We start from the raw sequence: 69,936 nt of genomic DNA on the forward strand, positions 1-69,936 counted from the left end.
CACCTGGGCCCCACAAAGCAGAGGAGCAGGTGAGGTTTTCCTTGCAAGCTCTGTGTGTGTGTGAATCTTTGGCCAGGTCTGCACTACAAAGTTATTTCAACAGAATTATTTTGCTCAGGTGTGTGAAAAACACACAACGCTCCCTCGGTCAGCAGCTCGGGGCTGGTGCACACACTGCAATGCCACGTCTGGTGACAAAACTGCCCTGTTTTGGTGACAAAACAAAACCACTTCGATGAGAGGCCTAGAGCTTTGTGCAGCAAACTTAAAGTGACAGAGTGTCAGTGTAGACGCTGCTGTTCATTATATCACCATAACTGGCCTCCTCCAGTATCCCACAATGCCCTCTGTGAACTCGCTTGCCCTGCATTCCTGCTACAGAGCCATGGGGCCCTCCCCTTACGTAGCTCCAGGAAGTTCTGACAGCTGAGCCTGCTGCTCTGCTCCGGCAGCCAGGAGCAAATCACTGCCGTGGATGCTGCTCTCTCCCGCCCTGTGAACACAGAGCAGGGTGGCGGGAACTTCCTTACATGGGGGAGCACCGGCATCCGAACTGTGACACCCCCAGGACACCCCTTCCCTAGAGGAGGCTCTTATCCTCCAAACAGGGACGTCTGTTTTCTAGTAAAATCACTAAAAGGGAAGGAGAAAACTCGAAAGAGATTCCTCCTGTCGCTCACGTGCCTGAACCCGAATACTCTCTCAGTCCTCAAAGAGAGACCTGGAGAAGGAGACTTGCTGAAGCAAAGCCACAGGGGTCTCTGAGGTTTCCCTGGCCCCTCGCCCCTGTCCTGCCTGGCTGATGTCAGCATCTCTCTGTGAGGTCACCACCTCCCCACCACCTTTGACCAATAGTCTGAGGTCCTGCAAAAGGCCTTTGTGATGTCACTGCCTGTCACGGACTCACAGATCGTGCCCACTCTTGGCCCCGTGCGGTCCGTGGGGGGTGCCCCTTTCAGTGCGACAGCCCTTCCCGGGGGTCCACTCTCTCTCGGGGTCAGGCCCCTCCACCTCCTGGAGCCGCACCTCTCTGAGCCTTAGCACGTCTGTCTCTCGCCATGGGCCCCTCAGGGAGTCCACGCGCTCTGGACCCCCTGGGCCTCCTCACCCGCGAAGGGGTTGCTGCCCCCTGTTCTCTAGACCGGAGTGACTCTCAGCCAGCATAAAACAGGAGGGTTTATTGAGAGTTGAACACAGCGCAAGAAACTCTCAGGGCCTCAGGCCTGGCCTCCCTCAGCCCAGCACATCCCAGTCCCCCTGCAGCCAGGTGGGCTCTGCCTGCTTCCCCTCGCCAGCCCAGAGCCCCCCTGCTCCCCAGCTGGGCCTCTGATATCCCCGGCCCCAAGCCCCACCTCTGTCCATTGTCTTTTCTCCAGGTAAACAGGGTTGCCTGGGCCTCCTCTCCTCTCCGTCCCCCTCTGGCTGGAACAGGTTGGTCACGGGGTCCTCTCCCCGCAGCCCATTGTCCTCTCACTGGCCAGAACTGGCTGTGACTCCTGAGCTGGGTCTCCGGGTCACCAGGTCACCAGTCGCTGGGGTCTCCATCCTCCAGGCCATCAGCCAGGGTCCCAAGTCCCTCTCCGGTCCTCTGTAACAACAAACTCCCTCTCCCCTCACCTTGTTAAACCAGTAACACCTGGGGACACTGAGTCCCGCTCCCTGTGCATGCGAACCACTGGAAAACACAGAAAACCCTAAGAAAATCCCCCACTTCATCACAGAGCCCAGCACCTCTCCTCCTCTGGGCACCTAGAGCAGAGGCGGCTGGTGCTGATGGCTCCAAGGGAAGGCTTAAAAGCAACAGAGCAACTGAGGTCAGGGCCAGAGGAGGGCAGGACCATGCCTATGTGTGGCCTTCAGACAGGCACAAAAACACTCAGCCAGGCTGCTCCCTGCCATGCCAAACACTCGCTGAAGGCCACCCGCAGACCAGCATGCAGGGCGGCTGCTGATGCTCAGTGGCCATTATCAAAGACGGTAGGAAAGCAGGGCCAGCCCCCCTGGTGGCGCCTCTTACTGTTCCCACTCTCCATGCTCACTTTGGCAGTGGGGCAGGAGATTTTACCCCAAGAGGCTTTTCCCCAGCTGGTGAGAAGCAGAGAAACACCCAGGCTCCGAAGACGCTATGTAGCAAGTACCCTCCAGCACAGGGACAGGCGCACACTTGGAAGAGGGAAACTGCTCCACACACTAGCCAGGGCAGCCGCCCATTTTCTTTGGCAAGTCAGGAAGGGCAAAGGCGAGACTGGAAGCGCCTGGGGCTCATGCCCCAGCCTTTGTGACACCCACCCCCAACTCCTTCCCGGGGCTCTAGCTGAAGCCAGAGCATTGGCCTGAGCGGCCAAGAAGAGGTTCCAGCCCTGAAGCGAGCAGGACGTTCAGCGCAAAGGTAAAACTGAACAAGCACAACCACGAAGGGACTCAAACCCTCAATCGCCTGATCTGAAGTCAGACGCCTTATCCATTAGGACACGTGGTCACACAGAAAAAGGCCCTCCAGGCGCTTCTTTGGGAAAGGCCGACACTGACGCAGCCGACAAAGTGGGGATTCACCCACGAAAGCTCATGCTCCAATACGTCTGTTAGTCTGTGAGGTGCCACACGACTCTTTGCTGCTTTTGCAGACACTGTGTTTCTCGGGTCAGCTACTGAGAGGGGCCGAGACTCTCTGGGCACAAGAAGTCGAGTTCCCAGTGAGACGTGAGACTTAATTCTCTGGAGCCAGGTGCAGGGTTTTGGCAGGGAGGCTCAGGCATGGGGGATTGGGGTGCAGCGGACGGACCGGCTGTCTAGGTGAGGAGATTTAGTCTCACTGAGGAGGAGGAGGGGGAATCCTGCTGACAGGCAGTGGCCAGGGCCGGTGCAACCACTAGGCAAACTAGTCGGCCACCCAGGGTGCCCAGTGGTTGGGGGCACCATAAAGCGCACTCAGGGGGGGGCGGGGGAATGGAGGTGAGCTGGGGCAGGGGGCTGGGAGGTGCGGGGGGAGGGCTGCCCGCAGCAAGTAACGGGGGGGGGGGTGTGTGGGCAGGTGAACCGCTCCCTGTCCCAGCTCACCTCTGCTCCGTCTTCTCCCCTGAGCACGCCGCCCCCGCTCTGATTCTCCTCCCCTCCCCTCCCAGGCTTGCTGCACTAAACAGCTGATTGGCACGGGGACGCGGGGCCGTGCTGCAGCCAGTGAGGGTCGGGCGGGGACCCGGGGGGCCGGGCAGGGCCGCGGGGGGGGGGGATGCGGCCGGGGAGGGGCGGGCGGGGACCCGGGGGGGGGGGTGGCCGGGCGGGGTCGCGGCCGGGGACGCGGGGAGACGCGGCCAGGAGGTCGGTGAGGGTCGGGCGGGGACCCGGGGCCGGGCCGGGCAGGGTCGCGGCCGGGAACGCAGGGGGGGGACACACGGCCAGGGAGGGTCGGGCGGGGACCCGGGGACGGTAGGTGGGGGCACGGCAGGGCCGGGGGGGTGCGGCCGGAGCTGGGTGGCCGGGGAGGGGTTCGGGGGGAGTTGGGGACGCGGGGCCGGGCAGGGTCGCGGCCGGGGAGGCGGGGACGGGCCGCGGCCAGGGACCGGCCGGGGCACACGCCCCCCTAGTTTCCTACCTTAGGGTCGTCTTCCTGGGCCGGGGAAGCCTGCCTGCTTCTCAGCCCTCCCAGGCTTCCCGCGCGAACAGCTGATTCGCGGGAAGCTGTGGGAGGAGAAGCAAGGAGGAGCTTCATGGCAGGAGGTGGAGGCAGAATTGCAGCGGTTCCCGCGAACCGTTTGCTAAAATTAGACGCCGGACAGAGAACTTTAGCATCCGGTTCTCTGTCCGGCGTCTAATTTTAGCAAACGGTTCGCGCGAACCGTTGTGAACCGTCTGCAGCTCACCCCTGTCCACTCCCCTGGCTCCCAGCCACACCGCCAGCTAGTGCTGTGGGGCGGTTCCCCCCTCCAAGTTTGGGAGCCAGGGGAGCGGAGCAGGCTGGTGCCCCAGGCCTCCATGGGGGGAAGCGGAAGGGGGCTGGTCCCAGGCCATCGTGAGACATGGGGGACTGGCTACTTCCTGCAGGAAGTGGAGTTACCCGGCCCCAGCCTGCTCTGCTCCCCTGGCTCCCAGGCTTGTGTTGGTGTTGGCTGGATTTGTGCAGGTGTTTGTGTACATTAGCAATTGTGTGTGTGTGGCTGGATTCATGCATGTGTTCGTGTATGTTTGCAATTGTGTGTGTGTGCTCTGCTGCCCTCTGCCAGCGCGACAACCATTTCTCCATATGTCACAGCCCCCATACCGTCGACCCTGATGGTGATTTCCCCATGTTACAAGGGCTGGCTGGCCTGACCTGTCTCCCCTCTGCAGAGTGTGGTGGGGCTGCAGCTCACTCCCTGTGGGGCAGGAGTGCCAAGGTGCAGGGCACTGGGCTTCAATGCACCTGGAGAGCAGCTCAGGTGAGGCTGGGCAGGGCCTGTGGTGTCTGTTCTGCGTTGCCTGGTGCGAGGCCATTGCACAATCCCCACCCACGCCGCACAGCGCACCCCGAGAGGGAGTGGGGGGCCAAGCAGATAATCCAGCAGGAGGGGATCATTCTCATTGGTAGCCGTCCAGTGGCAGTGAGTTCCACAGGCCTTGGCACATGCTGTGTGGGGCAGGAGGTCTTTGTATTTGGAGCAGTGGGAGTGAACTGTGTGCGGTTGTGTCTCTGAGCACGATTGTGAATATTATGGTGTGTGTGTGTGATTGTGAGTGTGGCTGGGGGTGTGATTGTTTCTCTCTTTGGGGGTTGGGCTCGCATGTCCCTCTGGGTGTGTTGTGTGTGTGTTCTTGGGATTGTGTGAGTCCCTTTGTGAGAGTGTGTGTGTGTGTGTCACTTGCTGCAGGATACAAAATCCTGCAAAGCCATCTCCTACTGGTTAGCCCAGTGTTGGGGACTTTAACCCCGACAGCGAAATTCGTTGTCTGTTCAGCTAGAGAGACAGTCAACACCAGCAAGGTCCGTTCAAAAGCCTTTTATTGACAAGTGCACGCATCAACAAAAGGCCGTTCGTCTCCAGTGAGAACCAGGCCTTTTTTACAGCTTAGCATTAGCCTATATAGACAGTTTTATTACGTCATACATCACTCACTTGAGCAAAACCCACCCCCCTTTGTTTAACAACTTAAAACTAGACACTTTTAATATACACATGCCTAGACTTTATGTCTACAACTTTAGATTATTAATTATATCTTAACAACACCCAAAAGTTAGAAATACAGGGGAGTTTTTAAACAAACCTATAACTCAACCAAAAGTTAGAATCTGAACCGTGGGATGCTAGAGTTCCTTATCAGCTCTTCAAACACTGTCCTTAGCACAGCTAATGGCATGCCAGCCATGCAATCCCTGATTTATCTCAGGCTTGTCTCACGTTTTCCAGGGCTCTGTTAAACAATGCTGCTTTTCAATACTTTTCCACTCTGGGATTACCAAAAACCTTTGCTAGCCTGATTTCAGTCAGGTTAGCATAACTGTTTTGTCTGCTATATTTTCATTCAGGCCTAACACCAGCAACACACTGATACAGTGTCAAAGATGCACACACACACACACACACCGGGGCTCAGCCCCACCAGCAGGGGGCAGGAGGGACACACACGTCTCTCCTGGGCCAGCTTGGACAATTTCCCATCACGACCCGGCACAGCGCTGGTGCCCCCACACGGGGGTGGGCAGCGACCGGGGGGCGGGGGGACTCGGGGAAGGAGCAGGACTCATTCAGGGTGGGGGTGACGCTGTCCCTGCAGCGGGTGTTTGAGCCGGGCTCCCCGGGAGGGGCGGGGCCGGGGCAGCGGGAGTCGGGGTGACACGCGGCGGTGCCTGGGCCAGCGGACCCACCGGACCCGCTCACACCCAGCCGGGGGTTACAAGGGCGCCGGGAACATCCGCGGGGCGGACACGGGATCCAGCCCCGCACAGAGCCAGACCCGGCCCGCCCGCGGGGAGGCGTTCGACGGCGGAGCCGCCCCCTGCGCGCTCCCGCCCCCGCTGCTTTGTGCCGGGGGGTGAAAGGGGCGAAGCGGCGAAGCACGTTCCTGCGCGGGGCAGCGTCACACCCTGCACCGGGGGGCGGGGCGGGGCCGGGGCTCCCTGGGGGCGGGGCGGGGATGATGAGTTGCGTTGGGGGGGAGGTGTCAGGTTGACCCAGGGACCCGCCCTCACCTGGGCTGGAGAGGACGGAGGCGCCCCGGGGCAGGCTGGGAGTTGTAGTTCCTGGCTCGTCTCAGAGCGGAAGTGACGCGCAGGTTGCTCAGACAACGCCCCCTCCCGGTGCACTCTGGGAAGCGTAGTTCTCTCTCTCTCTCTCACACGCGGTCTCTATTGGAGGCGGGGCCGTAACGCGCCACTTCGCCGCGCCCCTCCCCGCTCCCTGATTGGCGGAGAGAGCGCTGGACAGAGACTCGGCGCGTGGGGGGAGGCCCCGGTTCCCGAGGTTGCGCTGCCCCCCACCCCGCGGCGCGCGCTGCGGCCGTTGGGCTTCGTATCCCGCGTGGGATCCGAGCTGGGGGGGCGCAGGGCAGAGGCAGCGCGGAGTGAAAGGGCTTCACCCCCCCCAGCTGGGCCTGGGGGGCAGCGGGGGGGGGGCTGAGCTGCCTGGGAGCAGCCCCACAAGCGGCAGCCTTGGGCCACGGGGCCCCTCAGCCCCCAACCTGCCCCGCAGTGTCCCCCGCTGTGACCCTCCTGGCAGCCCCGCCCCGGTGTCCCCTCCCCACCCTGTCCGCTCTGCCCGGCCTTTCCCTTCGCCCCCTCCTCCCCCTCCCCGTCCTCAGCGCCCGACCTCCTCCTCCCACCCCACCCCCGACCCCTTCCTCCTCCTCCTCCCCGTCCTCAGCAACCCCCTCCCCTCCCCCAGCACTCCACCCTCCTTCTCCTCCCCATCCTCAGCACCCTGCCCCCGCCTCCCTGTCCTCAGCGCCCCACCCCCTTTCTCCTCCCCATCCCCGTCCTCAGCACCCTCCCCTCCCCGCAGCACCCCACCCTCCTCCCGCCCCACCCCCAACATCCTCCTCCCCTCCCCCAGCACCCCCGCCCTCCTTCTCCTCCCTCCATCCCTGTCCTCAGCACCCTGCCCCCGCCTCCTCCCCTCAGCGCCCGACCTCCTCCTCCCGCCCCACCGCTGATCTCCTTCTCCTCCCCATCCTCAGCACCCTGCCCCCTTCCTCCTCCTCCCGCCATCCCCATCCTCAGCACTCCTACCCTCCTCCCCTCTGTAGGGCCCCGACAGCCCCCGTGTCTCCCCTTCTGTTGTGACCCTCTCGCCAGCCCCACCCCCATCTGTGGGGATCCCTCAGCCCCCAGCGGCCCCTCCCGCACCCTGTACACTCTGCCTGGCCATTCCCTTCGCTGCCCTCCTCCTTCTCCTCCTCCCCATCCTCAGTGCCCCGACGCCGACCTCCTCCTCTCGCCCCACCCCGATGACCTTCTCCTCCTCCTCCCCCCTGTCCTTAGCACCCCATCCCCCCTTCCTCCTGCCCCTCCCCGTCCTCAGTGCCCTGCCCCTAATTGATTCCAACCCATTTCTCCATTGCTGGGCCCCACTTTCCCATCCCCCCCACTGCCCCAGTCCATCCCCAGGGTGTGAGGTTCCTCATCTCCAATCTCTGCTACCCCCCAACCTGCCGGGTTCCCCTTTTCAGCCACTGGGGGGTCCTCCAACCCGCCCCCACCCATCCACTCTGGGCTCTCTAAATCCCACATTCCCACAATGCACCTTGGTAACCCCACACTCCTCTATCCCTAATCCCCCTAGTCCCTTCCCTTGGGTCCTCCTGGGCACCCCAACCCACATCCGGCCCCCACATACATCCCAGTCACTCATTCACATGCTGAGCTAGTCCTTCAGGGGCCCCCACAGCCCCCCAAACTCCTCCATCCATGAGCCCCGTGGGCCTGTGGCCGGGAAGTGGGGGAAGCTCCCACTTTGGCTGGGCTGGGGGTGGGTGTTAATCATTTCCTGGCTTGTGTGTGCCGAGCTCACCAAGGCTTTGCTCCCTCGGGGTGGGGGGTGGTTTTTGGCCGAAGGTGACGTGCTTTGGTAGCCCTGTGGATGCTGCGTGGCGTCTGGAATGGGGCGTGTGTGTTCCCATCATGCCCCTTCCCCTCTGCCTGCAGAGCTGAGCACAGACAGGCCTGAGGGGCAGAGCAGGAGCTCTGGGAAGGAGAAGAGCAATATGAAGATGGAGTCTAAGACGAGGCCAGGTGACTTCTGTGGAGGGAGACATGCTGGACAGCGCCAAGGATTAGGGAGACAACCAGGTGTGAGCCCAGGGCTCAGATTTCTAATTGTAGCTGTGATGGCAGAATGGGAGGAGGGCTGAAGCCGGAGCCCTGGGCTGTGGGAGTAGCGAGAAGAGGAGTCTCGCCACCATTGCTTTTTCTTTTCCTCTTGTGTTGTGTTTCATACCAAGGGAAAAGAAGTCGCGGGGACGGAGTCCAGCCCCGAGGTGAGATGGAAAGTGAGCGAGAGCAGTGACAGGGTGAATCCTGTTGATGTCAGGCAAGACCTGCCCAGCTGGGATGAGAGTAGCTGTCTCTGTCGGTGAGAGAAATGTCTGGTTTGGGGAGGGCTCTGGTCACAGCCCCCCTGGCTCCAGGCAGGGATGTCCCGTTACCTGGGTGTGGGTTTGTGGACTAGCTGTGGCTTCAAGGGAGATGATGTTGCCATTTGTGGGGGCTGATCATCTCTCTGGCCAGGAGTGGTGTGTGCCCCCTAGCAGAAAGTTGGATCCATGAGGGTGACTCCCTGTTCTGAGTTTCTTTCTTTCTCCGAGGTTTCTCTCTCTGTGTTGGCCAACTTACACTCAAACTCTCTCTCTCCTTTCATGGACAACTCTCATGTTCAGTTGCCTTCATCCTCTTCCTCTGCTCCACCTCCCCCAGTCCCCTATGGGCTCAGCTGGGTCTATCTGCCCACGGGCAAGGTCTCTGCCTTACTGGGAAGGATGTGTCCTGCCTGCCAGGATAAGGGGGTTGCTCCTCCCACCCCCTATCTTCAGGGAGACCTCATTGCTGTAACTGGGTCACAGCATGAGTGGCCAGTCATGTCTTTGGGGCTGTGGGGTCTGAGACTGAGAGGGGTGGGCTCTTGGTCATGGCTTTGGGCACAGGAGAAGTGGGGCTGGGATTAGAGATTCCCAGAACCCTCCTTATCACCCGCTAGCTCCATCACTGCATCACCCAAAAGCCTCACTCAGGGTCCACTATGCCTCCTTGTGCTGGGCACTGCAGGGCCAATCAGAGGGACAGCAGGATGCATGAGGAAATAGATGAGTGTGTGAGGCAGATGGGTGAAGGGGGGTGTGTGGCATACATTGGGGACGGATGGGGGTTGAGAGTTGGACGGACAGCGGGACAGATGGAGAGCTGCAGGGACGGATGGTGACGTCACAGGCTGGACTTGTGATGGGTTCAGCTCATGGCCGCTGGCCCTGTCATCTCCTGCCCCCATCTGCCCGTCTGACTCTGCCCCTGTCTCTCGCAGGCAGCACTCAGCAGAGTCTGGCTCTGTCGTTACACTGGTGCCTACATCCAGTGCGCACCTGTGTGTTATGTGCTCCTGGAGAGCTCAGGCAGGGACAAGCGTGCGGCTCACGGCTGCTGAACCAGCTACTCCAAAACTGCCACAGATCTCCCCCTCCTTGGGCAGCAAGACCCTGGCCGGGGGGTTCCCTGTCCCTCCTCGCTGCCAAAGCAGCCTGCTCAGCACAGAGACCGAGGTCACCTGCCTCCGCCCAGCCTCTAGCTGGAGCTGCCCCAGCCCCGAATTGCTGGTATCCAGCCTGGCCGGAGTTGCTGTGATGTCCTAGCGGAGTCCGTTCTTTCTCCCCGGTAGATGACGATTTTCCCCACTGCAGTTAGTTGCTCTTTCTCTGCTTCCCCATAGCCCCTCCCCTGTGATAGTGACCCCTGCTGGCCAGGCACGGGAGTGTCCCGTAGGTGCCTTCTTCTAGGAGCAGTGACTCCTGGTGGCAAGGGGCAGCAATGCCTGGCTTGTATCCCCCCTAGCATTGCTGCAGCGACCCCTGGTGGCCACTGAGGGCAGTTGCCTATGTGACCCCACCATTGCCATTGTGCCTGTGAGCGCTGGTGGGTAGGTGAGGCAGGGCCCTGTATGTATATCAGCCATTGGGGCAGTGCCCTCTGCGTATCCCACTCTCATCTCGGTGACTCGTGTTGCCCAGGTGGGGCAGTCCCTTGTGTGTATTTACTCCCCCCAACCCCTGCTTTGGGCCAGTGAGCACTGGTAGCCAGAGAAGTCAGTGCCTGAGGTGTGTTCTTCACCTCCCCCAAGGTGGCAGGGTGCCTGGGTGGCCGTGTCAGGCAGTGCCCTGGGTATCTTCCAACCCCTTTGTGGCAGTGAGCCCTGGTCCTGGTGTGTGTCACTCCCCCACTAGGGATGTGCACTGGTGGCCAAGTATGGCAGTGCCCTGTGTGTAGCCGCCTCCCTCTCCCACCCAGCCCTGGGTGACCAGATAGAAAGTATGAAGAATCGGGATGGGGTGGAAGGTAATAGGCACCTACATAAGAAAAAACCCCGAATATTGGGCTGTCCCTATAAAATTGGGACATCTGGTCACCCTATCCCCTCTACCCCTGTGCCAGATATGGCAGGCACTGATCCCTGGCATTCCCGTGGGGCAATACCCTCTGTATATCCCCCTATTGGGGCAGTGACCCCTGCTGGTCAGGTGGAGCAGTGCCCTGTGTGTGTTTGTCTCCCCTATTTAGGTAGTGACCCCTGGTGGCTAAGTGAGTCAGTGGCCTTTGATTTCCTCTTCTCTCCCCAGCCCCCTCTCTCTCTTGGGTAGGGCCCCCAGTTGGGGCACTACCCGATGTGTATCTCTACTAATTGGAGCAGTGACCTCCCCGTGGTGCCCTGGTGTGGCAGTGCCCTATTGGTATCTCCCTCCCCCTCTCCCCACACCATTGTGGTAGTGGCCACTTCAGGCAGTGGCCTGTTTATCATCCCCCCACACCACCACCACCATTGCTGCAGTGCCCCCTGGTGGCCATGTGCGGCAGTGCCCTGCATGTATCCCCCCAACCATTGCTGCAGTGACCCCAGGTGCCCAGTTTGAGTAGTAGCCTGTGTGTACCTCACCTCTTGGGGCAGTAACGTGTGGGGCCACGTAGGGCAGTGGCCTGTATGTACCATCTCCTCTGGAGCAGTGACCATTGGTGTCTTGGTGCTAAGATGGAGCCACCTCTGGGTTACATGTTGGGGCTGTTTACAGGACAATGGGGACAGGCCCCCCCATTCCAGGAAGTAGGGGAATGTCTGGTGTTCGGAGCAGAGCGTTCCACCTTCTATTGAACTGTGATGTTTTGAGCACCTTTCCCCTGCATGAAGAAGACCCTGTGTGGCTCCAAAGCTGGTCCAGTAACAGCACCTCACCTGCCTTGTATCCCAGCAAGTGACACACACACAAAGGGACTCACACAATCCCAGGAACACTCACACACAATACACTCAGAGGGACATGCTAGCCCAACCCCCAAAGAAACAATCACCCCCCCCAGCCACAGTCACAATCACACCCCCACACACACCACAAAATTCACAAACTTGCTCAGAGACACAACTGCACACAGTTCACTCCCACTACTCCAAATACAAAGACCTCCTGCCCCACACAGCATGTGCCAAGGCCTGTGGAACTCACTGCCACTGGACTGCTACCAATGAGAATGATCCCCTCGTGTTGGATCATCTGCTTGGCCCCCTGCCCCCTCTCGGGTTGCACTGTGCGGCATGACTGGGGATTCTGCAACGGCCCAGCACCAGGCAACGCACAACGAACACCACATGCCCTGCCCTTCCTCACCTGAGCTGCTCTCCAGGTGCATTGGAGCCCAGCACCCCACATCTTGGCACTGGGGGTGAGCTGCAGCCCTCACCACACTCTGCAGCGGGGAGAAGGGTCGGGCCAGCCAGCCCTTGTAAGATGGGGAAATCACTATCGGGGTCGACGGTATGGGGGCTGTGACCTACAGAGAAACAGTTGTCGCGCTGGCAGAGGGCAGCAGAGCATGCACACACACACAATTGCAAACATATGCATGAATCCAGCCACACACACACACACACACACACACACGTGTGCTAATATACACAAACACCCGCACAAATCCAGCCCACTCCAACACAAGCCTGGAAGCAAGGGTAGAAGAGCAGGCTGGGGCTGGGTCACTCCACTTCCTGCAGGAAGTAGCCAGCCCCCGTCCCCCATGGAGGCCTGGGACCAGCCCCCCTCTGCTTCCCCCCACGGAGACCTGGGGCCCCAGCCTGCTCTGCTCCCCTGGCTCCCAAACTTGGGGGGGGGGAACCGCCCCACAGCACTAGCTGGCAGTGTGGCTGGGAGCCAGGGGCGTGGACCAGGCTGGGGCTGGGTCACTCCACTTACCATGCAGTGAGTGCAGGGGTGGAGGGGGCAGGGCCTGGGGCAGAGCAGGGGCGGGGCCATGGGGAAGAGCCGGGCAGCCCCGCAGCAGCTCCCACCCCAGCTCACCTCCACTCTGCCTTCTCCCCTGAGCTCGCCGGCGCCGCTCCACTTCTCCCGCCTCCCAGGCTTGTGGTGCCAATCAGCTGTTTAGTGCGGCAAGCCTGGGAGGGGAGGAGAATTAGAGCGGGGGGCTGTGTGCTCAGGGGAGAAGACGGAGCAGAGGTGAGCGGGGTCAGGGCGCGGGGGACCTGCACGCCCCCCCTTCCCTGGTGTGGGCAGCCCTCCCCCCCGCACCTCCCAGCTCCCTGCCCCAGCTCACCTCCACTCCCCCGCCTCCTCTGAGTGTGCGGCGCCCCCCAACCACTTGGCACTCTGACTCGGCAGCTGAGAGTCTGTGCGGACATCAGCCCCCCTGCCAGCCCCACAGGCAGCAACAGCGCCAGCCCCCCAGCACCACAGGGGCACTCGATGCACTTCCTGTGGGGAAATGGCTCCTTGGCGTCCAGCTGCTAGAGTGAGAGCCAGGAGAGAGCAGTGTCTGGCTCACCGTGGGGGAGAGAAGAGACCTGGTGAGTGCAGATCTCCCTCAGCCTCCCCCGCAATGCTGGTCAGTTGTATTGTCACTGTGAGAGTCGGTGCTTCCCTTCAGGGCCGGCCCTAGAGGGGTGCAGGGCCCAGGACAAATCCCCCCCCCCTTTCTGTACCACCCACTCCACCCCTTCCCCCAAGCCGCCACCGCTGTCCCATCTCTTCCCGGCCTTCACCTTTGTTGTGTATTTGGTTGTCATGGTTTTTGGTTCCTATGGCAACTGAGCTAGATTATTAGGGGATAGCCCGGCTTGCGTCAGCCAGTTGGGTGAGCTCTGTATCTGTAAATAAAATGGTAGTTTGGTTAGCTGTCTGCTCTAAGGCCTCAAGTGATTTCTTCCTAAACCGACTGCCCCCAAGGATATAACAACCTTCCTGCCCCATTCCACTCCCTCCCCCACCTCATCCCGTCCCTGCTTGTCCCCCTCCCTGCCCAACGCCTCCTGCACCCCACTGAACAGCTGATCACTGGCAGGTGGGAGGTGCTGAAGGGGAAGAGGAGGAGCTTGTCGGCAAGGCTTGTAGTGGGACAGGGGGAGCTGGCTGCCAGTGGGCGCTGAGCACCTATTTTTTCTCTGTTGTTTCTGCAGCCCCATAGCTCCCATGGAGTCGCTGACTTGGCTCCTTTCACACTCTAGAGAGAGGAGCTGAACCAGGGCTATGGCTGATCTATGGGGCACCAGGTGAGTGGCAGAGGCTTCAGGGGCTGAGAGTTTGCCTGACTCACCAGGGACACAGTGTGAGGTGGTGTCCCAGGGATCTCTATGAAAGGAGCAGAACAGGATTTACTTGGGGGTGGGGAGAGAATTGAGAGTGTCTCAAGGGGTTGTACAGAGGTTCCCCAGTGAGAGACTGGCTAAAACCCAGGCCTCACTGTGAGCAGGATTCAAACCTGCACAGAGGAACCCTATTGGGCTTCAACCCCAACCCCTTAACCACTCAGCCATCACAGCTGTGAGCACAAAATTGCCCCAATGCCAGAGAAACTGGTAAAGAATCCCAATGCCCAGGCATGAAATCATCTGAACTACAGAATTCCCACCACAAACCTGGCTCTCAAAGCACAGGGGGGATTTGGGGTTTGTTCTCTTTGCTTAGCCATGTGCAGTAGCTCATGTTCCAATATGTCTGTTAGTCTATAAGGTGCCACAGGACTCTTTGCTGCTTTTACAGATCCAGACTAACATGGCTACCCCTCTGATACTCCTAGTGACACTCTCCGATGGATCCCCATCCTCCACTCACCGTGAGGTAGGTAGGAGCGGATCATTATTATCCCTACTGGAAAGAGGGAGAAGCTAAGGCTGAGAAAGGGGAATTGACTTGTCTTAGGTCACACAGCCAGCCAGTGGCAGAGTTGGGAATAGGACCCAAGAGCCCTGATCTTGAAACTAACCATCAGATCTTGAATTTCACACATTGAATGACCTGAATAAAGTGCTCTCAGATGAGCTCCAGACTAACAACAGTTCACAGTAATTATTCAGCAAGTATTTGAGGAGAACTGCAATGTTAGAGAGAATCATGAACTGCTCAGAGACCATTAATGCAGAGAAGCAGCAAAAATTGTCAAACATATAACAGGTTATGACTTATTTCCTTGATCTTAAAAAAGAACAACAAGGAGCTGAATCAGGGTAGAGACTGAGGACGGGAGGCTGAGGGTTCTCACCAGAGAGCCCAAAGGATGGCCCAGGTCACCGGTGGGGATCACTGCCCGAGCACTATTTCAGCCCCACATTTTTGGTGGACCTCCCACAGTGGGAGCTGCAGAGCACTCCCCTGCAAAACACACACACACACACACACACACACACACTCACTCACTCTCCCTCCTGGTGTTGGGAGGGGAACAGGTGAAAGGACAAAAGAAGCAAGAGACAGAGAAAGGGGGAAGCAGTGGTGAGCTGGACCCGGTTCCCACAGGTTCTCAAGAACCGGTTACTAAAATTAGACCTCCGTGGAGAACCGGCTGTTAAAGGGCCAGGGGGTGGGCAAAGAACTCCAGTCCGCGGGCCGGACCATCCTGTTGCTACCAGGATTCCCAGCTTGGGAGGCTGAGGCTCCTCTGGCCCTTCCTCCGTTTCCCCCCAGCTGCAGCGTGGCCAGCTGCCGGCATCAGCTGGGCAGCTCAGCTGAGCTCCGGAGTTGTCCTGCTGCTTTGAGCTGCCGGCAAGGTAAGGGGGGAGGGGGCTGCAAGCTCTAGGGCTGCTGAGGGGGCAAGCTGCCCCTCCCCCACTACCTCCCTTAAATCAGAACTTTTTATAGGGAACTGGTTGTTAAGATTTTGGCAGCTCATCACTGGGGGGAAGGGATGGATGGAGGAAAAGGTGAAACCAAAAGGACAAACCCTAATGACCCCAGTGATTCTAAGGGACAAAATCCCAAGTGCGCAATAAAATTCTGCCTCCTTAAGCTCGTGTTTTCCATGCCTAGAATTCAATGGTCACCAGATGGATCAGACTGAACAGGTTTCAAACCTCGAGGAGGCTCTTACCTTCTAAACAGGGACTTCTGTTTACTAGTAAAATCACTAAAAGGGAAGGAGAAAACTCGAAAGAGGTTCCTCCTGGCGCTCACGTACCTGAACTCGAATACTCTCTCAGTCCTCAAAGAGAGACCTGGAGAAGGAGACTTGCTGAAGCAAAGCCACAGGGTCTCTGAGGTTTCCCTGGCCCCTCGCCCCTGTCCTGCCTGGTTGATGTCAGCATCTCTCTGTGAGGTCACCACCTCCCCACCACCTTGGACCAATAGTCTGAGGTCCTGCAAAAAGCCTTTGTGATGTCACTGCCACACCCCTCCCTTGCTGTGCTAATGTCCTGCCCCTGCCCAGGCACTTTGGAGGTTTGAGCTACTCCCTGTGGATCACCCACTCAAGGAGCATTCGTTCTAGGAAGCAAGCCGGCTAGACAGGAAAACATCAGACTCTGCTCCCAATGCTACACTCCATTTTTCAGAAATTAGTTGACTTTATGGCCAGAAGAGACCATTAGAGCATCTAATCTGACCCCCTGCATATCACAGGCCTCCTGTATGACACAATAGCTACTTTGGGGGCAAACACATTCCAGAAAGGCGTCTAGTCTTCATTAAATGATATCAAGAGATGGAGAATCCACCACTTTCCCTAGAAGACATTTTTCTCCAGCCCTCAGAACATTTGGTGGCTCTTTGCTATTGAACGAGCTCAACCTGTTTAGCTTATCAAAAGAAGATTGAAAGGTGATTTCATTGAAGTGTTGAAGGGCCTTAATGGAGAGAAAATATTGAGTATGAAAGGGCTCTTTAATCGAGCAGAGAAAGGCATAACAAGACCCAATGGCTGGAAGGTGAATAGAGACAAATTCATATTACTACTAAGGCACAAATATTTAACTGCGAGGATGATTCACGACAGGAACAAGCTCCCAAGGAAAGTGGTGGATTCTAATTCTAATTCCTTATGAATATTCTGTGTGTTTGTGTCTGCAGGGGAGGAACATGCTATATGGCCAGAGGACTCTATTCCTCCAGCCTGCATGGACAGAGGGGATGTCAAGGAGTTGCTCCTTCAATCCCCCCCACAGAAAGGCCCTTCTTAGGAAAGGCAAAATCCTGGAGAGAAAGAGTAACACTGAACAAGACTCCAGAAAGACAGATTTTTATACTCACAGTAAGAAGTTTTTCCATCTCACCAGGGACTTGAACCCTGGACCCTCAGATTAAAAGTCTGATGCTCTGCCAACTGAGCTAGCCAGGCTCACATAGGAAAAGTATAAGTTGGTGCAGAGGTGAAGCTAGTAAAGAAAAATCGAGACGGCCACAATAGGGGAAACCTGCTGCTCTCTCTCTTCCCAGCCCTGGCTTGGCTGGGTATTAGTGCTGGTTAAAAAGACGGGAAAATATCGGCATCTACCATCCTTTCATAGCTGTACAAGACTCAGGCACAATACAGAGGTGCTCATCTGCAAGTGCCGAATGGTTGGATTGGCTAATGCAGCCTGTAGACGTCCAGGGCACTCTGGGATATAGAGCCAAGTGTCCATCACCATCATTATTTCAAAGGGATAATGATAATGGTAGCAAGGTTCACAACTGACTCAGCAGTTGCATACAAAGGTGCACGTTTGGCAGTTACATTGGCTCAGGTTGGCCACCCCGGTCTAGATGTAGAAGTTACAACATTTAAACTTGAAAGAGGGGCCAGTTTCCCCATCATTTCCCACCTTTACATCCAAACACGATGAAGGTAGCAGATAGAGCCAGAGCAGGTTGTCTATGGGACCAAGTATATGCAGAGTATCCTCGACAGAGGTTTGTTCAACCTGTTCTTAAAAACCTCTGAGGACAGAGACACCACAGACGCCTTTGGGAGCCTATTCCAGAGCTTAACTGCACTCAGAGTCTGACATTGGTGAAGTAGGAGGCTGAGAAAAACAACACTGGCTGTCAGAAAAAAACAACCTTCCCTAGTGCTTTAAGCAGTAGGTTCTGTTGTTTTAACAGCCATGGCCTGGGTTCAATTCCCCCTAAAAACCGGAAGTTTTTCAATGAAAATCTCCATTCATTTCGCATTTGAAATGGAAAGGCAAAGAGGGCTTCTTGTCCTTATCAACAAGGCAAAGAATGGCTTTTTGCTCAGTAAATATTTTTAAAAGGCGCTGACTCGACCTGAAGATCTCATTTCATTTGTATTTACTATGGAATGATTCTCTCTAGGATAGACAGAAATTCTTCAGCTAGACTCGGATTCCCCGGGAATACGAGAAGCAATTGTGTCTAACACCTGCCTTTTTTTGGACAACAGTGATGTCCAAGTTTTCCATGGACATTTCCCTTTCAGCACCTCAGGCCCCATCCAACAATACAAGAACCTGAAATGCACAGAAAGTTTCTCACCATAGGATTCAGTGACCAGGCCGGGGGGGAAGTTTTGCCATTTGAAGATGTTTGAATTCCCTCCAACTTCTCTCATACAAATGCTGAATAGTTGGTGGTGTAATGTTACAGGAGAGGTTGAAATTAGGCTATTTTGTCAGACAGAAGACAGTGATTGTGTCAGGAGTGGGATGTGAATGTGCACGTACATGTGGAGCCTAGAGCAACAAATGACAGTGTTAGAGGGCTTATTCCTTCACCCTCTTACTTCCCTGGTCCTTCTCGCATGACCAGAGAGCAGCAATACCCAAAGTCCAAAGGCGCAAACAATTCGATGTTTATTGGGGGCGAACGTCCAGCAAGCATGATTCCAGTTTCCTTCCTTAGTGTCCCCCTTCCCAGCTCTGACACCACAGAGCCTTGTCTGTGTCCCTGTTTCTGTTCCCATCCCCTGTTCCCATTTCCCCCTGTAGCAAAACATGATCCCAATTCCCCCATCCCCAGTCCCTGTTCCCATTTCCCCCCCCCCCGCCTTCCTGACTGACTGCAGACTATATAGTAAAACCTGAGTTTTGCTTAGCTATTCCTTAGCCAATCATTTTACTGAAATGTAACTAACCAATCCTAATATACTGTAACGTGATTATCTAACCAATTATATTCCACCACCTTCATTGGTTTACACCCAACAAAATGAATTATACAGCAGACAGAAACAATCACAGAACCAGACAGAGACCATGCAAATAAACATACAAAACAATACAGAAGGGAGGATTCCACAACTACATCTATACAGACATAAGGGTTTTCCAGCTGCGTCTATTGATAAGTGAGTTCTTGCCAGACAGGATGCTACCAAACTAAGTTTCCCTTTCTCTGGAGGTGATGGAATATCAGGACAGGATTGTATTCCTCACAGCCCAATAGCACCTTATTTCAATGTGACTAGGTGGGAATGTGTGAATGTGACCAGACACTTCCCAGCTTATGGCTGCCTTTGCTGCTTAGCCGAAGAACCAGGCCTCAGACTGTCACAGTAAGAGAAGGCCATTACACAGACAGACAGTGATTTTTTATTCTTTCTTTTATATCTTTATAACTAGCTAAGTGATCAAAATACACCTAAATTCTTAAAGTACAGGCCTTTGCAGACTGGCCTGAATATCTGTATCCTAACAGTCCTCGAGGTCAGGCAGCCTCTGGGTAAGGGGGTGGGGACTCAGATCCTTCCACAGGCCAATTCCACCAGGGTCATGTATAAACCAGGGAAGTTTGCCACAATAGCCAGACCAGATGCCCCCTGTACACTTGTGCTCTGTTCTCATTGCTTCTCTGTCTCTCTTCCCCTCATCTCTGCTGCTCCCCCTCTGGGCTTTCTCAGCACCTGGCCCCACAGCGCTTCCTGCCAGCCAGAGACTGCGCTATCTGCACCTGCAGCCTCTCTCCTGCTTGCTAAGGAAAGGAACCTTTCCAGGAAATGGCCACAGCTTCTGGGAATCCCTGTGTAGCTGTGAACAGAGTTTGGCTCCTGGCACAAAAGGCAACTTAAAAGCTGAGCACCCAGACAGGGGCTTGAACCCTGGACCCTCAGATTAAGAGCCTCATGCTCTACCACCTGAGCTACCTGGGCTTGTTAGGAAAGAGCTTCCCCATTCACCACAACAGTGATTATCCCAGTGTGCAGGCAAGAGTGAGCAGGCAGGCAAAAGAGAGGCAAAAAAAGTCCCAGGAACCCCTCCTCTTTTTCTGCACAGCCACTGCCTGTCAGCAGGATTCCCCCTCCTCCTCCTCAGGGAGACTAAATCTCTGTGCCTAGACAGCCGGTCCATCCGCTGCACCTCAATCCCCCATGACCGAGCCTCCCTGCCAAAGCCCCGCACCTGGCCCCATACAGTTAAGTCTCACATGTCGCTGGTGTTAGGCCTGAATAAAGATGTAGCACAAAAACCAGTTATGTCAATCTGACTGAAGTCAGCATGTTTCATAAAGCCCTGGGAAAAAGTGAGATACGAAAGGGAGGTGCATTCCTCAAGTTACCAGCTGCGTTAACTCCTGTCTTCCAGTGTCTGGTGCTTGGCAACTATGCTGATAAGAAAGTTGCTGGGGCATCACAACTTGCTTACATTATAAAGAAAGACAGATGTGCTTTGTTATTAGGGTTTGTTACTAACCAAAGGGGGGTGGGATATGGGTTGTGTGAAGTGAATAATTTATGACGTAATAAAACTGTCTATATAAGCTAATACTAAGCTGTAAAGGGGGGGCTGGTTCTTTTCGGATACGAGCTGTTCTTTGCTGATACGTGCACTTGTCAATAAAGAACTTTTGTTTTGGACCTTGCTGGTGTTGTCTGTAACTCTGCGGTCAGACAACGAACTTCGCTGTTGGGGTTCGAGTCCCCGACACTGGGAACTTAACTTCTTGTGCCCAGAGAGTCTCGGCCCCCTCAGCAGATGACCTGAGAAACACAGTGTCCGGCTTTTCCAAAGAAGTGTTTAGACCCCCTCATCATGTGGCCTAAAGGATAAGGCATCTCCCTGTGGATCGGATGATTCAGGATTTAAGTCCCCTCGTGGTTGTGCTCACTTTGTGCTGCAAGTCCTGCTCCCTTCAGGGCTGGAACCTCTTCTTGGCCGCTCAGGCCAATGCTCCGGCTTCAGCTAGAGCCCCGGGAAGGAGTTGGGGGAGGGGTGTCACAAAGGCTGGGGCATGAGCCCCAGGTGCTTCCAGTCTCACCTTTGCCCTTCCTGACTTGCCAAAGAAAATGGGCGGCTCCACTTCCAAAGTCAGCACCATGAGTGGGAACGGTCAGAGGCCCCACCAGGGGGGCTGGCCCTGCTTTCCTACCCTCTTCTGATGTTGGCCACAGAGCATCAGCAGCCGCCCTGCATGCTGGTCTGTGGGTGGCCTTCAGCACAGCAGGGAGCAGGCTGGCCCTGTGGCTGTCTGCTGGCCACACATGGTCCTCCCCTCCTCTTGCCCTGGCCTCCGCTGCTTTTAAGCCTTCCCTTGGAGCTGTCAGCACCAGCCGCCTCTGCTCTAGGTGCCCAGAGGAGGAGAGGTGCTGGGCTTCCGCCTGCCCAGCCCTGACTATGAAGCCTGGCCCTGGCCCTGCTTCTTTCAAGCGCCAGGTGGGCAAGAGGGAAAGCACAGTGGCAAGTGCCAGACTTGTGGGCACCAGGTGAAGCCGTGAGAATCCCAACCCTCAGGTGTCAGTTCTAGAGCCCTGACCCATCCAGCAGGAGGGGAAAAAATGGCTTTTGCAGAGCTGGAGACAGGGAAGTGGAGCAGTGTGAGCTCCAGGGCTTTACCACAAGGTCCCACTGAGATTTGAACTCAGATTGCAGGATTCAGAGTCCTGAGTGCTGCCTGTTACACCATGGGACCAGCTCATTCAGTTTTCTCTGGCCATCAGTGACCCTTATGGGGCCTGCTCAAGTAAGGGACTGTTGGCCCCTTATTAAAGCTTAGTGGGGATTTTGGTTGGCTAGTTCCCAGCACCAATAGAAGGGGGAAGGGCCAATGGGAAATCAGGACCCTGAGACTGACAGTCCCCAGGGGCAATGGGGAGAGGCCAAAGCTCCAAGTTAGCTGCACTGACAGGCCAGGCAGTGTAATGAGGGAGTCACCAGGCCAGGGGGTCCCATCCTCCATGGGAGCTGGACCTGCCTGGGCCAGAGTGGGGCAGAGCTAAGGAGAGAGCAGGAGCCCAAAAAGAGCCGGGGAGCAGAGCTGCGCAGGTGTAGTGCCAGAAACTGCTCCCTGTAGGACTTTGCTACCTGTAGCAGTTACTGAGACCTGAGGTTGTTCTTATTTGCTGACTTGTCCTAATTGGCTCAAACTTGACAGTGGTGGGGGATGGAAGCATAAAGTCTTCGTCCTCCAAACGACCCTGCCTGGTGTCCATCTGTATCTATTACCTCTTAACACAGGATTGTAAAAAATAGAGTGAGGTCATTTAAGCATCATTTATTTTGCAGCTTCATTTACTGTGCTAACAATGTAGCATCCTGACACCAATACTTCTGCCCATGTGCCCTGTGGGTTGGATTCATTTTAGTGGGATGTGGGACATGTGCAGGATAATTTAAACTCTTAATTTCCTTATGGTTTCCCTGCAATATACTTTTCTGCTGGTGCGATTTCTGACCATTGCACGTCTATTGTATTTATTACAATAGCACAAGTAAGTCACACAAGTGACATAGTCTAGGGGTTTGGCTACACTTGCAAGTTAGAGCCCATTAAAGCAGCCCCAGGGGTCCTAACTCCTGAGGTGTCCACACTCGCAAGGCACATGGAGCACCTGGGCTCTGCAGCTGGAGCGCTCCTGGTAATCCACCTCCATGAGAAGCATAAAGCTCACTGAGCCCTGCTGAAACGCCCTGGCATCACTTGAGTGCGGATCTCCCTCAGCCTCCCCCGCAATGCTGGTCAGTTGTATTGTCACTGTGATAGTCAGTGCTTCCCTTCAGGGCCGGCCCTAGAGGGGTGCAGGGCCCAGGACAAATCCTCCCTTTTCTGCCCTGTCCCCACTCCACCCCTTCCCCCAAGCTCCCTCCCCTGTCCCCTCTATTCCCACCCTGCCCCTTCCTGCCCCATTCCTCTCCCTCCCCAACCTCTTCCCATCCCTGCTCCTCCCCCTCCCCGCCCAGCGCCTCCTGCACCCCACTGAACAGCTGATCACTGGCAAGTGGGAGGCGCTGAAGGGGAAGAGGAGGAGCTTGTCAGCAAGGCCTGTAGTGGGGCGGGGGAGCTGGCTGCCAGTGGGCACTGAGCACCTATTTTTGCTCTGTTGGTTCTGCAGCCCCGTAGCTCCCAGGGAGTCACTGACTTGGCTCCTTTCACACTCTAGAGAGAGGAGCAGAACCAGGGCTATGGCTGATCTATGGGGCACCAGGTGAGTGGCAGAGGCTTCAGGGGCTGAGAGTTTGCCTGACCCCTCAGGGACACAGTGTGAGGGGGTGTCCCAGGGATCTCTATGAAAGGAGCAGTACAGGATTTTCTTGGGGTGGGGAGAGAATTGAGAGTGTCTCAGGGGGTTGTACAGAGGTATTGCCCGGGTGAGAGACTGGCTAAAACACAGGCCTCGCTGTGAGCAGGATTTGAACCTGCGCAGGGGAACCCTATTGGATTTCAACTCCAACGCCTTAACCACTCGGTCATCACAGCTGTGAGCACAAAACTGTCCCAATGCCAGAGAAACTGGTAAAGAATCCCAATGGCCAGGTGTGAAGTCATGTGAACTACAGAATTCCCACAGCAAACCTGGCCCCCAAAGCACAGGGGGGATTGGGGGTTTGTTCTCTTTGCTTAGCCATGTGCAGTCGCACAGAGAGCGCGTTTAAAAGTCTCCCGTCCCACAGAGCAGGAATGGGAAATGATTCTCAACTTGAAGCCTGACGTAGGGTGACCAGACGTCTTGATTTTATCGGGACTGTCCCAATATTTGCTCTCCCCCTGACACACATTCTAACCACTGGCCCCCACTCCCCTCCCAGGGCTGGAGATAGAACCCAGGAATTCTGACCACCAACCCCCCTCCCCTGCTCTGACTACTAGACCCCACACTCCCCTTTTAGATTTTAGGCTCACTGCCTCTTCTATCCATGCACCCCACCTGTCCATCCCTTTGCTGCAGCTTTTTAGGGTGTCACCCCTGCTCTGCACTCCCCCAGTGCAGCCCAAGGCTTTTCCTCCCCCCAACCACACATCCTCTCCCCACACTGAGTGGATTAAGCACATCTTCAGTGGGGGTTTGGCAAGGCAGGGACAGGGGCGGCTCTAGGCATTTTGCCGCCCCAAGCATAGCAGGCAGGCTGCCTTCGGCCGCTTGCCAAGTCGCAGGACCAGCGGACCCTCTGCAGGCAAGCCGCAGAAGGCAACTCTGCCTGCTGCCCTTGCAGCGACCAGCAGAGTGCCCCCAGTGGCTTTCCGCCCCAAGCACGCGCTTGGCGTGCTGGGGCCTGGAGCCGCCCCTGGGCAGGGAGCAGGCTGGCTGGGTGTCTTTGTGGCTGTCTGCTGGCCACACATAGGCATGGTCCTGCCCTCCTCTTGCCCTGCCCTCGGCTGCTCTGTGGCTTTTAAGCCTTCCCTTGGAGCTGTCAGCACCAGCCACCTCTGCTCCAGGTGCCCAGAAGAGGAGAAGCGTGTTGGGCTCCAGCCTGGGACTCTGCCTCCCTCCTGCCTTTCCCTGACTATAAAACCTGGCCCTGGCCCTCCTTCCTTTAAATGCCATGTAGGCAAGAGGTAACGTGTCGCTGCAAGTGAAATGGCCAAACTTGTGGGACTCATGTGAAGCAGCAAGAACCCCAACCACCTGGTCAAACCACAGGCATCAGGGTAACACGTTCTAGATCCCCAACCCATTGCAGCCATCACAACCCAAGACCTGGCTCCAGTGGGTGAGTCACCCAGCTGGAGGGGGGAGATGGGCTCTTGCACAGCTGGAGACAGGAAAGTTGACTACTGGGAGCTCCAGGGCTTCACCACAAGGTCTCACTGAGATTTGAACTCAGATTGCAGGATTCAGAGTCCTGAGTGCTGCCCCTTACACCATGGGACCAGCTCATAGTTCCTTCTCTGCACATCAGTGACCCTCACGGGTCTGGCTTGTGTAAGGGACTGTTGGCCCCTTACTAAAACTTAGTGTGTGTGTGTGTGGGGGGGGGTTTGGTTGGCTAGTTCCCAGCACCAATAGAAGGGGGAAGGGCCAATGGGAAATCAGGACCCTGAGACTGACAGTCCCCAGGGGCAATGGGGAGAGGCCAAAGCTCCATGTTAGCCGGACTGACAGGCCAGACAGTGTAATGAGGGAGTCACCAGGCCAGGGGGTCCCATCCTCCGTGGAAGCTGGAACTGCCCGGGCCAGAGTGGGGCAGAGCTAAGGAGAGAGCAGGAGCCCGAGAAGAGCCGGGGAGCAGAGCTGCACCAGCCAGGGAGAACCAGAGCAGATCTGTGCTGGGACCCGAGCCGAGCCGCAGCAGCACGAGCCATAGAAGCTGCCCAGGGAGCAGATCTGTGCTGGGAGAAGAGCTGCAGCAAGCGGAGCCAGAGGAGCAGCCCAGGGAGCTGGAGGCAGAGCCGCAGCAGCACTGGGGCTGGAGGTCGGTGCAGTGAGCAGCGTGGGAGAGCGAGGGGGACCCTGGGCAGAAGGCCCAGTGCAAGGAGATGCCACCCGTCAAGAGATCTTGCAGGCCAGACCTTTCGGGGTGGGGGGATCATATCCCCTGCAAGGGGGGCTGACACTGGGAGCAAGGGGCCTGTCACCTAGAGCACATGGCCACTGCCAGAGCACGTGTCCAGCCCGTGGTGTCCCTGCAGCACAGCCAGGGCCTGGGGAGGAGGCCTGGGACATGTGAGGGAGAGACTGTGACCTGCCCTGACCCTCCAGAGACGCTGGTTGTGATCTCCCTGCGCCACAGAACAGGGTGACGTGTTTTCCTTTCCCACCTTTCCTTATGTTTTACATTGATTGCTGGGTAGTAAATGGTGTTTGCTTGAAGCACATGCAATGAGGAGTGGGTCAGGGAAGTGCCCAGAGTGGAGACACTGTAGCCCTGTTCAAGTGATCATGACAAGATTGGGGGTCATCAAACCCCCCAGGATTCCTGGGCCCAGCCTTGTCGGGGTTACGAGGTCTCTGCCACACAGGAGAGTAGAAAGAGCGTCCTTGGGGTCAGGCAGACTCTGGGTAGGGGGGTGGGGACTCAGATCCTTTCTCTGGCCAATTGCACCAGGGTCGTGTATAAACCAGAGAAGTTCCCCACAATAGCCAGACGTGAACCCCCTGTACACTTGTGCTCTGTCCTCATTGCTTCTCTGTCTCTCTTCCCCCATCTCTGCTGCTCCCCCTCTGGGCTTTCTCAGCACCTGGCCCCACAGCGCTTCCTGCCAGCCAGAGACACTGTGTTCTAGGCCTGCTCCTGTGGATGTGGCCTCTCTCCTGATTCCTGAGGAAAGGAACCTTTCCAGGAAATGGCCACGGCTTCTGGGAATCCGCATGTGGCTGGTGGACAGCACCAGGAATCATTTGGCTCCTGGGACACAAGGCAACTTAAAAGCTGAGCACCCAGACAGGGGCTTGAACCCTGGACCCTCAGATTAAGAGCCTGATGCTCTACCAACTGAACTACCTGGGCTTGTTGAGATCATCTTCACCGTTCAGCACAAGAGTGAGCAGGCCGGCAAATGAGAGGCAAAAAAAGTCCCCAGAACCCCTCTTCTTTTTCTGCACAGCCACTGCCTGTCAGCAGGATTCCCCCTCCTCCTCCCTCCTGTGCCTCAGTGCAACTGAATCTCCACACCTAGAGAGCCGGTCCATCCGCTGCACCCCAATCCCCCAGGCCTGAGCCTCCCTGCCAAAACCCTGCACCTGGCTCCAGAGAATTAGGTCTCACATGTCGCTGGGAACTCGACTTCTTGTGCCCAGAGAGTCTCGGCCCCCCTCAGCAGATGACCTGAGAAGAACAATGTCCCCCTTTTCCAAAGAAGTGCTTGGAGGGGTTTTTATCATGTTACCAGGTGGCCTAATGGATAAGGTGTCTGAGTGTGGATCAGAAAACTGAGGGGTCAAGTCCCTTGGTGGTTGTGTTTCTGCAGTTGTGCTGAACATCCTGCTCCGTTCAAGGCTAGAAACTCTTCTTGGCCACTCAGGCCAATGCTCTGACTTGAGGTAGAGCCCCGGGAAGAAGTTGGGGGGTGGGAGTCACAAAGGCTGGGGCATGAGCCCCAGGCGCTTCCAGCCTTTGCCCTTCCTGACTTGCCAAAGAAAGTGGGCGGCTTCCCGGGCTAGCGTGTGCGCCTGTCCCTGTGCTGGAGGGTACTTGCTACATAGCGTCTTCGGAGCCTGGGTGTTTCTCTGCTTCTCGCCAGCTGGGGAAAAGCCTCTTGGGGTAAAATCTCCTGCCCCACTGCCAAAGTGAGCACCTTGAGTGGGAACAGTCAGAGGCCCCACCATGGGGGCTGGCCCTGCTTTCCTACCATCTTGGGACGTTGGCCACAGAGCATCAGCAGCCGCCCCGCATGCTGGTGACCTTCAGTGGGTGTTTGGCATGGCAGGGAGCAGCCTGGCTGGGTGTTTTTGTGCCTGTCTGAAAGCCACACCTAGGCATGGTCCTGCCCTCCTCCAGTCCTGACCTCAGTTGCTCTGTGGCTTTTAAGCTTCCCTTGGAGCTGTCAGCACCAGCCGCCTCTGCTCCAGGTGCCCAGAGGAGGAGAGGTGTTGCTGGGTCACTTTTACAGATGCCCCTTCCCTGGTACTGCCCTTGCTCAGCTGCGCAGAGGAGCTTCCATCCCCAATCCCTGCCTGTCACTGCCCAGCAGCCCTCTGGCACCATTCCTGAGGGTCAACCTGCCTCGCTCTCTTCCTGCCATGTTGGGAAAGACAGCTCCCATCTCTCCTTGTTAAAGGTCAGGTGGGCCAACTAGGGGCAGAAGCCCCTTCTATGTTTTCCTACTGCAGAGCCCAAGCTCAGGGACTCACCTTGGGTGCAGACACTGCTGTGCTCCCAGAAAACAAGCCACCCCTGCACAAAGAGAGATGAAAGGACCCACCAAAGCCTGGGATTGAACCAGGGACCTTTAGATCTTCAGTCTAACGCTCTCCCAACTGAGCTACTTCGGCAGCTGCATAATAGTTTTTTGGCCTGTTGCTTCTCTGTCTGGGATGTGTTTGTCAGCAGTTGCACACAAAAAGGACAGGAAAACAAACGGCTGCTCCACACCCCCACCGGAGGAACCCGGCGCCCTTAGCTGTGGGGAGTAAGAAGTGGCTGTTGGCTGACAGGGCCTGTCCCCCAGGAGCTGGAACAGCAGCTGCCGCCTCCCCCTTGGCTCCAGGCTGTGGGAAATGCTCATTGCCTGGCTGCATGGGCGGCTGCTGCTCCGTGCTCTGGAGAGCGTCTGTATTGCTCTGCCAACCCCCCGTCTTCACTGAGCCAGGCTGGTAAGGTCCCAAGTGCCCCCTCCGGCCTGGCAGCTGAGAGTCTGTGCAGACATCGGCCCCCCTGCCAGCCCCACAGGCAGCAGCAGCGCCAGCCCCCCAGCACCACAGGGGCACTCAATGCACTTCCTGTGGGGAAATGGCTCCTTGGCGTCCAGCTGCTAGAGTGAGAGCCAGGAGAGAGCAGTGTCTGGCTCACCGTGGGGGAGAGAAGAGACCTGGTGAGTGCGGATCTCCCTCAGCCTCCCCCGCAAGGCTGGTCAGTTGTATTGTCACTGTGATAGTCAGTGCTTCCCTTCAGGGCCGGCCCTAGAGGGATCCGGGGCATGGGACAAATCCCCCATTTCCTCCCCAGGCCCTGCCCCCCACTCCAACCCTTCCCCCAAGCCCCCACCCCTATCCCATCTCTTCCCACCCTGCACCTTCCTGCCCCATTCCTCTCCCTCCCCCACCTCTTACTGTCCCTTCTCCTCCCCCTCCCTGCCCAGCGCCTCCCTCACCCCACTGAACAGCTGATCACTCGCAGGTGGGAGGGGCTGAAGGGGAAGAGGAGAAGCTTGTCAGCAAGGCCTGTAGTGGGGGGCGGGAGCTGGTTGCCAGTGGGCGCTGAGCACCTATTTTTGCTCTGTTGGTTCTGCAGCCCCGTAGCTCCCATGGAGTCGCTGACTTGGCTCCTTTCACACTCTAGAGAGAGGAGCAGAACCAGGGCTATGGCTGATCTATGGGGCACCAGGTGAGTGGCAGAGGCTTCAGGTGCTGAGAGCTTGCCTGACCCCTCAGGGACACAGTGTGAGGGGGTGTCCCAGGCATCTCTATGAAAGGAGCAGAACAGGATTTACTTGGGGTGGGGAGAGATTTCAACTCCAACACCTTAACCACTCGGCCATCACAGCTGTGAGCACAAAACTACCCCAATGCCAGAGAAACTGGTAAAGAATCCCAATGCCCAGGCGTGAAGTCATCTGAACTACAGAATTCCCACTGCAAACCTGGCTCCCAAAGCACAGGGGGGGATTGGGGGTTTGTTCTCTTTGCTTAGCCATGTGCAGTCGCACAGAGAGCGCGTTTAACAGTCTCCCCTCCCACAGAGCGGGAAGGGGAAATGATTCTCAACTTGAAGCCTGATGTAGGGTGACCAGACATCCTGATTTTATCGGGACTGTCCCAATATTTGCTCTCCCCCCGACACACACTCTTACCACTGGCCCCCACTCCCCTCCCAGGGCTGGAGATAGAACCCAGGAATTCTGACCACCAACCCCCCTCCCCTGCTCTGACCACTAGACCCCACACTCCCCTTTTAGATTTTAGGCTCGCTGCCTCTTCTATCCATGCACCCCACCTGTCTATCCCTTTGCCGCCCCTGGGCAGGGAGCAGGCTGGCCGGGTGTCTTTGTGGCCATCTGCTGGCCATGGTCCTCTCCTCCTCTTGCCCTGCCCTCAGTTGCTCTGTAGCTTTTAAGCCTTCCCTTGCAGCTGTCAGCACCAGCCGCCTCTGCTCTAGGTGCGCTGAGCAGGAAAGGTGTGTTGGGCTCCAGCCTGTGACTCTTCCTCCATCCTGCCTAGCCCTGGCTATCAAGACTGGCCCTGGCACTCAGGGCCGGCTCCAGACCCCAGTGCACCAAACGCGCACTTGGGGCGGCCTTTTGCCGGCAGGCGGCTCCGGCGGACCTTCCGCAGTCATGCCTGCGGGAGGTCCACCGGAGCCGCAGGACAGGTGGACCTGCCGCAGGCATGACTGCGGATGCTCCACCGGAGCCGCGGAACCAGCGGAACCTCCGCAGGCACGTCCTGCTTGGGGCAGCAGGATTGCTAAAGCCGCCCCTGCTGGCACTCCTTCCTTCAAGTGCCATGTGGACAAGAGGTAACATGTGACTGCAAGCAAAATGGCCAAACTTGTGGGCATCAGGTGAAGCTGTGAGAATCCCAAGCATCTGGTCAAACCACAAGACTGCAGGCATCAGCAACCAGGATAACAAGTTTTAGAGCCTCAACCCATTGTAGCCATCACAACCTGGCCCTCGTGGGCAAGTCACCCAGCAGGAGGGGAAAGATTTGCTCTTGTACAGTTGGAGACAGGGAAGTTGAGCCCTGTGAACTCCAGAGCTTTAGTACAATCCAACACAAGGTCCCACTGAGATTTGAACTCAGACTGCAGAATTCAGAGTCCTGAGTGCTGCCTGTTACACCATGGGACCAACTCATGTTGCTGTGTCTGTGCATCAGTGACCCTCACGGGGCCGGCTCAAGTAAGGGACTGTTGGCCCCTTACTAAAACTTAGTGGGGTTTTTGGTTGGCTAGTTCCCAGTCCCAGTAGAAGGAGGAAGGGCCAATGGGAAATCAGGACCCTGAGACTGACAGTCCCCAGGGGCAATGGGGAGAGGCCAAAGCTCCAAGTTAGCTGGACTGACAGGCCAGGCAGTGTAATGAGGGAGTCACCAGGCCAGGGGGTCCCATCCTCCCTGGGAGCTGGAACTGCCTGAGTCAGAGTGGGGCGGAGCTAAGGAGAGAGCAGGAGCCCGAGAAGAGCCGGGGAGCAGAGCTGCGCAGGTGTAGTGCCAGAAACTGCTTCCTGTAGGACTTTGCTACCTGTAGCAGTTACTGATACCTGAGGTTGTTCTTATTTGCTGACTTGTCCTAATTGGTTAAAACTTGAGAGTGGTGGGGGATGGAAGCATAAAGGCTTCATCCTCCAAACGACCCTGCCTGGTGTCCATCTGTATCTATTACCTCTTAACACCGGATTGTAAAAAATAGAGTGAGGTCATTTAAACATCATTTATTTTGCAGCTTCATTTACTGTGCTAACAATGTAGCATCCTGACACTGATACTTTTGCCCATGTGACCTGTGGGTTGGATTCATTTTAGTGGGACACGGGACATGTGGCGGATAATTTAAACTCTTAATTTCCTTATGGTTTCCCTGCAATATACTTTTCTGCTGGTGCAATTTCTGACCATTGCACGTCTATTATATTTATTACAATAGCACAAGTAAGTCACACAAGTGACATAGTCTAGGGGCTTGACTACACTTGCAAGTTAGAGCCCATTAAAGCAGCCCCGGGTGCCCTAACTCCTGAGGTGTCCACACTGGCAAGGCACATGGAGCACCTGGGCTCTGCAGCTGGAGCGCTCTGGGTAATCCACCTCCATGAGAAGTATAAAGCTCGCTGAGCCCTGCTGAAACGCCCGGGCATCAGTGTGGACGACGTGTTGCATCACTGCACTATGTTTGGCATCAGGAAATGTCCCATAATCCCCTGAAGTCAAGTGCCCACTCTGGTCATTGTTTTGAAATCGGCTGCAGGCATGCGGATATCCCCTTTCAAAGCTCCGTTTCTGACAGCTGGCTGCTTATCTGCTCTGGGACAAAGCAAACATTAGTGTGGAATGCTTATTTCCTGGCTAAGGCGGCGGCCTGCCAGGGAGCTCCCCGGCACCTCTGGCTGCCTGGGCTGAAGGCAAGAGGCAGGCCTGGGGGTGGTGAGGGCCTCTTGTCCCGTAATGAGGCCGCAGTGCTTCCTGGTTCCCCTTTTCCCACCCACACCGGCAGGCGGCTGCTGCGGGAGAACACGAGGGAGGCTCTCGGGATGCCAGGCAGTGCTGTGTGGCTGTCAGGGGAAAGACCCTTCTTCTCTAAAGATGGCTGGCAGAAAGGTGGTGCTCAGCTCTGTAAGCGACCTCCCCAGTAGCCTCGCTGCCAGGGGATGCAGACATTTCTGTAAGGTGCAGAAAGAGGTTATTTGGCTTCCAAGTTAATATGAGAAATATGCATTTAGGAGATTGAATTTCCATTTTTCCACAGGGCCCCAGTGGCCTAATGGACAAGGCAATGGCTTTCTAAGTCAGAGATTGTGGGTTCAAGTCCCATCTGGGGTGAAAAACTGCCTCTGTATTGCAAGGAAACCTTAGCCTTATTTTCACCAAGAAAGCTGGGAGATGTTTGAACGCAAAATATTGGATCTTGGGGGAAATGCCCCAGAAATGGGCATCTTGACAAATGCTTTCTAAACCCCTCAGTAGCAAACAGTTAATGCTAGTGTTTGTCTGAGACTAGAGGGAAGGGGAGTGTTTACTCCAACACCTCAGTGAGTGAAACAGACGGAAAGAGCAAGGCCGTCCTGAAAGAGAATGGATCTGTCTGGAGACAAAGCAGCCCCTGAGAATGAGCAACAGTGTGAAAAGAAGAGGTTGAAATGTGTGTTAGATGTTAGTTAGTGTTAGAGGGTTTATCCCTTCACCCTCCCATTAGCGGGTCCTTCTTGCATACACACAGAGCAGCAATACGCAAAGTCCCAAGGTGCAAACAATTAGATGTTTATTGGGTTGAACTTCCAGCAAGCAACGATTCCAGTTTCCTTCCTCGGTGTCCCCATCCCAGCTCTGACGCCACAGAGCCTTGCCTGTGTCCCTGTTCCCATTCTCCCCCTTAGCAAGACATAGGACACGTGGTGACACATTTTCTGATCGGGCCAGGCATCAAGGTGGAAGGTGTTGATATTCCATTTGTCCCACTGCCCTGTGCGTAGTACAGGGCCCTGCACCTTCTCTCGTAGGAGCCTGCCACACCTGTTCCAATTAGTGTTCCAGACTTCCCACTATAGTGGGCCTGGGAAGGTTGGGTCCAGGTTGTCTAGTACAGGGGGGAGGGGCTTACTCCATTACTTCTAGGTTATTTCCATAGGCAACGTCACACAAGTATACTTAGCAACAGGGGCGGCTCTACAAATTTGGCCGCCCCAAGCAATCATGCCCGGGAGGCGCCCCCGAGCCGTGGGAGCAGCGGACCTGCCGCGGGCATGACTGCGGAGGGTCCGCTGGTCGCGCGGCTCAGCTGGACCTCCCGCAGCTGCGGACGGTTCGCTGGTCCGGCGGCTCCGGTTGAGCTGCAGCTGTCATGCCTGCGGGAGGTCCAGCCGAGCGGCGGGACCAGCGAACCGTCCGCAGTCATGCCTGCGGCAGGTCCGGTCGTCCCGGGGCTCCGGTGGACCTCCCGCAGGCATGACTGCGGCAGGTCCACCGGCCCAGCCTGCCGCCCCCCTGGGAAAGGGCCGCCCCAAGCGGGTGCTTGCCCCGCTGGGCTCTAGAGCCGCCCCTGCTTAGCAATACACCAGCCGCTGTAACAATCCACAGCTACACCGAGAGACCTGAGCACTGCAGCATGGTCCAGCATCCCGGCCACCACTGAAACACCTCCTCTCCTCCTTTGACGGGGTCAAGCCCTTAACATGCCCAGTTGCAATACGCTGCCGCTGCAGGTTTTCGTGCTTTTGTCCATATCATAAGTCCATTGAATGTCCACAGAGAAATGGGTTATTGTCCAAACCAACTTAACCTCATGGTGTGGAATCAGGCTGTATGCGCTGGTTCGATTATTCACAGCAGTAAGATTCACAGGTCTATCTGTGCGCCAAAGCCCAGAGATCAGTGTGTAGTGTGGAATTTGGTTAGGGGCTGGGGTAATTGTGCCCCCAGTAATATGTACATTTCCAGCAAAACACCTCATACACAGTACACCCAATTGTCCACCCCTTGAAATGGGCCATTGGGTGTGCTCCTCCACGGCCATCAGGGAGGGGCACATTCAAACATCTTCTCTGGATTTACACCATTTTACACACCCCTGCATTGATTCCCAGCGAGCAAATCCCCTTCTCATTATTCCCATAGGGCTTGTGGGGCCCACCTTAGCTGCCCATTCACTTCCAGATACCATGGTAGCTATTACACAGGTGCTGGCCTCCTAGTCGAGCATTTTGAATGTCCACACACATCTTCCCCCAGGTCAGCCTTTTGAAGCTATCCCCACTCATGTCATGAGGTTTTTCTGTTCATTGAAACACAACAATGCTAACAACAAGACAAACACCACAGACAAACAATACAAAACATAGATTCATGGTATTATGGTTTAGTCTTTTGCTGGCACCAGCTTGCTCGTAGAGTGTCTGAAAAACAAAAGAAACAATTTCCACACACACACACCCCCGTGGGGACAGATTAGTGCTTAATAATAATAATACCACTTCCTTTTACAAATTTCCTTGCTAATTGCAGGAAAAACAGAAGAATTCCCTCCAGGCTGTCCTTATTTTGTTCTATAGTCAGATAGTGAATTACTCCCCTCACTGGTCATTTATGAAATTCATGAAGTGGTGTGCCTCAGTTTCCCCTCTTGTACAACAGACCCAGTTTGCAATAGTTTCTCTGCTGCACCAAGCTTTAAGTTTATCCTCAGGTAATAGCTGAGAGACAGCTTTAGATTTAGCTTTAGCACTGTACATACACACACACACTCCTTAGGGTTAACTGTCCCCCTTATTTTCAGACTTGACTTGTTTTTTCATCTCCCTTTCCTGGAGGGCCACAATCTGAGTCTTCCAGTAGCTTGTTTGCTGACCAGATGTATTTATTATTTGCAGCTCCTTTGTGCTGCCACTGATGGGCAGTTCTCTCCTTCCCCCATCAGCTAGGTCATTTGCATTCACACCGGCTTTCGGGCTTGGCTTTTGGATCCAAAGCCATCAGCAGCTCAGAGACTGTCTTAAAAGGGACACAATCAACTTCCACCCGAGTTCTGATTACTTTCCACTTTCATCTTCTGCTTCAAAACACACAGATCTGAAAAAGAAACCACAACCTATTGTGGCTCCCTTTGGAGCCCTAATAGGGTTTGAGCTAAGTACCATGTTTTGTTTGCATTTCTTTTACCCTTTCTCCAATATACACTGCACACGTCCTGGGAAAAAGCACATTCCTTCCATAGTTTAACCTTCATGACATTATATTACAAACCATAAGTCTCAGTTTAGGTTTTTAAAACCTTACACAATTACACAAAACATTTTGTTTTGTCTAACAGCCCTTGCACTGCAATAATTTTTTTTTACACAACTGTACCCCGATTACACGTCCATCTTGTACAACCAGAGCCAGCCAGGGGCAGGCAAGTTAAGTGCCAATAGAAACCCCGGACATTCCTTTAGTGATTTTGCTTACATTACCCAGGAGTCAGATCATTTTGATGAGATTATCTCCCCGCCTGCTGCCTGCAGCCGTCCCCTATAGACCATTTCTGTGGGCAAAGGGCCCATTTCCCCTCAGAATGGCTGTAAAGGCTTCTCGGGACAAAACATAGTGATGGTAGCAGCCACTTTACCTGACCCTCTTGTATAATTTAATTACTAAGCTTCCATCCAACGTGAGTGCACAGAGCTGCACATACAGTTACCTTTATATAACTGGGTTTTATTATTAAACCAAAAACTGCCCTTCTTGTAACACCACAACTGTTGCCTTTTCCTATTTCCACAACTCACAAATGTTTCCTTTCCTCCAAACTCTGTATTATTAATTTTTGCAAAACCCTGGGCGGCTGCACTGCCGTGCTGGGGTGACTCTGCAGGGGGAGAAGCTGCTGTGGAGCAATGTAGAGCAGGTGCAGGAAGGAGCCGGGGTCACTGTTCACATTGTGAACTGCACAATTTTCCAAATTTGGGAATGTCCGAGAACAATTCTAAGGGGAAGGTGAATGCAGAGCAGTGACACTGGAGGTGCCCAGACCTCCAACGGGGGTGGTGTGGAAATTAATAATGTGAAGATCATTTGCAAAATTAGTCGTCACTGACAAGATTTGTCTCTTCTTATTTCCGGTTGCGGTGTTATTTAGCGGAATCAGGACATATTTTTACTATGTTAATTAAACACATACTTTTATTTAACTGAGCCAAAAACTTAGTGTCACTTATTTTTTCTCTGTCCTAACAAGAATTAAATTAATGTTGTGACTTTCTGGAAAGTGCAGCGAGATTAAATGTGGGGAATTCAGTCCCTGTGTTTGTGAGCTGATGTTTTCCTCTCACAGGTCAGTGCCTGCATTGAAATACCAAGAGGGATCTAGGGGCTGGTGTATGCTGGGCACAGGGGTGTTTGCAGAAGGGGCGGGGCCTCAGGTGGAAGGGGCGGGGCAGGGCGTTAGTCTCCCCCAGCTGGCGGTTCACGCCCTGCCCATGGTGTTGCAATGACAGAGGCTGCCCAGTCTGCACTTGTAGTGAGGTTCCCCCACTACGTGGCCGCGCAGAGGTTGCAGGAGACGGGCAGGTGACAGCAGGGGAAGTGGCGACACAGGAGCTCTCAGCAGCAGGGTGAAGGACAATGCCGTGGAGCAGCAGCGACGCAGAGTGAACAGGGCAAACCGAGAGCCAGTTGAAGGAGTGGCAGCAGCAGAAGCTGAGAGTTTGCTTGATGCCTTCGCCCGCTGCTGTTTTCTGCTGGTCACTGGGTGACAGTTCCTGCCTGTGGCAGCTGGGGGCTGCGGGGTCCCCTCGCTGCCTGTGGCGGCCAGGATCCGGGGGGGTCCCCTCGCTGCCCATGGCACCCAGGGTCCATGGGGTCCTCTCGCTGCCCATGGCGGCCGGGAGCTGGGGGGTCCCCTCGCTGCCCGTGGCACTCGTGGTCCATGGGGTCCCCTTGCTGCCCATGGCACCCGGGGTCCATGGGGTCCCCTCGCTGCCCGTGGCGGCCGGGAGCTGGGGGGTCCCCTCGCTGCCCGTGGCGGCCGGGGGCCCTGGGGTCCCCTCTCTGCCCGTGGCAGCCAGGGTCCATGGGGTCCCCTCGCTGCCCGTGGCGGCCGGGGGCCATGGGGTCCCCTCGCCGCCCATGGCAGCTGGGAGCTGTGGGGTCCCCTCGCTGCCTGTGGTGGCCGGGGGCCATGGGGTCCCCTCGCTGCCCGTGGCGGCCGGGGGCTGTGGGGTCCCCTCACTGCCTATGGCGCCCGGGGTCCATGGGGTCCCCTTGCTTCCCGTGGTGGCTGGGGGCCATGGGGTCCCCTCGCTGCCCATGGTGGCCATGGTCCGTGGGGTCCCGATGGCAACTGGGGGCTCTGGCATCCACCTGCAGTGGCTGGGAGCTATGGGGCCATCTGCAATGGCATTTGGCTGAGGCTTCTCCTCACCCCCCATGGTGACTGCGCACTCCAGGCTCTGCCTGCGGTGTCTGAGAGCTGGGGGCTCCCTCGCTTGCCTGTGGCAGCTGGGAGCTCCAAGGTCTTCCGTGCTGCAGGGTCTATTAGCAATGACGTGGGGCTGCAGGGTCCTCACGCCATCAATGCCTGCTGGGAAATCCTGGGTCCGCTCACAGCGGCTGGGAGCTCTGGGGTCTACTTGTAGGAGCTGGGAGCTGCAGGGTCCATATACAGTGGTGTGGGGCTGTGGGGGCTCCCCCACCACCCATGGCTGCAGAGGTAGTATATATATTGTGTGAATGGTGCTCACATAACACAGAGAAAGTTGCCTATGCAGCTCACAATAGTAAATAGGGGCAGACCAGAAGAGATCTTCTTTCCAAGTGGGAATTGTGCAGGGAGGAACAACAGACCTAGTGCAGCTGTGTTGCCACTGCCTACTAGCACTGAAATGGTTCACAATGCCTTGGGTCAAGTGGCACCAGTTCTAAAAGTAAGGGTGATTTAGTGCTGTGGTTCTCAAACAGGGGTATCCAATGGTCTTCCAGGGGGTACAGCAACTCATCTAGATATTTGCCTAGTTTTACAACAGGCTACATAGAAAGCACTAGCAAATTTGTAACAAATTAAAATTCATATGTTGATCTGTTTATACTGTTCTCTATATACACTGAAATGTAAGTACAATACTTATATTCAAGGGATTTATTTTTATAAATATTGCATCTGATTTTGTAAGCAAGTAGTTTTTAAGTGAGGTAAAAAATGGGGGTATGCAAGAGAAATCAGACTCCTGAAAGGGGTACAGGTGTCTCTAAAGGTTGAGAGCCACTGATTTAGTGCAGGTACCACCGGTAACATAGAACCCTGCAAAAACTTCTAGTGCAGATGAATTTGAGAGCAAGCCAGAGAGAAACAGCTGCGGAGCATGCTAGATAAGGCTGACTCGTCCGGATTGTCTGTACCTGACAAGCTGTCATGTGCTACAGAGGAGCCTGTGAGAGGTATGGCAAAGCAAGAGGGTTTGATTAGTTGCTAGCAGCTCCACATGCTAATCAGGAGGTGTGTTTCTGTAAATAGCGACATAAACATCTTCTAATGGCCAGTGTGCTAAAGCTGTCTCAATTGTGCTTTAATGAAATGGGGACCTGGTTTTAGATTTTTGTTCTTTAATTCGCTGGGGGTGAAACCCATTGTATGAAAACATTCACCGTGGGAAGAAAGCTTGTGCATATTAGCCTGGATGTGTAGCCGAGGACAGTTTTGTTAAGACTGTACTTTCAGGGATTATTTCTATAGTTTGTAACTAGAGAAGTGTGGTTGAAAGCGTATGATCTCGCTAACCACAAGGATGAGTTAAAGTAATCTTTTCTGAGCATGAAGTGAGTGGATAGTATTGCTTTAATGTATCTGCTGTCTGCTAGTGATGAGTGTTCTTGTGTTCCTTTTGGGAAGCTGAGAGGAAAAGAGCACAGACTGAGTGGTTAGTCCTTATAAAACAAGTTTAAAAATAAATGTTTTGGCTTTTTTTGTATTATCTGAACTTGTTTAAAGCTTTTCTTCAGTTCTCTTTAAAAAAAGTAAAGGTAGTGTGAAAATGGTGTTTTAGAAGTTTCTAGTTCAGTACTTACTGAAAGAGTTTAAAGATTTCTTTATGCTGCTCTCTCTTTTTTTTCTTGTAATCTATTTCAGTATTTAGGTAGGGTCCTGTGTCTGCACGTTCTTTTCCTTTTCCATTTGCCTCTCCACTTCTCTCTTCTTCCTGTCCCATTTTTGGGAAGCCCCTATTTTACTTCTCCTGCTCTGGCAGGGGGTACACAGTTTGCTCTTGGCCCCAAGCACATCAGACAATCCACACAGGATCTGAGAGTAGCTGTCTCCTGGCTGTATAGTGTGTAGAGGGTTCTAAAGCTGTCTCAGGGTATGTCTACACTATGGGATTATTCTGATTTTACAGAAACCGGTTTTTGGAAACATATTATATAAAGTCAAGTGCACGCGGCCACACTAAGCACATTAATTCAGCGGTGTGCATCCATGTACCGAGGTTAGCATCAATTTCTGGAGCATTGCACTGTGGGTAGCTATCCCATAGTTCCCACAGTCTCCCCCACCCATTGCAATTCTGGGTTGAGATACCAGTGCATGATGGGGCAAAAACAGCATCGCGGGTGATTCTGAGTAAATGTCATCAGTCAATCCTCCCTCTGTGAAATCAATGGCAGACAATCATTTTGCGCCCTTTTCCCTGGATTGCCTGAGCAGACACCATAGCACGGCAATCATGGAACCCGTTCAGCCTTTTGTCACCGTCACTGTATGTCTACTGGATGGTGCTGACAGACGCGATACTGTAACACTACACAGCAGCATTCCCTTGCTTTTTGCAAGTTAACAAGGATGGTTACCAGCCATACTGTACCATCTGCTGCTTTGCAAGTTTACAATGATAGTTACCAGTTATACTGTACTGTCTGCTGCTGTCCTGGATGCTCCTGGCTGGCCTAGGTGAGGTTGGCCAGGGGTATATGGACAAAAATGGGAATGACTCCCCAGGTCATTCTCTTCTTTAAGTTTTGTCTGAAGGGAGAGTCAGTCCTGCCTAGACTATCAGGCAAGCCTCCTAAAGAACCAGAGAGACAAACGGTCGTTCCAGCTCAGAGCCCCAGACATCCTGCAGAAATGATGGGCTGCATGCCATTCTAGGGGGTGCCCTGCAACAACCCCATCCATTGCTTCCCTCCTCCCCCACCCCTCCTGGGCTACCGTGGCAGTTATCCCCCCATTTGTGTGATGAAGTAATAAAGAATGCATGAATTTGAAACAACACTGACTTTATTGCCTCTGCAAGTAGAGTTCAAAGTGGGGAGGGGAGAGAAGCCTCCAGCTGCTATGATATTCCAGGCAGGACTGAATCTCCATTAGACAAAGCTTAAAGAAGAGAATTACCTGAGAATCATTCCCATTTTTGCCCAGGCACCCCCAACTGACCTCACCAAGACCTGCCAGGAGCACTCATGGGACAACGATGAGGGATATCAGTCCTACCATACCATCTAGAGAAGGGGAGGGGACACTGCTGTGTAGTGCTGCAGCACCACATCTGCCAGCACCATCCAGTAGACATACAGCGACATTGGAAAAAAAGGCAAGAAATGATTTTTTTCCCTTTGCTTTCATGGGGAGGGAGGGGGACAACATATACCCTGAACCACCTGCGACAATATTTTTGACCCTTTAGGCTTTGGGAACTCAGCCAATAATTCAAATTGTTTTCGGAGAGTGCAGGAACTGTGGGATAGCTACAGACGTCAGTTGCCCCTCCCTCCATGAGCGTCCATTTCATTCTTTGGCTTTCTGGTACGCTTGTCTCAGCTCTCAGCTCTTAAGTTTCAGCACTGTGTCGAGTCCCTGTTGTGGCCTCTGTCTATCATGGCCTTGGAGATTTTTTCAAATGCTTTGGCATTTTGTCTTTTGGAACGGAGTTCTGATAGAACAGATTCATCTCCCCATACAGAGATCAGCTTCAGTATCTCCCGTACGGTCCATGCTGGAGCTCTTTTTGGATTCTGGGACTGCATGGTCACCTGTGCTGATCGGCGCGCCATGCTGGGCAAACAGGAAATGAAATTCAAAAGTTCACGAGGCTTTTCCTGTCAACCTGGCCAGTGCATCCGAGTTCAGATTGCTGTCCAGAGTGGTCACAATGGTGCACTGTGGGATAGCACCCGGAGGCCAATACCATTGAATTGTGGCCACACTAACCCTAATCCGAAATAGCAATACCGATTTCAGTGCTACTCCCCTCGTCGGGGAGGAGTACAGATACCGGTATTAAGAGCCCTTTAGATCGATCTAAAGGGTTTCATTGTGTGGACGGGTGCAGGGTTAATGCGATTTAATGCTGCTAAATTTGATATAAAATCGTAGTATTGACCAGGCCAGAGAGAGCAGCAGGTTTCCCCTATTGTTTCCTGCTCTTGTTTTCTTGATTAGTTTCTCCTCTACACCAACTTGGTTGGCTTCTTTCTCAGCCTGGCTAGCTCAGTTGGTAGCACATCAGACTTTTAATCTGAGGGTCCAGAGTTCAAGTCTCTGGTCAGGTGATAAACTACTCCCCAAGATCTTAAACTGTCTTTCTCATGTCCTCTTTGTTACTTTTTCTCTTCAGGATTTTCCCTTTCCTCAGAAGGGCCTTTTTGTGTGTGGGTTTGAAGGGGCAACTTCCTGACAGCCCCTCTGTCCTTGCAGCCTGGAGGAATAAAGGTCTCTGGGCATAGAGCATGTTCCTCCCCTGTGCGCGCGCGCACGCACACACACACACAAACACACGCACGCACGCACGCACACACACACACACACACCTGAAAATCCCTAAGGAATTAGAATCACCTGCTGCCTTCCCCTTTCCTGTTGGATCCCCAACAAGGATGCTCTTCAGCCTAAACCCATGTCCCCTCTTTTCCCAGTGCCCCTCAATCCCAGCCCTCAGTCCCTCCTATGCTCACTGCTCCTCACTCCCAACCAGAGCCTGCTCCTCTTCACCCTTCTCCTCTGTCCCAATCCACAGCCCCCTCCTATTCCCAGTGCCCCTCAATCCCCATCCACAGGCCCCCTTCTCCTCACGCTGCTCCTCAATCCCAACCCACAGCTCCCTCCTTCCCTCCAGCAGCAGGTGCTTCAGACCCCCTCAGGAAGATTTTCTTGCAAGGTTTCGTGTAGGAGTCTGCATGTGGATTTTACAATATGTTGGAAATCTGTTGGGTTGCTTGCCGAAATGATCACTTGTGGCTGGTGTTGGATTCCCAGTCTCCATGTTACAGGTGCATGAGAAATAAAGGGTTGTTATCCTTGTTGTGTGAATCGAGGGCAGCACAACTGTGCTTGGCAGACCCCGATTGAGGGACTCACCCTCAATTCAATAGCACTTGCTAGGCAGGGGACAGGGGTTCCAAAGCCAAGTGGGCCAAGCTCTGGGTCTCAATACTAAAATTGAGGTGTCAGACCAACGTTAGGACAGGGTGGTTGTGAAGAGATGAGTGAGTCCCTAGACAACATAGTGAGTATGGAGCCTTCTTATTTCCCCCCTTTTCCACCCAGGATGGCAGGTGAACTCTACAGAGGCACCTCTGGGCTTGCACTGACTAAGGACAACAGCTGTGAGTGGGGTGCAGAGAGGGGATGGCTCATGTTAAAGGACTTTTGGTTGCTGGACTTACGAATCGTAGGGAGAAGGACACTGCCCAGATTATTTGGGGGGGGGGGGGTCTTTCCCTCATGGTTTACGTTTATGTGTTGGGGCTGCTGACATGACTTCTGCTAACCCTGGGCTTACATTGCAGTGTAGACATACCCTGAGAGGGCATCTATACTGTGATAAAATCCCTGTGGTCCGGCTGGCCTGGATGAGCTGATTTGGGATCCTGGAGCTCATACTGGAGCCCAGGCTTGGAGACCCTCACCCCTCATGGGGTCTCGGAGGCTGGGCTGAAGCCCAATTCTCTACACTGTAATTTTATAACCCTGCAGCACACGCCCCACAAGCCTGAATCAACTCACCCAGGGCTTGAGAATAGTGACGTGGGTGTGTTAATGGCAGTGTAGACATAATGCTAGGCTATGTCCACACTACAATGAAACACCCATGGCTGCCCCGTGCCAGTGCAGGCTCCCAGGCTAGGGCTGTGGGGTGGTAAATTTGCACTGTAGACATCTCAGATCAAGCTCAATACTGGGCTCTGGGACCCCACGAGGTTGGGAGGGAGTTTAGCAAGCAAAAAAGGTAAAATGTCAGTGGAGTATTACCCTGGACTCAATGGCAGTTCTCCATTGGTCTGTCTGCTTTGGGGCAGGGACAATAACACGTCCTGCTGCATTCGTTATTTCAAAGGGCGGTTTAGGATTTTCTTTCTCACACACGGTGCACGAAGCAGGACTCAATCCTTGGTGTAAACTAAATGAGCTGCTCACAGATTCTGGCAGCTACAATGAGCATTTGCTGTGAGAGCCCAGACCTGCCCCTGTCCCAGAGGGAGGGGGGTCATCTGTGAGAAGCTGGACCACTGATCTATCAGCTCTTAGCTCCCAAACTTTCAGTAATTCTGTTATCAGTGCCTGTGAGTATAATCTAAACAGCCATACTGGGCTGGACCAAAGGCCCATCTAGCTCTGTGTTTTGTCCTCTGACAGTAGCCAATACCAGGTGCCCCACAAGTTACACAACAAGTCACCAGTGGGAGTTGAACCCAGGATTTCCTGTTTACAAGGCAGGCACTTTAGGCAGCTAAGCCATGGTGCCTACCTATGGCTAAACTACCGTGTCTGCCCACACCTGACTCCCTGCCATCCCCACTGGGGACTGACAAACTTTGCTTGTGTTTGGATTCTGCAAAGCAGAGGAGCAGGTGAGGTTTTCCTTGCAAGCTGTGTGTGTGTGTGTGTGTGTGTGTGTGTGTGAATCTTTGGCCAGGTCTGCACTACAAAGTTATTTCAGCATCATTATATTGCTCAGGTGTGTGAAAAACACACAACAGTCCCTCGGTCGGCAGCTTGTGGCTGGTGCACACACTGCAATGCCACGTCTGGGGACAAAACTTCCCTCTTTTGGTGACAAAATAAAACCACCTTGACAAGAGATCTAGAGCTTTTTGCAGCAAACTCAAAGTGACAAATTGTCAGTCTAAATGCTGCTGGTCATTATATCACCATAACTGGCCTCCACCAGTATCCCACCATGCCTGCCGTGAAATCACCTGCCCTGCATTCCTGTTACAGAGGTTGGGTCGCTCCCCTTTCATAGCTCCAGAAAGTTCTGACAGCTGAGCTGCTATTTACACTGGAATTAGGTTAATATAACTGCATTGTCAGCCTAAGTAATGTAATTACTCCAACCTAATTTTGTAGTGTAGACCTGTCCAAAGAATCACACACACACCTTGGGACCAAAACTTCACCTACTCCTCTGCTTTACAGAATCCAAACATGAGCAAAGCTTGTCAGGGCCCAGTGGGGATTGGCAGAGATTCAGGTGTGGGCAGACACAATGGCTTAAATAACCACAGGTGTCATAGTTTAGCTGATTAAAGCACCTGTCCTGTAAACAAAAGATTCTGGGTTCAACTCCCAGTGGTACCTTGAGGAGTGGCTTTTGGGGCACCTGGTATTGGCTACTGTCAGAAGACAAGATTCAGAGCTAGATGGACCTGTGGCTTAAATTACACTCACAGGCACTGATAATAGAGTTACTGAAAGTTTGGGTGTTAAGAGCTGATAGGTCAGTGGTCCAGTTCCCTCAATGTGGTTTTACCATTTCCACTTGCTAAACTCCCTCCCAACCTCTATAAAATTACAGTGCAGACATATGGGCTTGAGCCCAATCTCTGAGGCTCCATGAGGGTTTCTGAACCCAGGCTTCAGTGTGAACACAAATATTTGCACCACAGTTTTTAGCCCCTCAGCTTTAGCTCCAGGAGCCCAAGTCAGATGACCCAGGCCAGCCCTGCTGCCATCTTTATCCCAGGAGAGATGGACTCTAAGGGTACGTCTCCATTGCAGTGTCAGCCCAGGTGTGGCACGCTGTGCTCAAAGCAGCACCCTGCAAGCCCCATATTCACCACTCTCATATAATGATGAGATGGTTTGTACAAAGTCTGCCTGGTGAGGTGTCATTTCAAAAGTCTTGATCTGTTGAACATTAATATCTTGTTGGATTGTGTGTGCTCGCATTGGTTGGGAAGTTTTGAAGTTTTGCTCTGTGTGTGTTACTGAAATATGAGGTTTCAAAATGCCCCCCACCAGCCTTTCAGGTGCGACAAGGGAGGAGCCAGACTCGCTGCTGGCCCATTGACGGGATCCACACTCCCAAGGACTATCCCAGGAACCGTGTACAATGCAGCCGTCTCCGAGATAGCACAGTGACAATGGACACTGCTTGACTCACATGGTAGCAAAGGAGCTTCCTAGCAAGTTGGAAGAAACTATGAAAGGGAGGAAGAGACATCATGACTTGGCCTCTCTCCCCCACACCTCAATACCTGTAAACACATCTGGAGGACAAACACTGAACTGAGATGAATCAGAAGAGAATAATAATATAGATTCAAATCAACGTCCCCAAACAGACTAGTATGGGTGTTTCAGCAGAAAATTTTCAGTCTGGGGAATTTTGTTTTCTCAGTCAGACCTTGCCAAGGGAAGCAGGGAGAAAATGTTTGAGTTGCCTCCTTCAGAACAGCTTGGTCTAGACACTAGCTCTGGTTCACTGCTCTGGGCTTGCTCGGGTTGAGGATATTTTAATAATTTGGGGAGGTGCCAGGGTGGTTGAGGGAGATGAGGAGGATGTTCCCTTTTGAGATAAAAACTAAGAAATACAGAACTAGAGAATTTTTTTTTTTTTTTAGAAATCTGGGATTTAGACATTTTATTTAAAGTAAGGGCGTTCTGAGTTTCTGTTTGCAAGAAGTACCATTGTTTGATCTGTCATTGTACCAAATGGGGAGATGGTTGTCTATAAAGGATGGGTGAAGACTAAATGCATCCGATGAGGATGGGATTTGAACCCACGCATGCAGAGCACAATGGATTAGCAGTCCATCACCTTAACCACTCGGCCATCTCATCAGAACTGTAAAGAAAAGGACAGGAGGAGAAATCTAAGGCCGGCAGAGACAGGGGCAATAAGGCATTTTTAAATACTAAGCGGAAGCAGGGGCTGAATGAGCTCCCTCCTCACATCTAGTGAGGAGCTGGGGGAAAGACTTCAGGAACAGACGATGTTTGCATAGACAAACCTATTCTGCCTAGATATGCAGCATGATGGGGCCACTTTCCCAAAAATGACCAGTTTTGGCTGGTGGCAGGTTACAAATCACTTTAGGATTGAGTGGAATGAAATGTTATTATCCTTCCTGCATGAGTGAAGGGCAGCAGAACATACCTAGTCGGTCCTGATGGACGGGTAGGTGGGTGAGGAATAGCTTTTATTGGACTTCATAGAAGTGATTGAGAACGTCACCCTAAACCAGTGGTCCCCAAACATTTCACACTGTGCCCTCTTATCCAGTTGGGGGAGGGCAAAACCAGAGCTTGAGGGACTCAGCCCTGGGTGGTGGGGCTTAGACTTTTGGCTTCAGCCCCAGGCCCTAAGAAGTCTAATGCCAGCCCTGGTGACCCCATTGAAACAGGGTTATGACCCACTTTGGGGTCCTGACTCACAGTTTGAGAACCACTGCTCTATGTTGATGGGAGAGAGTTTTCCTGTGGGTGTAGTTAATCCACTTCCCCAAGAGATGGCAGCTATGTCAGTGGGAGAAGCTATATCAGTGGGTGTGCAAGCTGTGGTGTTTGCCACATTTAACAAGTTTAATCAAACCCCATTTTGAAAACCATCTGTAGCCTGGGAATGGCAAAGGACCTCGATGAAGGAGGGTCTGTCCTTTAAAGTCCTGGAGATCATGAGTCCATGCTTTTGCCATCATGGGAGTATAGCTGAGTGGTAAAGTGCTTGATTGCCGATCAAGTGGTCCTTGATTCAACCCCCAGTGTTTTCTTATAACCTTCTTTCTTTTTTTAAAAAAAAGGAAAACATTTTCATTTTCATTCTCCATTCTGTTCAGGAGCTCCACTGTACAGGGTTGCTTGATATGGATGTAAACACTCAACATTTCACTGTCCAAATGCATAAATACCTAGCAAAGCTGTCTATCAGCTGAAATCAGTTTCAGTCTTCAAAGTGTCAATTTATGTTTTCATCAATTAAACAAAGGTATCATATGAATGTACATTTGCAGATCCCTCTTCTCCAGGAGCTGTGCTGTGCAGAAGAACAAGAGTCACATCCAGCTGCAGTTCATGAGTCTGATAACCAAAGAGCTGTTGCCAGCTCAAAGAGCCTGAGGCGGAGCAACAGCAGGGTTCATTGCCCGGTGTGCGTAGCACTAATTGACACACCAGGGTGGAGAAGCAAAACCAGGTTTATTTGAGCCCAAATAAGGTGCCAGGGAGAAAAAGCATCTCAAATCCTGCACACCCGTGCGCAGGCAGGGTCCCAGCATTTATACCCCACTTGTTTGTGTAAGCCTTTTGTTTGGTTTTCCCCCTCACCCCTCCCTTCCCAACAGCAGTTACTTTAAACATTACATTTCAGCGTGTTAGAAAAGTTCTCATTCGCATGCTTATCTATGGCCTTCACAGCACAAACGCATACAGATTTTCCTCCCCCCTCTCCCCCTCCTCCCCGCCGCTTCTGCTGTTTTAAACTCCTGCATTTGCAAGCTGAGACAGCTGACAGTTACACATTTTGCTTGCTGTCTGTTAGCATCTTAGGCTGGTTAAAGTTCACAGCATGGAAGACCTCTGTTCACTCAGGCCTGTAGTCACAACTTTGGTTTACTTAGGCCTAGTGACACCAACAGAGCCAATAAATGTTCTGAGGGCTGGAGAAAAATGCCTTCTAGTGAGCTATTGAACAAGCTCAACCTGTTTAGCTTATCAAAAGAAGATTGAAAGGTGACTTCATTGAAGTGTTGAGGGGCCTTAATGGAGAGAAAAGATTGGATAGGAAAGGGCTCTTGAATCTAGCAGAGAAAGGCATAACAAGACCCAGTGGCTGGATGGTGAAAAAAGACAAATTCATATTACAAATAAGATGCAAATATTCAACAGCGAGGATGATTCACCACAGGAACAAGTTACCAAGGAAAGAGGTCGATTTGCCATCTCCTGATGTCATTTAATGAAGACTAGACGCCTTTCTGGAATGTGTTTGCCCCAAAGTAGCTCTTGTGTCATACAGGAGGCCTGTGATATGCAGGGGGTCAGATTAGATGCTCTAATGGTCTCTTCTGACCATCAAGTCGACTAATTTCTGAAAAACTGAGCGTAGCATTGGGAGCAGCGTCTGATGTTTTCCTGTCTAGCCGGCTTGCTGCCTAGAACGAACGCTCCTTGAGTGGGGTGATCCACAGGGAGTAGCTTAAACCTCCAAAGTGCCTGGGCAGGGGCAGGACATTAGCACAGCAAGGGAGGGTTGTGGCAGTGACATCACAAAGGCTTTTTGCAGGACCTCAGACTATTGGTCAAAAGTGGTGGGGAGGTGGTGACCTCACAGAGAGATGCTGACATCAGGCAGGCAGGACAGGGGTGAGGGGCCAGGAAACCTGAGAGACCCCTGTGGCTTTGCTTCAGCAAGTCTCCTTCTCCAGGTCTCTCTTTGAGGACTGAGAGAGTATTCGGGTTCATGGACGTGAGCGCCAGGAGGAACCTCTTTCGAGTTTTCTCCTTCCCTTTTCCTGATTTTACTAGAAAACAGACGTCCCAGTTTAGAAGGTAAGAGCCTCCTCAAGGTTTGAAACCTGTTCAGTCTGATCCATCTGGTGACAGTTGAATTCTAGGCATGGAAAACATGAACTTAAGGAGGCAGAATTTTATTTCGCACCTGGGATTTTGTCCCATAGAATCACTGTGGTCATTAGGGTTTATCCTTTTTGTTTCACCTTTTCCTCCATCCATCCCTTCCTCCTTTCTCTTTGTCTCTTGCTTCTTTTGTCCTTTCACCTGTTCCCCTCCCAACACCAGGAGCGGTGTGTGTGTGTGTGTGTTGCAGGGGAGTGCTCAGCAGCTCCCACTGTGGGAGGTCCACCCAAAAATGTGGGGCTGAAATAGTGCTCGGGCAGTGAACCACACCAGTGACCTGGGCCATCCTTTGGGCTCTCTGGTGAGAACCCTCAGCCTCCCATCCTCAGTCTCTACCCTGATTGGCTGAGCAGGGGGTTATTGACAGGGAGGAGACTCAGGTCCTTGTTCTCTTTTAAGACCAAGGAAATAAGTCAGAACCAGTCATACGTTAGACAAATTTTGCTGCTTCTCTTCATTAATGGTCTCTGAGCAGTTTATGATTCTCTCTAACATTGCAGTTCTCCTCAAATGCTTGCTGAATAATTACTGTGCACTGTTGTTGGTCTGGAGCTCATCCGAGAGCACTTTATTCAGGTCATTCAATGTGTGAAATTCAAGGTCTGATGGTTAGTTTGAAAATCAGGGCTCTTGGGTCCTACTCCCAACTCTGCCACTGGCTGGCTGTGTGACCTAAGACAAGTTAATTCTCCTTTCTCAGCCTTAGCTTCTCCCTCTTTCAAGTAGGGATAATGATGATCCGCTCCTGCCTGCCTCACGGTGGGTGGAGGATGGGGATCCATCGGAGAGTGTCACTAGGAGTATCAGAGGGGCTGTGTTAGTCTGGATCTGTAAAAGCAGCAAGGAGTCCTGTGGCACCTTATAGACTAACAGACGTATTGGAGCATGAGCGACTGCACATGGCTAAGCAAAGAGAATAAACCCCAAATCCCCCCCTGTGCTTTGGGAGCCAGGTTTGCGGTGGGAATCCTGTAGTTCAGATGACTTCACACCTGGGCATTGTGATTCTTTACCAGTTTCTCTGGCATTGGGGCAGTTTTGGGCTCATGGCTGTGATGGCCGAGTGGTTAAGGTGTTGGAGTTGAAATCTAATAGGGCTCCCCTGCGCAGGTTCAAATCCTGCTCACAGCGAGGCCTGTGTTTTAGCCAGTCCCTCACCCGGGCAACACCTCTGTACAACCCCCTGAGACACTCACAATTCTCTCCCCACCCCAAGTAAATCCTGTTCTGCTCCTTTTATCGAGATGCCTGGGACACCCCCTCACACTGTGTCCCTGAGGGGTCAGGCAAACTCTCAGCGCCTGAAGCCTTGCTGACAAGCTCCTGCTCTTCCCCTTCAGCGCCTCCCACTTGCCAGTGATCAGCTGTTCAGTGGGGTGCAGGAGGGGCTGGCAGGGGATGGGGAGGAGCAGGGACGGGAAGAGGTGGGGGAGGGAGAGGAATGGGGCAGGACGGGGCAGGGTGGGAAGAGATGGGACAGGGGTGGGGGCTTGGGGGAAGGGGTGGAGTGGGGGAAGGGCCTGGGGAGAAAAGGGGGGGCTTTGTCACAGACCCCTCGAGGGCCGGCTGTGAAGGGAAGCACCGACTCTCACAGTGACAATACAACTGACCAGCATTGCGGGGGAGGCTGAGGGAGATCCGCACTCACCAGGTCTCTTCTCTCCCCCACGGTGAGCCAGACACTGCTCTCTCCTGGCTCTCACTCTAGCAGCTGGATGCCAAGGAGCCATTTCCCCTCAGGAAGTGCATTGAGTGCCCCTGTGGTGCTGGGGGGCTGGCGCTGCTGCTGCCTGTGGGGCTGGCAGGGGGGCTGATGTCTGCACAGACTCTCAGCTGCCAGGCCGGAGGGGGCACTTGGGACCTTACCAGACTGGCTCAGTGAAGACGGGGGGTTGACAGAGCAATACAGACGCTCTCCAGAGCACGGAGCAGCAGCCGCCCATGCAGCCAGGCAATGAGCATTTCCCACAGCCTGGAGCCGAGGGGGAGGCGGCAGCTGCTGTTCCAGCTGCTCGGGGACAGGCCCTGTCAGCCAACAGCCACTTCTTACTCCCCACAGCTAAGGGCGCCGGGTTCCTCCGGTGGGGGTGTGGAGCAGCCGTTCGTTTTCCTGTCCTTTTTGTGTGCAACTGCTGACAAAAACATCCCAGACAGAGAAGCAACAGGCCAAAATGCTTCCATGAAGCTGCTGAAGTAGCTCAGTTAGGCAAGCGTTAGACTGAAAATGTAAAGGTCCCTGGTTCAATCCCAGGCTTTGGCAGGCCCTTTCTTTGGTCTTTGTGCAGTGGTGCCTTGTTTTCTGGGAGCACAGCAGTGCCTGCACCCAAGGTGAGTTCCTGAGCTTGGGCTCTGCAGTAGGAAAACATAGAAGGGGCTTCTGCCCCTAGTTGGCCCACCTGACCTTTAACAAGAAGAGATGGGAGCTGTCTTTCCCAACATGGCAGTAAGAGAGTGAGGCAGGAATGGTGCCAGAGGGCTGCTGGGCAGTGACAGGCAGGGATTGGGGATGGAAGCTCCTCTGCGCAGCTGAGCAAGGGCAGTACCAGGGAAGGGGCCATCTGTAAAAGTGACCCAGCAACACCTCTCCTCCTCTGGGCACCTAGAGCAGAGGCGGCTGGTGCTGACAGCTCCAAGTGAAGGCTTAAAAGCTACAGAGCAACTGAGGGCAGGGCCAGAGGAGGAGAGGACCATGCGTATGTGTGGCCACCAGACGGCCAGAAAGACACCCAGCCAGCCTGCTCCCTGGCATGACAAACCCCCACTGAAGACGTGCTTAATCCACTTGCTGATCAGGAGGAAAACCTGTCAAAATCTGTGTGCAAGAAGAACACACTTGACTTGGAAGGAGAGAGGAAAAAGAGCGAGTGAAAAAAATAACCAGCGAGAGAGAGAGAGAGAGCAAAAAGAACGTGAAAGGCAGAGAAAGAAATAAAGGGAGAGAAAAAAAATTAGAAAAAGAAGGAAAGAAAGGAACAGCATGAAAGGTAGAGGGGGAAAAAGAAAGCAAGAACATACAAGCTAGAGAAGGAAAGGAATGAAAAAGAACGAATGAACCACAAGCGCTAGCTGAAGCTGGAATGGGAGAGTCAGAGAAAGGACAGACTGACCCGTTAAGTAAGGTTGCACCCGATTCTCCATGTTGGGGGCACAGTCCTCCCATTTCCATCCTGGCCCTGCTTGGGTTGACCATCCATAGGTGTCTACTGGCACTTTCATGCTGCGAGGAGGGGACAAGCCCCCCCCATAGCCTCCCCTCGGGACACGGGCTCTCCCCAATCCTGACCCCCTTCCTGCACGCTCCTGGGAATGGGGGAAGGTGGGGGGAAGCCGTGTGCTGAGCAGCACCGTGGGTGTCTCTCTCTGGGGCGAAGGAAGAGGATATTTTTTGTACCAGAAGGAAAGAGCAGGGGGCGGGGGCGTTTGTGGAGCCGGGGCGCACACCAGAGAGAGGAACTGAACACAGCCCAGCGTGAGCCCAGTGCCAATTGGAACCGAGACGCCCATACCTGGAGGACCATCTCCAGAACCTGCCTTGATGGTGCCGTCCATCACCGCTCCCACATGGAGCTTCCCGCCTAGACCTCCCTGGACGAGGTGAGGTGGTGCACTGGCAAAGGGGGCTGTTTGAGCAGGGCTGTGTGTGTGTGTGTGTGTGTGTGTGTGTGTGTGTGTGTGTGTGTGTGTATGTATATATCTAATTTTGGGAAGTGAAGTCACAAACTGCTGGGGCTGGTTCAGGGGTGAGCTGCAGCAGGTTCGCACAGGTTCGCACGAACCCGTTGTTAAATTTTAGCAGCCATTTTAGAACCGCTTGTTAAGGGCTGCTAAATTTAACAAAAGTTCCCGCCCACTCCTCTCCTGCTCCGCCCCCTTCTCCTCCCCCTCCCCTGCTTCCCGCGAATCAGATGTTCGCGGGAAGCCTGAACAAGCAGCATGGAGGCAGCCAGCAGGTAAGCTGGGGTGCGGAGGGGAAGGGGAGGTGCGGCTGGCTCAGCAGCTCCCGGACCCAGACCGCGGCTCCCTCCAGCCCAGCGCCGGCCGGGGAGTCGGGCCCCGCGGCTGCCGCCGAGCGGCCGGGCCCCGGTGCCGGCCCGGGGAGTCGGGCCGAGCGGCCGGGCCCCGGTGCCGGCCCGGCCCGGGGAGTCGGGCCGAGCGGCTCGGCGAGTCGGGCCGGCCCGGGGAGTTGGGCCCTGCGGCGCCGGTCGTGGTCGTGGCAGAGTGGACCCGGTCCCCAGGCAGTGTGGTAAGGGGGCAGGGAGGGGTGGGTTGTGGGGTGGATAGGGGTCAGGGCAGTCAGAGGGCCGGGACCCGGGGCATTGAATGGGGGCAAGGGTCCCGGGGAGCAGTCAGGAAAGAGCAGGGTTGGATGAGGTGGTGGGGGCACTCAGGGACAGAGAGAAGGGGTAGTTGTATGGGGTAGGGGTTCTGGGGGGCCATTGGGAATGAGAGGAAGGGTTGGGTGGGGCGGCATGGGGCAGTCAGGGGACAGGGAAGGGGGGGATGGGTCAGGGGTCTCGTAGTGTATGTGTTAAGGAACATGAGGGGTTGGATGGGGCACGACCCCCCCCACGGAGGGGGGGGAAGGAGGGAACCCGTTGTTAAAATTTTGGAGGGAGGAGGGAACCCGTTGTTAAAAATTTGGCAGCTCATCACTGGGCTGGTTTCCTATTGGTGTGACCGATTTTTGCAAAGCTTCCCCCCCGCCCCGCCCCACATCTTCTTTTGGCACTAGGGCTTTCTGCGCTGCCGTTGACAAGGCAGAATCAAGGCCCCCGTTGGGCCAGGCGCTGCCCAGACACAGCAAGATACATGCCATGCCCCAGAGAGTTTACAGGCTCCATACCCAAAAAGTGGGAGGAGAAACAGACCCAGTGTCACACAGCAGCACTGAGAGCAAAACCCAGGAGTCCTGGCTCCTCCTGCTCTAACCACTAGACCCCAATCTGCTCCCAGAGTTGGGGCCAGAACCCCGGAGTCCTGGCTCCCCAAAAGGGGGGGAGTGGGGTCTAGTGGTTAGAGGAATGGAAGATGGGTGTCAGGACTCCTAGGTTCCAGTCCCAGCACTGGGGTTAGAGTGGAGTCTCGTAGCTTAGCACAGGTGGGGCTGGGAGCCAGGACTCCTGGGTTCTTCCCATCCCCCCCAAACCATCTTGCACAGCAGGAGGGGGCTGGGCAGGAAGTGGTGATGAGGTGAAAACTACCAAGAAATGCAAATCCTAAAAGGAGACTGTGCCAGGAACCGAGTGGTGCACAAACCATGGCCTCATCTCCACCTCTAACCCCGCCCCCCTTGGCTAGCACTGGATTGTGCCCCCTGTGCCCCCCCAATCCACCCCCTGAGAGCCCTGGGGGGCAGGGAATAGCCATGGTGCTGGGCCCCCCATCCAATTGAAGTATTCAGTGTTGCAGTGACCCAAGGTGTGTGCACAGAATGGGGATGGAGTGTGTGTGTGTGTGTGTGTGTGTGTGTGTGTGTGTGTGTATGGATGGATTGATTTCTGCATGTATTTGTATATGTGTGGTTTTCTGTAAGGGTTTTGTGGGGGGGGGTGTTATTACAGCTCTGGGGGTTGTGTTTGTGGCTGTGCAAGTGTGTGTGTTCATGTGGCTGGATTTGTGCATGTGTTTGCATCTGTTAGCAGTTGTGTTGATGTTGGCTGGATTTGTGCGGGTGCTTGTGTATATTAGCAAGTGTGTGTGTGTGTGTGTGGCTGGATTCATGCATGTGTTTGTGCATGTTTGCAAGTGTGTGTGTGTGTGCGCGCGTGTGCTCTGCTGCCCTCTTTCTGCGCAACAACCGTTTCTCTATATGTCACAGCCCCCATACCGTCGACCCCGGTGGTGATTTCCCCATCTTACAAGGGCTGGCTGGCCTGACCCTTCTCCCCTCTGCGGAGTGTGGCGGGGGCTGCAGTTCACCCCCAGTGGGGCAGTAGTGCCAAGGTGCAGGCACTGGGCTCCGATGCACCTGGAGAGCAGCTCAGGTGAGGTGGGGCAGGGCGTGTGGTGTCCGTTCTGCGTTGCCTGGTGTTGGGCCATTGCACAATCCCCAGCCACGCCGCACAGCGCGCCCCGAGAGGGGACAGGGGGCCAAGCAGACGATCCAGCACGAGGGGGTGAGGATGTGTGGTTGGGGGGAGGAAAAGCCTTGGGCTGCACTGGGGGAGTGCAGAGCAGGGGTGACACCCCTAAAACCTGCAGCAAAGGGATGGACAGGTGGGGTGGGTGGATAGAAGAGGCAGCGGGACTAAAATCTAAAAGGGGAGTGTGGGGTCTGGTGGTCAGAGCGGGGGGCTTGCTGGTCAGAATTCCTGTGTTCTATCTCCAGCCCTGGGAGGGAGGTCCAGTGGTTTTGAGTGTGTGTGGGGGAGCCAGGACTCCTGGGTTCTCTCCCTGGCTCTGACTCTCTCTTGTGCAATCCCTCGGCAGTTACCCAACTCACCAGCGTGTGGGAGCGAGGGGCTGGGTCCTGGTTGTGACACAGCCCAGAGTCCCGTGCTGCCCCTTTGTTACCCACCCCGGGGCAGGGTGGGGGATGGCCTGGGAGACCCACTAAGAAAGGCGCTTCTGGTGGGTCTGTGTGTGGGTCATGCTGCCCCCGGCTGGATAGACCCCTCTAGGTCAGAACCAGTCTCAGCCCAGGTCAGACCCTGGGAGCCCAGCCCAGCCCAGCCCCCTCTGTTGCCACGGCGATGTCTATTGGTCTCCTGGAAAGGTCCATTCTCATGGGTAGCTGTCCAGTGACAGTGAGTTCCACAGGCCTCGGCGCAGGCTGCGTGGGGCAGGAGGTCCTTGTGTTGGGAGCAGTGAGAGTGAACTGCGTGCAGTTGTGTCTCTGAGCATGATTGTGAATATTCTGGTGTGTGTGGCTGGAGGTGTGATTGTTTCTCTCTTTGGGGGTTGGGCTAGCATGCCCCTCTGGGTGTGTTGTGTGTGAGTGTTCTTGGGATTGTGTGAGTGTCTTTGTGCGTCAATATGTGTGTGTGTCACTTGCTGCAGGATACAAAATTCTGCAAAGCCACCACCACACACACACACAGAGCGGGGCTCAGCCCCACCAGCAGGGGGCAGCAGGGACACACACGTCTCTCCTGGGCCAGCTTGGACAATTTCCCATCACGACCCAGCACAGTGCTGGTGCCCCCACATGGGGGTGGGCAGTGACTGGGCAGGGGGGGCAGATGTGCTGGATTCAGAAGGAAGCACTTTGGGAAAATCAGTCAAGGCCCTTAGCAGAGCTGGGACACAGACCCAGTGACCCCTGCACCACCCTGGGAGGGGAGTAGGGTCTAGTGGTCAGAGCAGGAGGGGGCTGGGCACCAGGACCCCTGGGTTCTATCCCTGGCACTGGGAGTGGAGGGGGTCTAGAGCAGGGGGACTGGGAGCCAGGACTCCTGGGTTCCATAGGGGAGACTGTTTTTTTTCCTGGGCTCCCCTCCCTAGAGATCCTAGCCCAGCCCCCTAGTGGAGAGTGAGTGGGAGCGGGGGAAATTGCTCTCCCACTTCAGAAACATGATTCAAAACCCTCCCCCATGGGCTGTGACATCATGGAACACCCCCCCCACCTGCAGACAGTAGAAGCTCCGCCCACCAGAGAAGGAAGGGGGTCTAGTTACACCCACAAAACGCCCAATCATGGTTGTACAGAAACCGCACACAGCCCCCTGCTAGGACAGGAGCTGCTGCTCCCACTGCTTTATTTACCACCATGAGCTGTTCCCCGCCAGGCACCACACCCCATTCACACGCCTTTGGTCAATACGTAGCTCAATGGCAATCACTGCCCCGAAGTGACTCCGGTTCAGGCACCCACAGCACGAACTCCCCGCACCGGATTCTGTCCACACGCAGAGAATTCTCTCCGCCGGGCTCCTTCGGTTCCTCTCGCTGCTCCCCGTCCTGCCGCCAGCCGCTGCTCATCTGCATAGCCCCGCCCATGGACACGTGACACCTGTCGTTTTGGTCTCCAGTGAATGAGTTGCCTGCGGGGAGTGAACATGTCAGCCCACGTCACAGCCGCCGGGCGGGGATTGTCTGTGAGCCCCGCGCTGGGGGCGGGGCTTCAGGGAGAGACCCAGCCCCATAGACAGCCTGGGGCAGGGAGCTATTGGGGGAAGGGATGAAGGGGATGGGGGGAGAAGGGGGGAGGGAGAGACCCAGCCCCATAGACCTGCAGAGGCAGGGAGATATTGGGGTCAGGAGGGGAGAAGGGGGATTGGCAGAGACCCAGCCTGGGGTGCAGGGGATATGGGGTGGGGTGGAGGGAGACATGTTGGGTGGGGGTGGGGTGTGTGAAATGTTGGTCCAGGGAATGTGAGTCACTCCCAGGACATCGTGTGCAGGGGGGAGCACAGGGGCAGGGAGAGAGACCCAGCCCCACAGAGCCCCAGAGGGATATTGGGGGCAAGGGAGGGGATGGAGGGAGGAGAGAGACCCAGCCCCACAGAGCCCCAGAGGCAGCGGGATATGGGGGGGGGGCTGTAGGAGAGGGGATGGCAGAGGAGATACCCATCTCCATAGACCCCCAGAGGCAGGAAATGAGGGGAGAAAGCGGGAGGGAGGGATCCAGCCCTATAGACATGTAGGGGCAGGGAGATATTGGGGGCAGGAGGGGAGAAGGGGGGTTGGCAGAGACCCAGCCCGGGGTGCAGGGGAAATGGGGTGGTTTGGAAGGAACTGGGGAGGAGAAGAGACACATGGCAGGACACATGTTGGGACAGGGAAACTGACTCACTCCGAATACATGCAGAGCAGGGCAGGGCGGAGGCAGATCATGTTGGTCCCAGGGTAATTTCAGGGGGTTCTGATTCCCCACTCAGCCGGGGGGCTCCCCTCTAGGCTGAGGAGACCTGGGGTGGGCGGGTGCCAGGGCTGTGTGTGTGTGTCTGGCTGGGGGAGCTGCCTGGGCAGAGGGACTGGAACTGGGGGGGGGGGCTGCAGCAGCCCCTGGCTTGACGTGGTTTCCATCACACCCAGGGGTTACAGTTGGTTGGGTGGCTCAGCCTCCCCCACTATACACATTGTTCTGGCACCACTGGCCTAGGGTCACCGTCTAGTGCTCAGTGCCTGCCTGGCTCTCCTAGAGCAGGGCGAGCGCCCAGCTCTCCTGGGGCAGGGCTGGCGAGAGCTCTGGACAGATACTAACAGCGCAGGGGAGCCTGGATGAATATTAGTGGGACAGAGAAGCCTGGAGCAGTTTTATCAGAGAGCAGAAATGAATCCTGAACACAGCACTGGAGCTGCAGTGCTTGGGGTGTGGGCCTGGGTCTCCTGCACAGTGTCCCTGCATCCCCTCGTGGCATAACAAGTTCCCTGCAGAGAAGCAGAGGTGCGGGATCGAGGGCTGCGGCGGGGGCTGCAGCACCCCTATGTCTCACTGTGAAAAGCTCCAGGTGCTGTGGGAACAAAGCCAGCATTATTGTGCGATTCCAGAGAACCCCGGGGCTGTGCTGCCCCTGTGCAGTGTGAGCGGGAATTGCACGTTTTCACAATGCTTGTGAACACCAGGGCCCGTGCAACCATTTGGGCAAACTAGGCGGCCACCTAGTGGCTGGTGGTGCCTAATAGCCCCCTCAGGCGAGGAGGTGGAGCAGAGATGAGCTGAGGGATGCGTGGGGAGGGCTGTCCCCAGTAATGGGGGATTGGGGGCGCAGAGGGGAACCGCTCCCCACCCCAGCTCACCTCCACTCTGCCTCCTCCGCCGAGCACACAGCCCAGCTCTAATTCTCCTCCAGACGGCATCGCAAGCCTGGGCGGGGAGGAGAATTAGAGCGATGCCGGGGTGCTCAGTGGAGGGGGTGGAGCCGAGGTGAGCTGGGGCGGGCTCCCCAGGCAGGCTTAGCTTCTGCAGGCAGGGGCGGCAGGTTATATCTGTGTGCGGTGCCCAGGCTCCAGGAATATTCAGGGCTGGGGGCCCTGCTCCAGCAATATTTGGAGCTGGGTCTCTCCCCCGGCCCTGAGCCTCCCCAATGCCCCAAACCCTCATCCCCAGCCAGAGCCCTCATCCCCCTGCACCCTAATCCTCTGCCCCAGCCCATAGCCCCCCCTGCGCAGCATGAACCCCTCATCCCCCTGCACCCTAATCCTCAACCCCAGCCAGAGCCCTCATCCCCCTGCACCCTAATCCTCAGCCCAGCCCTGAGCCCCCCCGCACAGCATGAACCCCTCATCCCCCCGCACCCTAATCCTCAGCCCCAGCCCTGAGCCCCGCAGCATGAACCCCTCATCCCCCTGCACCCTCATCCTCAGCCCCAGCCCTGAGCCCCCCGGCGCCGCATGAACCCCTCATCCCCCGGCACCCTCCACCTCAGCCCCAGCCCTGAGCCCCCCCGCACAGCATGAACCCCTCATCCCCCCGCACCCTAATCCTCAGCCCCAGCCAGAGCCCTCACCCTTGCACCCTAATCCTCAGCCCCAGCCAGAGCCCTCATCCCCCCGCACCCTAATCCTCTGCCCCATCCCTGAGCCCCGCAGGATGAACCCCTCATCCCCTGCCCCTAATCCTCTGCCCCAGCCCTGAGTCCCCTGCATCATGAATCCCTCATCCTCAGCCCCACAGCCCTCACCCCTGTATTCCCTCCTATCCCCAAACTCCCTCCCCACAAGGTGCACCTCCCCTTCGCACATGCCCCGTCCCAACCCCAAACTCCGTCCCGAAGCCTGCCCCCTTCACCCCCGCCTGCCCGGCCCCCCCCTGCCCCAGCCCAGAGCCTGCACCCAGCACCCAAACTCCATCCCAAAGCCTGCACCCCTCCTGCACCCTAATCCCCAGCCCAGGATCTGCACCCCAGACCTCCCCCTCCCGAGCCCCCTCCCAGAGCATTAGGCAGGTGGGAACAGAGTTGGAGGGGGCAGAGTTGGGGGGCGGGTTCTGGGCACCACCAAAATTTCTACAAACTTGCCATCCATGTCCGCAGGAGGTCTCCCCAGGCAGGGTTAGCTGCCGTGGCAGGGGGTGGGGTGGGGAGGAAGTCTCCCCAGGCAGGGTTAGCTGCCACGGGGAGATGGGAGGAGTAGTTGCTGCAGGGGGGCTCCCCGGGTGGGGGGCTGAGTTAGCTGCGGGGGGTGGGGGAACGGACAGACGCGGTTAGCTGGGTGGGAGGGTGCAAGGTGGAAGTTTCACCTAGGGCCCAAAACTTCCTTGCACCTGCCCTGGGGCTTTCTGCACCCCTGACAGGCTGATTAGACACCTGCAGCCAATCAAGGCAGAGCTATTCAGGGCACCTGGGTTCAAAAAGGAGTCACTTCAGTTTGTGGTGTGCGTGTGAGGAGCTGGGAGCAAGAGGTGCAAGGAGCTGAGAGGGAGAGGCTGAGGGAGAGGGAGAGGGAGAGGCTGAGGCTGAGGCTGAGGCTGAGGCTGCGCTGGGCTGCTGGAGGACTGAGGAGTACAAGCGTTATCAGACACCAGCAGGAAGGTCCAGTGGTGAGGATAAAGAAGGTGTTTGGAGGAGGCCATGGGGAAGTAGCCCAGGGAGTTGTAGCTGTCATGCAGCTGTTACAGGAGGCACTATAGACAGCTGCAATCCACAGGGCCCTGGGCTGGAACCCGGAGTAGAGGGTGGGCCTGGGTTCCCCCCAAACCTCCCAACTCCTGATCAGACCCAGGAGGAGGTGACCCAGACTGTGGGTTCCACCAGAGGGGAAGATCACTGAGGTGAGCAAATCTGCTAATAAGCGCAGGACACACCAAGGTAGAGGAGGAACTTTGTCGCAGCCTCTAATTGCAGCATTTTTAAACGATCTGCATGCTGCTTACAGGCTCCTAACACTTGCCACAGCAGCTCCTTTTAACTTCCATTCAACCACCTGTACTTATGCCGATAGGTTGACTTTAGGTCTTTAACTTTGCTTGGTAGCTGAGAAGATGGTAAATTGGACAAAAACCTCTTCATTTCCTTGTTATTTCCTGACTTCTTTATTCATCGCTTTTTCCTTATTTCCCTGCAGACTGACTAGATCTGGGTGCTAGCAGAGGGACCTGACGGGCTCCTTATTTTCTGATTTCTTTCGGAAGCATTGAACTTGCCAGGGCACAGTCAGAACCTGGATGCTAATGTAAATGTAACACCTCAGGCTCAGCTTTAGTTCTGTTTCTCAGCTCTTTTGCAAAATCGATCTTTAGTCTGTCATGTAGCATCCCTGCATTAGGAGATGGCTAATTAATAAGACCATAAACCTTGGCAATCAAATGGAACCTGAAGTCCACAGAAGACCCCGAAAGGCCCTTGGGGAGTGGAGTGCAAGTTGAGGAAGACTTCCCTGCACATCTTCTCTCTCAATACTCGTTTTCCTGTATTGAGAGCAAAAGTCAGGAATCAGCTCAGGGTAGGGTTATACCATGTGTGTGCAGTGGTTAGACAAGGAACTGGACTGGTATGGAGCAAAACTATCGTATGTCTGCCTGATAACTGTACGTTTGAGAAGGAGCAGGAAAGAGCATTGGGGCTGCGGTATAGCACTTGCATAGGCTTTCTTTGGCCTGTTTTGCTGTAAGAGTTAACAGTGAGAGATTGTTGTTCACAGGTCAGTGGGTGGGTTTATGCAAATTAGGCATGTACAGGGAAACCAGCAAGAGGAAGGAGGCTGAAAGACTTCTCTGTCTTTGAACAGAATTGTGTGTTAAGGGCTCTTGCTTTGAATTCTTCCAGTGGAGTCATTTCGGGGAAGTGATCATCACTTCGAGTTACCTAGTTATCAAGTGTCGTGAATGGTGTTTGGTGCGTGTCTGGGAGCTCCTCGTGCTGAAGTAGAAAGCAGTGGGGGAAGAGCAGCTGCCTAGCATCCGAAACTCTCAGCGTTGCTTCTCTGCTCCTTGGAGCTAAGATCAAAAGCGCAGTGTCAGTTCTCATCAGTTTAATATCTGATAAGTCCTTTATTTGAGAACTGTATATTAAATTGATTTTTGAAACAAGGGGATGGAATAGGAGTTTGCTCTGTCCACCCCATGCATTGACCTGGTATTGCAGTGTCTCCAGGACCAGTGCTTCTCCTTCTGGGGAGAATTGTCTGGTTAGAAAATCAGAAATAGTTTTACTCTAAAGATGCTGATTTGAAAAGATTTTTTTAAAGTAGTTGAAAAATCAGGTCTCTTTAGCATTTTGGTTTCTTCGTAACAACATATTGTTAAAATGTCTTAGTAGTGTTTTCTGAGTCTACAGTTGTGAGTTTCTTTGTTTTGCTGGAGGATTGTTTTGAAAGCTGGGATTCTTCTGTTTGCTGTGAGTCTTTTCAACAACATGAGGGATGAATGCTTTCCGGACTGAGGGTCTGTTTGGGAGATGGTTGGTTGGGGGGGGGGGACACACATTGGCAATATTTGAGGTCACATGTATATCAATAACTGGATGAGTTACACAGACTTCTCCCCACCCAGCCTACGTTCCATGTATCTTGACTGAGCCTGCCGCCCACCATCCCAGAGCAGAAGCCTGAAGCCTGAGCCCCACCGCACATGGGGAGGAGGGGAACTCCCACTGGTTGCCGGCTTCTGCAGTGTTTATGACTCCGGAAGGGGGTAGGGACCAGCCCCTGCAGGCAGTCGGGGGGAAGAGCCGCTGCTTTGCTGCCCCCGACTCCCCCTCAATTACAGCCCAGGAGGCTGTGGCCACAATAAAAGCCCCTGGTGGCCACACTTGAGAAATGCTGGAGCCTCACAGTAAACAAATCCCAGCAGGTGTGTCACACCCTGTCCCCCACCCTGGGGATTTCCTGCCCTCTCCCACCCAGACCAACCTTCCTGGAAGTTCCCACCCCCTATGTATTTACTGCCCTTTCTCCCTGCAAAGGGAACCCGCCAGCAACTCCCTGATCATCCCTCCCTCAACTGGCTCCACTGCAGCCATTTCCCTTCCCCTGCCCCTGGGAGGACGGAATGAGCTGGAGCAAAACATGGATGTTGCGCTGCATCCTGTTAGGGCAAAAAGGGCAATTGGGGACATGTCAGAACAGGAAACCATTTCACAGCACAATTCCCCCCAGGCTCCTGCGACTGCGGGGCTTGTTTCTGATCCTTAGTCCGTTCACATCTCCGGGCAGAGTTCCTCTGGGCGGCATCCGCTGGCTCCCTTGACGCCTTCGAGGAGCAGTGGGGGCTGTCCGGGCTTCTCTGCTCAGTGTCCCCGTCAGGCTCCCTTCTTATGACCCTTTGACCGCACTCCTGTCCCTGTTCTTTTATTAGTTGTCCCCCGCAATTAGTGGGTTTCTGAGGCCCTGTGCAACCTCCCCTTAGGCTGGGGGGGGGGGGATGTGTTAGCATGGGGTGGGCTTTGGGTTTCCTGGAAACCCAATAGACACAGATATTCCAGCTTGTCCTGCATGTGACAGAAAAATTCAAATCTAGGGCTGTCAATTAATCGCAGTTAACTTACACAATTAACTTTAAAAAAATCACGATTAATCTCTTAATCACATCATTAAACAATAGAATACCAATTTAAATTTATTTTTGTTTTTCTACATTTTCAATATATTGATTTCAATTACAACACAGAATACGAAGTGTACAGTGCTCACTATATATAGTTTTATTACAAATATTTACACTGTAAAATATAAAGTACTGCAGTGCAATCTCTTTATCATTAAAGTGCAATTTGCATATGTAGATATTTTTTGTTGCGTAAGTGGACTCAAAAAGAAAACAATGTAAAACTTTAGAGTCCAGTCAGTCCTACTTCTTGTTCAGCCAATCGCTAAGACAAACAAGTTTGTTTACATTTACAAGAATAATGCTGCCCGTGTCTTATATATGTCACCTAAAAGTGAGAACAGGCTCTCTCATGGCACTTTCGTAGCCAGCGTTTGAAGGTATTAACGTGCCAGATATGCTAACATCCATATGCCTTCATACTTCAACCACCATTCCAGAGGACATGCTTCCATGCTGATAACGCTCGTTAAAAAAATAATGTGTTAATTTGTGACTGAAGACCTTGATGAAGAACTGTATGTCTCCTGCTCCATGATTTTATCCGCATTCTGCCGTATATTTCGTTTTATGGCAGTCTTGGGTGATGCCCCAGCACATGTTGTTCACTTTAAGAACACTTTCAATGCAAATTTGACAAAACACAAAGAAGGTATAACGTGAGATTTCTAGAGATAGCTACAGCGCTCGAGCCAAGGTTTAAGAATCTGAAGAGCCTTCCAAAATCCAAGAGGGACGAGGTGTGAAACATGTTGTCAGAAGTCCTCAAAGAGCAACACTCTGATGCGAACACTACAGAACCTGAACCACTAGACAGGAAAATCAATCTTCGGTTGGTGGCATCTGACTCAGATGAGGCATATGAATGTACTTTGGCAGGGGTGGCTCTAGCCATTTCGCCGCCCCAAGCACGGTGGCACGCCACGGGGGGCGCTCTGCTGGTCGCCTGTCCCATGGCTCCGGTGGACCTCCCGCAGACGTGCCTGCGGATGCTCCACCCCAGCCACGAGACCAGCGGACCCTCTGCAGGCACGCCTGTGGGAGGTCCACCAGAGCTGCCTGCCGCCCTCCCGGGACCAGTAGAGCGCCCCCTGCGTCATGCCGCCCCAAGCACGCGCTTGGCGTGCTGGGGTCTGGAGCCACCCTTGTACTTTGGATCGTTATTGAGCAGTACCTGTCATCAGCATGGAAGCATGTCCCTGGCCTCTGATTGCTAGAAGCTGGGAGGGGAGAACAGGGGCTGGAGCTTTCCATGGCCGCCTGGTCTGGTCACTCCTCTGAAGCCCATAGCCAGGGCCAGCCTTAGGGGTGGGTGCCACCAGGGAATTGCCCAGGGGTACCATGGTCAAGGGCGGTGCTGTACGGTAGCAGAGAGGTGTGTGCTGCTGGTGTAAAGTCAGAAACTGCTCCCGGCTGGCAGGGGAGTGCTGCTTGGGGTGGTGCCCAGATTTCTCCCTGCTCCCTCCCGGCATAGGAACATGCGCGGGAGGGAGGGGAAGAGAAGGGGGAGAGAGCGGTGATGAGCGGCTACTGCTCCCCCCAATTTCCCTCTGTGCCCCCCTAGGGGGCTGTGAGGGGGGAGCAAGGAGCGACATCAGGGCTCCCTGCATCCAGGTCACCGTCCCCACCTGGGCTGCATAAGGGGACGGTGGGGAAGGTGACCTGGATGCAGGGAGCCTGATGTCGCTCTGCTCCCCTCACAGCCCCCTAGCGATGTGCAGAGGAGCAGTGTTCAGGGGCGGCAGGGGGAGCGAGCAGTAATGCCAGCTACTCCGTGCATCCAGGTCAGTTTCCCCAAGTGGGCACAGGAGGGGGTGCAGGGGTTAGGGAAAAGGGGGCACAGTGCAGGGATTATAGGTGTGGGAGGAGGCAGGGGTTAGGGAAAATGGGGCACAGTGCAGGGATTACGGGTGCGGGAGGAGGCGGGGTTAGGGGCGCAGGGTTAGGGGTGCAGAGCTTGGGGTCAGAGCTTTGGGGCACCAGAGGGTGTGCAGGGTTAGGGGGACAGGAGGGGGCACAGGGGTTAGGGGTGCAGAGGTTAGGAGGCAGGGTGAGGAGTGCAGGAGGGAGGTGCAGGGTTGGGGTGTAGGGCTGCCAGATGTCACAGGTTTAGGGTTCGGAGGAACAGGGTTAGAGGTGTAGGGGCACAGGGTTAGGGGTGAGGGACGTAAGGGTGCTGGAGGGGGTGCAGGGTTAGGGGAGTGAGAGGTTGGGGATGTAGGGGTTAGGGGTGCTGGAGGGAGCACAGGGTTAGGGGTGCAGGGTTAGGGGTGCTAGAGGTTGGGGATGTAGGGGTGGGGTGCTGGAGGAGTTCAGGGGGGAGCACAGGATTAGGGGTGCAGGGTTAGGGGTGCCAGAGGGGCACAGGGTTAGGGTGTAGGGGACACAGGGTTAGGGGTGTAGAGGTTCGGGGTGCCAGAGGGGGCACAGGGTTCGGGGATGGGGGGAGGACGCAGGGTGAACAGTGCAGGGTTAGAAGCACAGGAAGGGGCATGGGGCTCTCCTGTGGCCCAACCCCACAGGAGATTGACCCCATGTTTAAAGAACAAACCTCTATACTAAGGGCTGCAATATCCACTGGGGTGAGACAAACGGCATCAGCTCCTTGCTGCCCAGCCTGTGAGAGCTCTGACTGTGCGTCTATAAAGGGAACAGCGAATGGAAGCTAAGTTGCTCCGGTTCGCGCTCTGTTAGAGTCCCACCGGGAACAGTGAGCAGAAGTTGTTGCCTCCTGTTTTATAACTGATGGGTGATGGGGCAGCAGTGATTAGGGGCACGGAGAACGGGGGTGCCTGACAGGTGTTGGGCTGCGGGGTTCCCTGCTGCCGCTCCGCAGACTGGAGCCTGCTCCTCCTGTGCAGGGCCAGCTCCAGCTTTTCTGCCGCCCCAAGCAGGAGGGGGGGAAAAGGACAAGCTGTGGCTCTTCGGCGGCAGCTCAACCACACTGCTGCTTCTGTGGCAGTTCGGCGGCGAGTCCTCCCCCGCTTCCTCTTTGGCAGCAATTTGGCAGCAGCTCAAAGACTAAGACAGGGAATGAGGGACCTGCCGCTGAATTTTCACCAAAGACCCAGCCGTGCTGCCCCGATACCGGATGGGCCGCCCCTTTGAATTGGCCGCTCCAAGCGCCTGCTTGCTACACAGGTGCCTGGAGCCAGCCCTGCTCCTGTGACAAGCAGGGGCTGGTGCAGAGCGTGGCAGGGCAGGGAGATGACATCTCCCCTAATGGCAGGGCCTTTTCACAGCAAGGGCAGCACCTCCCCGCAGGAGCACAGACCCCACCTGCTCCTCCTGCTTTCTCCTGACACCAGCACCACCCTTCCCAGCACTGCCTCATGGCAGCATCTGCTTCCGGACTCGCACCAGAAACGGGAAGTCTGGGCCCGGCCTGGCAGCAGCTGTCAGGAAATGGAAGCAGGAGACACAACCACTCCCATGGTGCTGTGGGGCCCATCCTGGCTGGTGGGAGATGAAGGCAGTGGACACTACCACTCCCACGGTGCCGTAGGGGTTTCAGGTGGGGTGCCCCCCCCCCACAAGGGTTGGGCTCCAGGGGAAGTTTGGCAGCTTAAGGGACTGTGGGGGGGGTTGCTTGGAGGAGGTTTGAGGACCAACAGCGAAGGGGAAGTTGGACACTGGCCAGAATACCAGGAGACAAGGCAGGTGAGGTGATACCTGGTACTGGACCAGCTTTGGAGCCACACAGGGTCTTCTTCATGCAGGGGAAAGGTGCTCAGAGCATCACAGTTCAATAGAAGGTGGAACGCTCTGCCCCGAACACCAGACATTCCCTACTTCCTGGAAGAGGGGCCTGTCCCCATTGGCCTGTAAACAGCCCCACCATGTACCCCAGAGGTAGCTGCATCTTAGCACCAAGACACCAGTGGTCACTGCTCCACAGGAGATGGTACATACAGGCCACTGCCCTCCATGGCCCCCAGACGTCACAGACTGTGCACTGTCTTAGCTGGTCCCACACCTTACTGCCCCAAGAGGTGAGGTACACACAGGCTACTACTCAAACTGGGCACCTGGGGTCACTGCAGCAATGGTTGGGGGGGATACATGCAGGGCACTGCTGCACATGCCACCAGGGGCACTGCTGCACTGGTGGTGGGGGGCGGGGGATGATAGGCCACTGCCTGAAATGGCCACTACCACAATGGTGTGGGGAGAGGGGGAGGGAGATACCAATAGGGCACTGCCACACCAGGGCACCACGGGGAGGTCACTGCTCCAATTAGTAGAGATACACATGGGGTAGTGCCCCAACTGGGGGCCCTACCCCAGAGAGAGAGGGGGCTGGGGAGAGAAGAGGAAATCAAAGGCCACTGCCTCACTTAGCCACCAGGGTCACTACCTAAATAGGGGGACACACACACAGGGCACTGCCCCACTTCACCAGCAGGGGTCACTGCCCCAATAGGGGGATATACAGAGGATATTGCCCCATGGGGGTGCCAGGGATCAGTGCCTGCCATACCTGGCACAGGGGTAGAGGGGATAGGGTGACCAGATGTCCCAATTTAATAGGGACAGTCCCGATATTTGGGGCTTTTTCTTATGTAGGTGCCTCTTACCCTCCACCCTGTCCCGATTCTTCACACTTTCTATCTGGTCACCCTGCAGAGGGAGAGGGAGGGGGATGCACACAGGGCACTGCCCTACTTGGCCACCAGTGCACATCCCTAGTGGGGGAGTGACACACACCAAGAGCAGGACTCACTGCCACAAAGGGGTTGGAAGATACCCAGGGCAGTGCCTGACACGGCCACCCAGGCACCCTGACACCTTGGGGGAGGTGAAGAACACACCTCAGGCAGGGGCAGCTGAGCCAGGATTGGCTGAGCCCTGAGTAGGGGGAGGAGCCAGGCTAGGAGGGGCCTATAAAAGCGGCCGCCCAGCCAGGCAGCGGCACAGGAGGCAGCAAACAGGGCTGCCAACAGGGGAGTTAGCGTGGGAGTTGGCAGGGGGAGGTGGAAGGGGAGGCCCTGCGCCCCCCAGGGAAGAACACCAAGCGGAGCCAAGACAGCAGCAGCCAGCAGCCATGAGCCAGGCAGCAGAGGACACACCCAGGATGAGAGCATGCAGCAGCTGTGGTATGTACCTGGTCCTAGCGGGGGACCCAGAACAGTACTATATATGCATGAAGTGTCGCCTAATAGAGCTGCTGGAGGAAAAGATCCAGGGCCTAGAGCTGCAGGTGGAAACCCTGATAGAGAATAGAAGGGGGTTTGAGAGGCTGATGGAGCAATGGCTAGCAGTAACTGAAGGGGAACGCCCAGGGGCACAGGGGGGAGCAGGGGCTGAGGCCAAGGAAGGGGGACCACCAGAGGAGGAAGATGGGCGGTGGAAGCATGTGACCGTGAGAAGCAGGCCAAGGAAAAGGAGAGCCAGTGAGGGGGAAATTGAGCTAAGGAACAGGTTTGAAGGTTTGGAGAATGAGGAAGGGGTACAGCAAGTGGTAGCTGACGGTGAGAGGCCAAAGAAAAAGAGGCGAGCGGCCAGTCCCATAGAAAAAGGGGAGGAGTCGATGGAGGTAGCACCAAGTTTGGGCCCAGGGAGGATACAGGATGGCTTAAGGGGAACCACAAGGGATGATAGGAATGGAAGGAGCTTGCAACCAGGGGGAACGGGGGATAGGTTAGAGGACCGTGCTGTCCCCAGGCGAAGGCAGGTCTACGTGATTGGGGATTCCATACTGCGAAGGTTGGACAGGCCTGTGACCAGGGCCGATCCGGAGAACAGAAGGGTGTGCTGTCTACCGGGTGCTAAAATACGGGATGTGGACCTGAGGTTGAAAAGGATCCTAAGAGGAGCGGGTAAGAACCCTTTGATCATCCTTCATGTGGGAACGAATGACACGGCTAGATTCTCGCTAGAGAGGATCAAGGGAGACTATGCCAGGTTGGGTAAGACGCTCAAGGAAATTGAGGCTCAGGTCATCTTCAGTGGGATTCTACCTGTCCCTAGGGAAGGGCGCCAAAGGGGTGAGAGGATCGTGATGATTAATAGTTGGCTGAGGGAGTGGTGTTACAAGGAGGGCTTTGGGATGTATGGGCCCGGGGAGGGTTTGGGGACAGATAACTGTTCTCAAGGGATGGGCTCCACCTAAGTAGGGAAGGAAGTAGACTTCTAGGAGGGAGGCTGGCTCATCTGATTAAAAGAGCTTTAAACTAGACACTGGGGGGAGACGGTCGGGAGAGGTCCTAGTGCTCTCCACGCCAAATTTTCACATTGGGAGTGAGGACAACAAGATAACAACAGATATAGCCAGAGGGGGGCGGTTACGTGTAAGGAAGAGGGGGGGGACAGATTCTAGATCTACAAGTCATACTGGAAGTACTGTGTCCCTACCGAGTTGGGTGAAAAGAGTGAGAGGAGCCCAACAGGAAAAATTAGGATGTTTGTTCACCAATGCGAGAAGCTTAGGTAACAAAATGGAGGAACTGGAGCTCCTGGTCCGGGAATTGAAACCGGATATCGTAGGAATAACAGAAACATGGTGGAACGGTAGCCATGACTGGAGTACAGGTATGGAAGGGTATGTGCTGTTTAGGAAAGACCGATGCAAAGGTAAAGGTGGGGGAGTAGCACTGTATATCAATAATGAGGTGAAATGTAATGAGATAACTAGCGCTGCAATGGACAATACAGAGTCTGTTTGGGCAATGGTCACATTGGGGAAGAAAACTACCAGAGCCTCATCCAGGATAGTGATTGGGGTGTGCTATAGACCGCCAGGATCTAGCTTAGAGATGGATCGAGAGCTCTTTAATGTTTTTAAGGAGGTAAACACTAATAGGAACTGCTTGATCATGGGGGACTTTAACTTCCCGGATATAGATTGGGAAACAAATGCTAGTAATAATAATAGGGCTCAGCTTTTCCTAGACGTGATAGCTAATGAATTCCTTCATCAAGTGGTTGCTGAACCGACGAGGGGGGATGCCATTTTAGATTTGATTTTGGTGAGTAACGAGGACCTTGTTGAGGACATTGTTGTAGGGGACAACCTTGGCTCGAGTGATCATGAGCTAATTCGTTTCCAAATAAATGGGAGGATAATCAATAGTGCATCTGAGACTAGGGTGTATGATTTCAAAAGGGCTAATTTTACTAAATTAAGGCGACTAGTTAGGGAAGTGGACTGGGCTAACATATTTAGGGATCTAAGGGCAGATGACGCCTGGGGTTACTTCAAGTTGAAGTTGCAGGAGTTGTCAGAGGCATGTATCCCGAGAAGGGGGAAACGGCTCGTAGGTAGCAGTTTTAGACCGAGCTGGATGAGCAAGC

At 54.8% G+C, this 69,936-nt stretch overlaps 8 non-coding genes across 8 annotated transcripts; 4 read left to right on the top strand and 4 right to left on the bottom strand.

The window, feature by feature from the left end:
- Nucleotides 1-22,985: 22,985 nt before the first annotated feature.
- On the bottom strand, nucleotides 22,986-23,067 carry TRNAS-UGA. Its single transcript has one exon. It is a non-coding gene; the product is annotated as a tRNA-Ser (tRNA).
- A 2,896-nt stretch (nucleotides 23,068-25,963) lies between these two features.
- Nucleotides 25,964-26,036, bottom strand: TRNAK-CUU. Its single transcript has one exon. It is a non-coding gene; the product is annotated as a tRNA-Lys (tRNA).
- Nucleotides 26,037-27,447: 1,411 nt separating this feature from the next.
- TRNAF-GAA lies at nucleotides 27,448-27,520 on the bottom strand. The gene has a single exon. It is a non-coding gene; the product is annotated as a tRNA-Phe (tRNA).
- Nucleotides 27,521-31,650: 4,130 nt separating this feature from the next.
- Nucleotides 31,651-31,723, top strand: TRNAR-UCU. Its single transcript has one exon. It is a non-coding gene; the product is annotated as a tRNA-Arg (tRNA).
- A 6,351-nt stretch (nucleotides 31,724-38,074) lies between these two features.
- On the top strand, nucleotides 38,075-38,291 carry LOC120393958. The gene has a single exon (XR_005592183.1). It is a non-coding gene; the product is annotated as a small nucleolar RNA U3 (small nucleolar RNA).
- Nucleotides 38,292-45,343: 7,052 nt separating this feature from the next.
- TRNAS-GCU lies at nucleotides 45,344-45,425 on the bottom strand. The gene has a single exon. It is a non-coding gene; the product is annotated as a tRNA-Ser (tRNA).
- A 3,842-nt stretch (nucleotides 45,426-49,267) lies between these two features.
- On the top strand, nucleotides 49,268-49,349 carry TRNAS-UGA. The gene has a single exon. It is a non-coding gene; the product is annotated as a tRNA-Ser (tRNA).
- Nucleotides 49,350-61,013: 11,664 nt separating this feature from the next.
- LOC120393943 lies at nucleotides 61,014-61,208 on the top strand. Its single transcript, XR_005592169.1, has one exon. It is a non-coding gene; the product is annotated as a U2 spliceosomal RNA (small nuclear RNA).
- Nucleotides 61,209-69,936: the final 8,728 nt, after the last annotated feature.

This window comes from Mauremys reevesii, unplaced genomic scaffold, assembly GCF_016161935.1.
Source record: "Mauremys reevesii isolate NIE-2019 unplaced genomic scaffold, ASM1616193v1 Contig4, whole genome shotgun sequence".
NCBI classification, from domain to species: Eukaryota; Metazoa; Chordata; order Testudines; family Geoemydidae; genus Mauremys; species Mauremys reevesii.